Genomic DNA, 72,089 nt, shown 5'->3' with positions numbered 1-72,089 from the left:
AAGCAACTAAAACTGCCTGTGGGATTAGGAGATTGTTTTCATTCTGGCTTGGATCTATGCGACTGCTCACAAAGGTCTGTCACCCTTTTTCTTCAAAGTTTAGGGTGTTCCGCTAAATAGGAAACCCTGTTTTGATCAATGGTGGTGGTGGTCTTGGAGCCGCCAAAATCTCAGCTAGCCATGGGCGAGCTGCATCACCCATTTCAAACTTCTCCAAATATTGTACCGGCTCCACATCCTCAAGCCCCAGATATGTGTTCAGGGAGGTCTAATCAAATATAACTTTTAAGTTCCTCATTTTAGTCACCTTGGTCCCCTTCTTGATATGCGCCACATTGGCGTAGAATAAGTCCTCCTTGAAATCCACCACACTTTGAGTGAACCATGTCCACCCTTTTCTCTCCCTGAATTATCTTGCCACATTTGGGTTGTACATATCCAGGTCTTTCAATACAAACTGATTCTCAAGAGTGAGCAGTCTTTGAGGCCACTACTCTCGAAATCTGCTGAATGCAGTCAGGCTCACCAATCTGTCTTCCCAAACTTCTTTCTTCTTCGACCTCTCAAGGCCGGCAATTCTGGTATCACCCCATTGATCATCGTTTGGAATATAATTATCATCATCTGTAGTAGCTGGTGCATCGGGGAAATGTGTAGAAAAGGGCTCTAAACCCTGATTGTCATCTTCCGAACCGTCGGAAGTGCTCTTTGGGGAGGAGGGCTTATCTTGGAGCTGATATCTCCCCTGGAGTTACTATGGCTATGATTGAGCATCAGGAAGCTCTTACACAAAGTTGCCCTCTGAGGCTACCCTAGACGGGACATATGTACTAGAATCAGTAGGCAATGGAGCTCTCCCAATTATTGACTTTTTGCCTATAATTCTTTGCACGGAGAGTGGTAGGGTATCCTTGCCTCGTCCTCGAAAGAGTTCACCCCTCCCCTTTGATTTATCACCACATCCCCGAGATCAAACCATTTTCTGCAATAGATAGAAATAGGAGTGAGTTGTAGATCAAGCTCAGAATAGCAGACAGTTGCAGAATAAAACAGTATGCAGGGTAGGAAAGTGCAGTCTGCATATTTTTGGGGCAGCCGCAGATGGGTTTGTGCAGACCGCACAATTTGAAAGTGAGCCTGCAGTGACCATTCTGCGGTCCACACAATTTTGAGTGCGACCGCATAACAGAAGTGCGGTCCGCACAATTTTGAGTGCAGCTGCACAATTACCACTTCAAAAATACCACTCTATGATAATAGAGAAAGCCATGATCTGCGGCCGCACACACTTTTCTGTAGCCGCGATTCAATTTATGCGGACCGTACAATTTCAAGTGCGGACCGCACAATCACTTCACACCAAATGCCCTGAACTAAAAATCTGCGGACCGCACAATTCCTTGTGCAGCTGCCCAATTCAAAATAAAACCGGGCAGATTCTTAGGGTTTCTATTCACGCACAATTTAGACATGGTAGTAGCAATTTAGACATGATAAACAGTTTACCCATCCCCCAAATAGCAAATAGGATGTTACCCACACAAATTTAAGCTCACATGATGATGAATTTGACATTATGTCTAAAGATAACTAAACTAGTTATGAACAAAATTAAGAAAATTGAAAAATTTCAAAGATGAATTGAACATACCAGTAATGTAGTGATGCTAAGGAAGAATTAAAGATGATGAAATGAGTGTTAGATGAGTGAATCAGTTGAGAGCACTATATTTTGCCGTTGTGTTAATTCTCAGAGTTCGTAAAGTTTCAACAGTAGTGAGGAGGCATTTATCCTTTTACACATTTATCCTTTGATGATCTGTGGTGCGCACATTTTTTAGTATGGCCGCAGATTTTGGTGTGGACCGCACATTTCCTTGTGCGGATGCACTTTGACTATTTTTTGAAAGGAAACTTCAGAGAGTGTGCAATTTTTTAACCAGTTGCGGTCGCATAAGAATTATGCGGCCGCAGTTCCTTTTCTATTATGGCAGTCCAAATTGTGCGGTCCGCACTTTTTCCATACTTAGCCCATTTTTTTTAGCACAGTTCCTACAAAGCACACTCATTCCTGTAACACACTACAAAACCAATTAGAAAAAAACAGGACCTATCTAAAGAAGAAGAAAAGAAAAGAAAAAGAAAAAGATACATGGGTTGCCTCCCAAGAAGTGTCTGATTTAACATCACGGCACGACGCATATTACCATCATCACTTGAAAGAATCACTGCCACCACGTGGCCATCACCAACTTTTCCAAGATAATGTTTCACCTGGTGACCAATGACTCTAAACACTTCATCATTTTTATTCTTCAAGTCCAATGCACCAAAAGGTGTCACACCCACAACCTCGAATGGGCCACTCCATTTAAACTTCAACTTTCCCGAAAACATCCGTAATCGAGAATTGAACAACAACACAAGATCACCTTCTTTAAACTCCTTATTCTGAATGTACTTGTCATAGAGGTACTTCATCTTCTCCTTTTATAGGGATGAACTTGTGTATGCATGGTACTGCAATTCATCTAGCTCATTCAATTGTGTCACCCTTAAATTGGCGGCGACATCCTACTGAAGATTCAACTTCTTTAAAGCCCACATGGCTTTGTTCTCAAGTTCAATCGGAAGATGAAAAACTTTCCCGAACACCAACCAGAGACATTCCAATCGATGTTTTGTAAGCCGTCCTATAAGCCCAAAGAGCATCATCGAGTTTCTTGGACCAATCCGTCCGGTTAGCATTCACTGTTTTGGACAAAATACTCTTTATCTCCCAGTTGGAGACTTCCACTTGACCGCTTGCTTGAGGATGATAGGGGGTCGTGACTTTATGACTGACATCATACTTGGTGAGTAATGTATCGAAAGCTTTGTTGTAAAAATGAGATTCCCCATCACTTATGATAGCCCTTGTAGTACCAAATCTTGTAAAAATGTTCTTCTTAAAAAACGACACCACACTTCTCACTTCATTGTTGGATAAAGCGACGACCTCAACCCATTTGGACACATAATCAACCTTGACCAAGATGTAGGTGTTTCCATAAGAACTCACAAAAGGACCCATAAAGTAAATACCCCACACATCGAAAACGTCAATCTCTAAAATGGTGATGAGGGGAATTTCATTTTTCTTTGAGATTCCACCGGCCCTTTGACATTCATCACAATGCTTGAAAAGATCACTTGCATCTTTGTAAAGAGTGAGCTAATAGAAATCGCAACTTAACACTTTGGTCGCCGTTCTTGCTCCACCATGGTGACCACCATACGGTGAAGAATGATAAGCCCCAAGAATCTCACTTTGCTCCTCTTCTGGTACACATCTTCTAATCACTCCATCCGTACAAATCCGAAAAAGGTACGATTCATCCCAATAATAGTCTTGACAATCCCGTTTCAGCTTCTTTCTTTGGTTTGAAAACAACTCAACCGGAATGAAACCACTCACAAGAGAATTTGCTAGATCCGCGAACCAAAGCACCTATCATGTCTCGTGATGGCGTGGGAAACCACTGTCAGGCAAGACAACACTAAATATTTAATTAAATTCTCATTTTAATATGTTTTTGAAATCATAAATTTCCTTCAACTTAACTAGTAAAAAGGCAAACTTTACAGAATAATAATAATATTTTCCAATTTCAATACTGAGTATCCTATAATCCTCACAGAACTCGGTGTCACAAGTACCTGAGCATTTGCTACAAAATAAAATAAAATATAATAACTATCTGGAATACAAATTTGGACAGAAAAGAAAAATATATGTACTCTAATGGAGATTCTGCTGGCTGTGAATCATCTCATAAGATGCAGCTCACCTAAGTCCCTGTATCAACCACGCCGATGCACCCACAAGGCCACCAGACATATATGTGCATGTATAACAAAATGTACAGTAAGTGTAGTATGAGTACCAAAACAACGCGTACCCATTAAGTATCTAATCTAATCTCGAAGAAGTAGTGATGAGAGGTGATAACTGTGATTTCTACATGTTTTATACCCATTCTTACCTAAGCTTTGTGCATTAACTGCCATAAATTAGTCCCAAAATGCTTACAAGTTGCGCTTGATTGCAGGTTTGAGCGACAAGATGACAAATACCAAAGATCGGCTCAAAAAGGAGTGAAATCTGCCAAGTGTCAAAAGACAACTAAAGTGGGGAACAAAATGACTTGTGCGGTCCGCACTGATGTGTCACGCGGTCGCACAGAAGAGTTTAGAGGCTGGGTTATTTCAAGGTCAACCTGTGCGGTTCGTACTGCTTTGCCACGCGGCCGCGCAGGATAGTTCAGAGATCATGCAATTTCCAAGTCAAGATGCACGGTCCGCGCTCCTTTCCACGCGGTCCGCGCCCAAGAGTGTCAGAGACTTAGTCATTCAAGGAAAAATCCCACGCGGCCGCACACCTAATCAGTGCGGTCCGCATGGATGAAGTTCAGAGAGGGTGGATTTGGACCAAAACACCCTACGCGCCTGCGCGTCACATTTGTGCAGTCCGCGTACCCAGTGTCAGAAGCAAGATATGAAAATCCAAACCCCTACGCGGTCGCGCGTCATTTGTGCGCGGTCTGCGCCAGACCCTCAAGGGTATTTTTGTCTGATTTTTCCTGTGTAGTATAAATAGGACATTTTACTTTTTAGAGGGGGAGTTTTTTTTGGTTTTTATCAGATAGCAGTTGAACTCGAGACTTCATAGTTTTAGCCTATTTTGGGAAATTTCTTCTAGTATTAACGTGGATTAGAGTAGATTAACATTTTAGTTAATTACTATGTCAATTTCATCTACTATTTCTTCAATTTCTGTTTCTATTATGGCTAGCTAAACCCATTAGCTAGGGTTGTGGCTCAACCCTAGTGTGGGTAATTAATGGATGTGATTGTTTAGTGCATGAATGATGTTGGGTATTTGTTATTTGGATTAATCTTATGTTTTCATTAAGATTTGGTGGTTGCAACACTAAGTCTAGCTTAGTGAGTCTTGACTCTTCTTGAGAAAGAGAGTCTATGACCCCAAGATTAATTCTAACAAGGAATTGGGATGGACCCATGAGAATGGTAGTCCCAATTAACGGGTTAAACCTCGAGAGAGTAATTACCCAACTTGAACCATAAGTTGCTTGGGCAAATTGGCCTACCCAATTGGTCTCGAGAGAGTCAATTGGGCAAAAATCACTCTCTCTACCGAGAGGTGTGAGAGTGGGTGCAAAAGTGCAACGGTTATAGCATAAGTCCCATATTCATCATTCTTGCATTAGGAATCTCTACCCGTTAGTTGACCACCTAGGTACATGCCACGACCCTAGTGCCTTTCTCTATATTGCATACAACTTAGAATCAATATATTAGCCTAACTTAGCTTTAAACTTGTAGTTGATAAATTGTAGTTGATAATCAAAAGAAAACAAAAAATGTTGGAAGATCAATTAGGAGCTAAAACATAGTCCTAGACCATACAAACACTCAACTCCAAATTGAAGCTCCCTGTGGAAAATTGACCCCTATACCACTATTGGGTAAAAGTATTAGTGCCCACTCTTCCTTAGGTTGAGTCCGCTGCGATCAAGAGGTCGACTCCGACACATACTATGGACAACAATAATATACTGATAATATGATAAATTATGGATTTTATAAGGCAATTGTAAACTCAATAACATGAAGCAGGTATGCAATTCTTTGTTAATAGGAGATTTCCAAATTTATTTTCGTCTTTTAACAATTTATATCTCCGGCCAATAAAGTCATATCAATTATCAATAATTCCAAAACAATCAATTAAGTCATGCGCAAATCATGCCGACGTCGTACGACCCGATCCAACATAACATTAAATTATGCATTGCCGGAGGTTCGAACGGCGCAAACCATAGATGCATATATTTAATCTGTCGAGGCATTCGGTCTGTTCCACAAAAGATAAACACATTCAAACAACCAAATCAAGGATTTATTTCGGTTTGATGTTCAAAGAAATATCAATTCTCATTAACGGTAAAGTGACCCGTCCAAAACCAAGCAGGTGATGTTTAACCTTTTGAAATTCCTTTATCAAGTTCCAATATGTTTTGAACGGTTAAATTAACAAGTAGGACGCAAGCATCACAAGTATAACGTGATTTGGGTCCTAGCTACCTGGATATAAGCATAATAGTAGCTACACACGGACTCTCATCACCTCGTGTGTATCTAGCCTCCACAAATAGAAGCACATATTGAATTATTTCACCTATGGTGTAAATCCCCTCTTACAAGGTTAGAAAGGAGACTTACCTCGCTCCGAAGTACCATATTCGGTCTCAAGCCCTCCCGACTCAAACTGATGTCTGACGCTCCAAGACTAGTCAATAATTGTGAAAACCCATAAATATATACTCAAATACTCATTATAATCCAATTTATAAAAATTTATAACCCGATCAAAAAGTCGAAAAAAATCACCCTCGGGCCTACGTGCCCGGATTCCAAAAAAGTTCAAAGATAAATATTACCCATAACATCACGAACTCAAATATATAATTTATTCTCAATTCCATGCCCAAATTCGTGGTCAAGATCCAAAATTACCAATTTTTTAGGTTTTCTACCAAAACCCCAAATTTCTGCTAATTTTCCATGAATTTCCTTGTTAAAATCTATATATAATCCAAATATTTAACTTGCAATAGGTGGGAATCACTTACGTTGACATAGATGATGAAGATGGAGCTCCAAAATTTCTCCTAGGTCGTCTCCCATGGAGGAAATGAGCCAAACCCATTTTTGCAAACTTATACACTGCCAGACAACCCTTCTTCGCGTTCGTGGGCCTCTCATCGCGTTCACGATGAATAAAATTCTCGAAAGCCATTTCCAAACTCTTCTCAGACAGCCTCTAGTATAATTGTCATAACTTTTCATACACAAATCCAAATGCTAAATGAATTACTTTTCTGAAAACTAGACACAAAGGGCTACAACTTTTATTTTTAGATCATCTCCAAATTCCTTATATATTGCGAGATATGAGCCTCCGAAGTCAGACCTGTGCAACAGATATTTCCTTCTTCGCGAACGCGAGAGTCTCTTCGCGGACGCGAAGAACAAAATCCCAGAAGCCAAATCCTTCTTCGCGAACGCGAGATGATCCTCGCGAATGCGAAGAACAACACCATATATCTGTAAATCAGCATCCAAAGTAGCACAAAATGATCCGAAACACACCCATGGCCCCCGGGACCCCGTCCAATCACACCAACCTATCCCAAAACATGATACGAACTTGCTCGAGACCTCAAATCACATCAAACAACATCGAAACCATGAATCGCACCCCAATTCAATCTTAATGAACTTTAGAACTTCAAACTTCTACATTTGATGCCGAAACCTACCAAATCATGTCCAATTAACCTTAAATTTTGCACACAAGTCACATTCGACATTACGTACCTACTCCAACTTCCGGAATCGGAATCCGACCCTGATATAAAAAATTCCACTCCCGGTCAAACTTCTCAAAAACCTTCAAATTTCTAAATTTTGACAAACGACTCCGAAATGACCTACGAACCTCCAAATCCACATTCGGACGCACTCCTAATCTAGAATCACCATACAGAGCTATAACCAGACTCGGAATCCCAAACATACATCGATAACATTTAAATGTACTTCAACCCAAATTTATAAATTTCTTCCAAAATGCCAACTTCCACAATAGAAGCTGAAACGCTCCCAGGTTATCCAAAACCCGATTCGAACAAGTCCGAAATTATTATACGAACCTGCTGGAACCATTAAATCCCGATTCCTAGGTCTTTTACTCAAAAATCCAACCTTAGTCAATTCTTCAACTTAAAGCTTTTGAAATGAGAATTCTCTTTCCAAATCAACTCTGAACTTCTAAAATTCCATTTTCGACCACGCGTACAAGTCATAATACCTGAAGTGAAGCTGCTCAAGGCCTCAAACCGCCGAACGACGCGCTAGAGCTCAAAATGATTGATCGGGTCGTTACATTCTCTCCCACTTAAACATATGTTCATCATCGAGCGTGCTAAGAACTGCGCTGGAGTAGTCTGAAATCACTATTTAACACTGCACCTACCCGTGCTACCACAACTGAGTTGAGCACATTTGCTCGAACAAATCTGAAGATTCTCCCTTTTAACTTAGTCAAATAAGCCTTAAAGCCAAATTCCAACACTCGAAATTCTCTACCAGGCCTGTTTCCAACATGCAAACTCTATATAAATCACCACAAGATGTACCAAAACATGATTGCATGCTTTTTCTGAATTAACACCATGCACCGCATAATTCACATGACCATTATAACATCCTCTAATAATAATAGCTGACATTCCACGAATCTGATGCTCACACACACTTCATGACTCATATATGTCCTACTCCAACTCTTGAAATACTGCCACGACGGAAAAGATGTGTAAAAATTCATGACCAACTATTGAGTCAATAATTCATTGAGTTCCTTCTCTTAACAAGAACCATTGCCTCATTATGAACCAAATAACTATATTTTCTGTTTAATATACTTCATATAAATTTGATCGCACTGATCCCAGGTCGAATAATATCGTCTCACCTAGTCCAGGCTGCTCATACAATAAGCCACCTCAGACACTACCAAAAGTCTAACATGATGCCACAATCTGCCAACAAGCTACAAACTCGAACGTGATACATAAGGAGAACGAACTCTGGAAAGAACCACTCGACCCACATAACTAATTGAAAAACCGAAAGTACGTCATGAACATCCCTTAGAAAATGGGAAACAAAGCACGCAAGAATAGATATAGGGGACTGTACTCAACATCACACTGTTGCGGCGTGCAACCCGATCCATACATAATACCGTATAAGGATAGACTTTATCGAGCTAAAATGCTCATGACTACGAAATACCCGAATATCAACCACATGCACGCTAATGCATAATACAAACCCTAGGGAGACAGATAGCACCGTACACCACAAAACTTAAACACGACTAAGGTACGATATGTGACGAACATACATTCTCTCCCACTTAAACATATGTTCGTCCTCGAATGTGCTAAGAACTGTGCTGGAGTAGTCTGAAATCACTGTTTAAGACTACACCTACCCGTGTTACCACAACTCAGTTGAGCACATTTGCTAGAACAAATATGAAGATTCTCCCTTTTAACTTAGCCAAGTAAGCCTTAAAGCCAAATTCCAACACTCGAAATTCTCTACCAGGCCTGTTTGCAACATGCGAACTCTATATCAATCACCACAAGATGTACCAAAACATGATTGCATGCTTTTTATGAAATAACACCATGCACCGCATAATTCACATGACTATAATAACATCCTCTGATAATAATAGCTGACATTCCACGAATCTGATACTCACACACACTTCATGACTCATATAAGTCCTACTCCAACTCTTGAAATACTATCACGACGGAAGAGATGTGTAAAAATTCATGACCAACTATTGAGTCAATAATTTATTGAGTTCTTTCTCTTGACAAGAACCATTGCCTCATTATGAACCAAATTACTATATTTTCTCTTTAATATACTTCATATAAATTCGATCGCACTGATCCCAAGTCGAATAATATCGTCTCATCCAGTCCAAGCTGCTCAGGCAATAAGCCACCTCAGACATTGCCAAAAGTCTCACATGATGCCACAATGTGCCAACAAGCTACAAACTCGAACGTGATACAGAAGGAGAACGAACTCTGGAAAGAACCACTTGACCCACATAACTAATTGAAAAACCAAAAGTATGTCATGAACATCCCTCAGAAAATGGGAAACAAAGCATGCAAGAATAGATATAGGGGACTGTACTCAACATCACACTGTTGCGGCAGACAACCCGATCCATACATAATACCGTATAAGGACAGACTTTACCGAGCTAAAATTCTCATGACTACGAAATACCCGAATATCAGCCACACGCACGCTAAGTGCATAATACAAACCTTAGGGAGATAGATAGCACTGTACGCCACAAAACTCAAAAACAACTAAGGTACGATATGTGATCTGCATCTCGAGAGTCATCCTGCTCACATAACACCATTGCTTCGCGGAACCTCAACACATGTGCAATTAATCAAGCCATCTTACAAACCACACGGAACAATAGAGTATTACATGAAATAGCCAACGATGAAATAACATCTAGCGTCTGAATACTCCTCCATAGGGAGCGTTATGCCGAAGTGAACACATCCGACCTGATATATAGCCCACATTCGTATTTTAGATCCATCCACGGACCTTAAGTCGATTCTGATCGTACTGCACTAGGCCAATAATCTTTCGAGGATCCACAATAACCCTTCTTCCCTTGACATACAAGAGCAACCGTCGATTTAGAAAAAAACTTCCACAGTCCACAACCAAATCAACCGAGTGCCCTTCAGGCATAAATTCGTACATGAATGATAGCACCACAATCTCCATACTTGGTTTCAATCCTTCACTTAATCAAGTGACTACATATCATACTGATACAATCTTCCAGTGGGATATGCTCCCATGACCTTATGCACCAGTTAACAAGTCTGTACCTCCATACCATCGGCCAGACTAATGTTGTAAAGCAAATCAAGGATACACAAATCAATACACAAAGCCTCTGACATATGACACCGATCTCAAGTGACGCTGAAGACAATACCCGTTCACTCTAATCATCTGAATCCTTTTTCCCTACTCATCCGAGCCGGTGACATTCTTGTCAAGACCAAACTGCAACTTTGATCCTCAACTTCCAAATCCCGTGCTACTCGATGCACTTATTCATGTCAATGTGCAAGAGTACAAGAATTGCATCATAACTCCTGAACTGCTAATAGGGTAAACACTTCATCATGTAGAAACCTATTACTCAACTAATTTGAAGAGAACCATGGCAACACGTGACTGAATTCCCATATCCGCGGAAAATACCGACCTCACATAGTGGTCTAAACCACTATAACTCTTCTGGGATCCATATACACATAACAGGCCATAATACTCGAATGCCTACAAATAAAATACATTACAGTGGTCGTCAAGTCTTGCACGTACTGCCACAAAGCACATGTGTAACTGAACACGCTAAAGGAACTGATCATTGCTTCCATCATGCCAATCCAACCATTGCTAACCGATCCGACTTCTTCTAATTTACTCTAGACTTGCCTTAGGAATAATAATAGCTTCATTCAAAACATCGCGAACCCAAATCCGCACTCATCCCGAGTAACCTTATAGCATGAGACCATGTTATCTCAAATCCCACGGACCATCTCATACTCTCCTTGCGCGCATATTCACATCCTCAACTAGTACACCCATTCTGAAAATTCCTCTACAAATCCAAAGTCATTTTCCCTCATTCCTCCAAATGTTACACTGCAAGCTAAAGATAATATAGAACACTCCAAGCCCTTTTTCATAATCTGCTGCAAAAGCTCGATTCTCAACCATACTGTGGGCTTGAAATCCATAGGCACCATATTTTAACTTCAGAATTCACTAGGACCGTTGCTGAGAGTCACCCACTCTGACTTGGTCCCAAATATAATCAACTCCATGGTTCCGCTAGCACATGAACCGATAAGGCCCAATATAGCACACATTCCTCAATCCTTTGCTAAAATCACCATTGATGTTTCCTTTCTTTTAGTCGTAATAACCCGTCAATACACCAATGACCAGAAACCTAACAAGCAGATAACCATGCAATCCAATTGTAGGTAGTGGGCCTCTCCCACTTAGCTAGAAGCTACCATTGCCTAACTCTGGAAACCATCAAGGTTCATTCTTCCTCTCTGACATGACCTCGCGCCATCGACCTGCCAAATTCCTCGAAACCTTCCAATGATGTTGCACCGAGCACAATCACTATGAATACAATGAACCATCTTGGGTTTGTGCCTATTCACCAGCTGTACAAACCTGTTCACTCCCCTTTGACATCAACTAAAGGTGCGATGACACATATGGATCCAAAGTCATGTTGTATCCTTCTTCATATCAAGAAACTCCTTCCTGTCGTATCCAATCACCCCTGTATAATAGCTAATATTCCAAATTAAGTTTGTAGTGCTAGTCAGTATCCACCATGATTCCCAAATCTCTCTACACTTTTCTCAAGACGTGTAGTTAACCTACCACGGAACCCATATGCTACTCCGCCACTCTTTGGTTAAACTCATCCTTTAAGCAACTACTTGACTCATGTTTCTCACACTTGGCCTTCTAGAAGTTTAACCACCGCAAGACACCTCCCACATGTCTTTCCTCATCCTTCATTGCCCAGTTGTTGCCTTAAGTCAAAATCCATCTCTGTAGCACTTGAACTAACAGATCGCCACCAGCTCTAAACCTTACCGAAAATTATCTTTCTCGAGCCATCAACACTAGGAACGTCGATTCAATCCTGAACCATCTCACACTGCGATCTCTAACGGCCACTTCCCCCACACCTTTCACAATACTCTGTTCCAAATGCAAATTGAAGAAAACCATAACACCAGCGAACTTAACACTTTATATTCAATCAAGGAAGACGACAGCACATCACAGATGAAGATTCCACCATGCTCGAAAATACCATGTATCATTACTCCATCAGCCCAACCTCAACACTCATAGTCTAGTCATTTTTCCTCTGTCAGAAATAAAATACTAAATCTATGAATCTTGCACTGAGTAAACATTCATCTAAGTCATTCACTGCTTCGACGTATAGACAAGAATCCTACCATTACACTACATTGTGCGATAGTAACGCACGAATGCTCATAAAAATCAATGCCAAATCTCAAAACCTTAGGTAATACTGATACTAAGCTGAAACGATAGAACGACCTTCCGCAAGGAAATGACAATAGCCCAATCAAATACGCACGGAGAAACATCCTGCACCACATCTGTAGTACCATTACAATTCCTCAATTCCTGACTTATAACAAGAGCTTCACGTCTCATAAGATTGAATAGGAAAGAAATAAAGGCTTAAGCCTCAAATAAATCAAATCGCATGATGATGAATCAAGAAGGGGAGTGCTCCTAACAGCCCTATAGCCTCTCGAAGATAAGTACAGACGTCTTCGTACTGATCCGCAAGACTCTACTAGACTCGCTCATGACTCATGAGACCTAAGTGAACCTAGTGATCTGATACTATGTTGTGACGACCCAAAATCTGTTAAACATCGTGATGGTTCCAGACACCACTATCAGGTAAGACAACACTAAATACTTAATTAAATTCTCATTTTAATATTTTTTTGAAATAATAAATTTCCTTCAACTTAACTAGTAAAAAGGCAAACTTTACAGAATAATAATAATGTTTTCCAATTTCAATATTGGAGGTGGTGCTGGTTTGGAATATCGGTCGAGCAGCATATACTAGGTGAGATAAGGTTATCGGACTGGAATGAGCACTATCGGATTTGACTAAGGTATGTTGGGAAGGATAACAACACTTTTTAGCTTATATATTTGCTATGGTTCTTGTCGGGAGAGAGAGCTCCATGACTTGTTGATCTGATGAGTGGATATGAGTATATGAGTGCTCCTTTCATCATTGACAGTGTACGAAGGTTCAGAACAAGGTTTTATTTGATATGATATTTGTTATCGGTACCGGGTTTGTTATTGAGCAGCTATTGTGATCGGAAGTTATTGCTATGAGTATTTGAGTTATGTGGTATATCATGAAATTATGTCTTGGAATATGGTTATGGGTTTATACAGTTTGTTCAAACTTATACGGTGTATAGATTTAAGAATTGAGTGTTATGATGAGTTTCGGATGTTGGGGATTTGGGTTCTAAGGTTTATGGACTAAGGTTGAAGTAAGGATCTTCAATTAGGTTATATTGTCAGGCTTATATGGATTAGGGTGGCGTGGATCAGCCATGGTTATGTGTACGGTGAGGTTATACAGTGATTTGATAGCTTTGTTACGACTCTTATCACGTTCGAGGACGAACTTATACAGTTTGTTCATACTTATACGGTGTATAGATTTAAGAATTGAGTCTTATAATGAGTTTCAGATGTTGGGGATTTGGGTTCTAAGGTTTATAGACTAAGGTTGAAGTAAGGATCTTCAATTAGGTTGTATTGTCATGCTTATATGGATTGGGGTGACGTGGATCAACTATGGTTATGTGTACGGTAAGGTTATACAGTGATTTGATAGCTTTGTTACGACTCTTGTCACATTCGAGGACGAACTTATGTTTAAGTGGGGGAGAATGTAATGACCCAACTGGTCGTTTTGAGTTGGTCTTCGAGTTATTCGGGATTGATTTGGAAGGATGGTTCTCAACTAGGAGGCTTTGAGTCGGAAGAGTTGACCAATTTGACTTTCGTACATTTGACCTCGGATTGAAGTTTTGATGGTTCTGTTAGGTTTGGATGGTAATTTTTGATTTGCCGACTTGGTATATGCCCGGATTTACATATGGATATTTCTAGAAGGTTTTGGCACTAATTGGCAAAAATTAGCAATTTGAAGGTTTGAAAAGTTCATATGTTTAACCAGGAGTTGACTTTGATGTTATTAGGTTCAGATTGTTGTTATGGAAGTTAGAATAAGTTCATTATATCATTTGGAACTTGTGTGCAAAATTTGAGGTGATTCCGAGTTGTTTAGACGTGTTCGGCATAAGTTTGGAATTTGGAAATTGAAAATAGTTCATTAAACTTGATTTCATCACAATTTGAGATCAAAAGCTCGGATTTGAACGATTTTGGAGGGGATTTTCATGATTCGGATTGGGGTAACTATTTTCGACTTAGATTTGTTTATATTTCATGATTTCAACCTCGATTTTGGTGTTTGATTGATGATTTGAATTGGAGAAATTGAGAATTTTTGTAAAAACTTTTGTAAAATATAAATTGATGATTTGAAGGACGATTTGATGTCGGAATTAGATGATATTGGTATGGTTGGACTCGTACCGGAATGGGTGTTTGGAATTTGTGAGTTTTGTCAAGTTCTGGGGTGCGAGCCTAGGGTTGACTTTTTAAGTTGACTTTAAGATTTTAGTTAAAGATCTTAACTTTATTATTCGAAATTAATTTCTCTTGCATTGTTTGATAATATTAAATCGTTTTAGTTAGACTTGAGTCGAGTAGAGATATATTTTAAAGGAAAGCTATTTTTAAATGATGTATTGGCCTAATTGAGGTAAGCATCTTGCCTAACTTTGTGAGAAGGAGCTTTCCCATTGGATTTGGTCTGATTGCACTATTTAAATTATGTGAAAGACGTGTACATGAGGTGACGAGTGTGAAGACAGTCAAATTACGAATGTAATGCTCACTATTTGAATTATGTGAAAGATGGGCTTATATATAGCATTTGATTGGTTTAGACTCTTAGGTTATTTATATACACTTAACTGAAGTTGTTACTTCATGGAATATCTTTCATTGTTGAATTTATTCTTCCGTTTCATTGTGTTGTTGTTGGAATTCTTGAACCCATTGTTGTTGAGCCGTGGGCTATGTATGGTTTCGACCACATTAGACGTAGGCTATTAATATGCCTTTAGGTGATAGTGAACTTATATGTAACATGTTGAAATCACTTTATGATTACTTGATCATACTCATTATATTGATTTGGTCATTATCATATTTTATTTAATTGAACACTTCTCCACTATTATGATTATTTGTTGTGTCCTTGTGTACTATTGTCGGAAGTTGTGAGATTATATCTCGATGTTACTTGGTATCATTATTGTGATATTGTGGCACATGGTATTTCTGCTTTATGGTATCGTGACACTTGTAGACATGTTGAGCGGATTGATTGTGGTGCCAACATGAGGTTTTGTCGTGTTATTGAATTTATTATGATGCGCATGGAGTGAAATAAGGGTGACATTATCTCGGGCTTTTCAGACGAAATAAGGGTGTCTATATGCGCATGTGGCGAAATAAGGGTAGTGTAATATATTTATGTGCATATGCGGTGTAATAAGGGTGGCTATATGGGGATGTTATGTGATGGCTAGGGGGCATGTTTTTTATGAAACAGGAGTATCTTGATTGTTTCTTTTGACCTCCTTGTGTGTGTCATGCATATTACGTAATTTGTTATATTGTTCACCAATGTGGTACTCAATGTCTCTGATATTACTTGATGATTTGAGTTATAATAGTATAGTTGCACATGCATATACCGTAACATGTCATTTGTACCAGTCCACGAGTATGAAATTTGATGTTCATTAATCATCTATATTTACTCTTATATATCTTGTTTCTCTATGATATGATTTGGTGTGGTAGCCCGTGAATATGCCGGGTGGATTGTTATATTGCACATGAGTTATCTGTGCAGTTGTGATACATGTTGTGGTATGAGATCATTGTCGTGCGATTGTGATATATATTTTGTGGCACGAGGTCTTTGTCGTGCTATCGTGGTACATGTTGTGGCACGAGGTCATTGCCGTGTGGTTGTGGTGTATGTTGTGGCATGAGGTCTTTGTCATACGAGGGTGATTGATAATGTGGGCATGAGGTGCCGTATGAATGTGACTCTTTTGATGACCTATTGTTGGAATGAGATCTTTATTTGTTCTAAATGGTTATTGCTTAAGTTGAAGAGATTAACTTTATTGCCTTGTGTTATTATTTCTTTTCATTACAGTTATCACGTTCTGTTATTATTCCTCTTTACCGGCTTTGGATGTTATTGTACATTTTATTTGACTAGTGAGTGTCTTGAATTCAACCTCGTCACTACTCCACTGAGGTTAGTCTTGATACTTGGGTACCGATCGTGGTATACTCATACTACACTTCTGAATATTTTCATGCAAATTTAAGTATTGGAGATAGCGGACCTAGGCAGGGTTAGTTTCTTGATTACGGGGATTCAAGGTGAAGTTGTTGGGTCGTCGCAATCCATTAGAGTCATTCCCTTTACATTTATACCGTCATATTTCTATTTGAACAGTATTGTATTTGAGATATTTCTATGTATTCAGCTAGAATTTGTGACTTTGTACTACCTAGTTTAGGAGATTTGTTGTGATTATCACCGTGTAGGCTTTTATCACTTTTGTTTCCATATTTATGTTAAACTCTGCTTCATTATTTCATGTTTAAGTGGTTTAACTGTTGTAAGTAATCGGCTCACCTAGTCTTAGAGATTAGGTGTCATCATGACGCATATGGCATCGTGACACTAATATAGTTATACTTGTATTTGGGTGTGCGCAGTTGTGTTTTTTATTTTAAAAATAATTCTCAAAACGATTAGAAGGAAATATGAAAAAATATATATAGCACAACACTTGGTTGAATTAAAAAATTATAGAATAATATTAATTGGAGGTTTTTTCTCATTTTAAAACCAAAGAAGGAAAAACAAAGCTACTGATAACAAAGCCCTAACTCACTCCAAACGTTTGGGAATAGTTTTTGTTTTAGTTTCTGCATTTTAGAATCCTAAACGTAACGGAGGCACTAATTACCATGATTGTGCTGCAGTAATATAATTTTAAGATTTAGCTAGGAGAGAAAATCCGTATTTTCAGGGGTTTAAGAATGTAATAATAGAAAATTTAAACTTATTTGCGCCGAGAATTAAATAAATTTTATACTTTCGATGTGATAATTAATTAGTTGTAATGTGTTATTCACCACATTTTTCAAATTATCAATCTTTAATGGAAAAAAAAATCATCAAATCACTATATATCTGATTTACTAACACTGCTACCAATTTTTAATAAATGATTTTTCGAAATATTTTCTACTCTAACTAAATATTCTTAATATTTTTCGAAAAATATTTTTCAAAAAATAATTAATTTTCCAAAAATGTTTTCGTCTTACCAAACACTTTATGCACCCTTTGACAACAATTGATGAATTTGAATTCTGACAACCGTATTGGTGGCTCTCACTTTGATGCCATTCATCACCTTCGCACTAATACTGCTGTATCAAATTGGATCGCTTTTGTCTTGAGATCTTTAACTTTTTTCATCACGTTGAAGTTAGAATTAATTCCTGTTTATCTATTTCAATTCATGTGGGCAGAAAAAAAAAATTATACTCAGCTACAGAATTTATTTTACATATGGCGTGTGGTTCTGTTCTTCTTTTAATAAGGGTTTTGGGTGTTGTTTTATATGGTTCTAATGAACCAATATTATATTTTAAAAAGGTTAATTAGTCATCAAAAGTTGTAATAGCATGGAAAAATTTCAGATGGAGCTCCAAAATAAAGTCGCTTTTGGTAAGTAATGTTTTATCTTACCGTGAGACTTTTCGCTGCGAATCAAAATTAATTGTATGCCCATAAATAGATATCAAATATCGAGTAAAAAAATACTTCTGATCCTTTTGTTTTGCCATTTTTGGAGTGTAAAAGAAGGAGAGTTATGGAGTTTTCCTTAAAAAGAAAAATTTATTTCTTCCTTAAAAAAAACTATAAAGAAAATTCTATTGTTTGGACTATATTTTTCAAAAAAAAATGTGATTAAAAGTTTGTGTAAGCAGGCATCTTTTTGCTAGTGTTTCTCTCCCACTGCTCGAAGTACAACACGGGTCTCCATGGTTCGACTCAATATTTTGAAGTGATCCTTTCTGGCCTCGAATTTATCTACCGAGTCATTTTCTTTATGCTTGATCTTGTAAATCCACTTTCAGCTAATGTCAATTTACCCAAAGACTTCATGTCCTCCCCAAAATTAACTCTTCCTCTTGGCAAATAAATTTACCGGTTCAATTCGAATTAGCATAAAAATATTTCCTTGCATAATATGGATTCCAAACATTCATGATAAAGATGTGAAAGAGTCGAAGGACTCATCCCTAGTTGATTTTCTTTAATGATAAATTGATAAAAGCCGATCCAATGGCTGCTTCAGTAGCTGGAATAACTATAATAAAAATTAAGAAAATGTCACTGACAATTATCAAAAAAAAAAAATCTTAACTTCATCTTTTTAAGAAAAGGATTCTAACAACAAAACTACTTCCATAATTGTTAATGTTTGTAGATTGAACGAGAATGAAGAAGAATGAAACTAGGGCTCATGCTAAGAAATAAGCTTCCAGAGAATTTTTCGTTATTTCTTCTGAAGAGTTATTACAAAAGAATATCTAAACTACTATTTACATTGGTCCAGAAAGAAAATTAACTAAGAGAAAATATTGGATTGTCTTTACTTGTAAAGAATGAATTCAAATGTGTATTTGTTTCTGATAAAGTTATTGTAAGCAAGAATGAAATGTATGTTGGAAAAAGCTACCTCACAGAGGGCCTTTTCAAATTCAATGTAATGGTTGTTAACAGTATGAATAAAATTTCAGCTTCTTCTTATTTATTGGAGTCAAATGATTTATGGCATATTCGTTTAGTACATGTCAATTATAAAACCTTGCGGAAGTTAATTAATTTAGAAGTATTGCCTAAATTCGTATAATAAATCGAAATGTCAAATATGTATTGAATCTAAGTTTGTAAAACATCCTTATAAGTCTGTTGAAAGGAATTCAAATCCTTTAGACTTAATTCATACTGACATTTGCGATATGAAGTCGACACCATCTCGAGGTGGGAAAAAGTATTTTATTACTTTTATTGACGATTGCACTCGATATTGTTATGTTTATTTGCTTAATAGTAAGGATAAAGCAATTGAAGTATTTAAGTAATACAAGAATGAAGTAGACAATCAATTGAATAAAAAGATTAAAACGATTAGAAGTGATAGAGGTGGAGAATATGAATCTCCGTTTGCAAAAATATGTTCGGAATATAGAATTATCCATCAAACTACTGCACCTTACACACCTCAATCCACAGAATTGCGGAAAGGAAAAATCGAACAATAAAAGAAATGATGAATTCTTTATTAATAAGTTTCGGATTACCGCAGAGTTTGTGGAGGGAAGCTATCCTTACAGCTAACCGAATACTCAACAAAGTACCCCATAGAAAAACGCAATCTATTCCATATGAAAAATAAAAAGGAAGAAAACACAACTTGAAATATTTCAAAGTGTGAGGGTGTCTAGCAACGGTACAAGTTCCTTTACATAAAAGGGTTAAAAACGGACCAAAAACAATAGATTGTGTTTTCATTGGATATGCTACAAACAGTAAAGCATGTCGGTTTTTGGTTCATAAATTCGATAATCCTGAGATTCATGTTAATATGGTAATGGAATCGGATAATGATGAATTCTTTGAAAGCATCTATCCGTATAAAACTGAATGCGAGTCGTTAAGTGTAAGACCTAAGCGACCTCGGTAAGAACCAAAGGAAAATACTCCAAGTATAGAAGATCCAAGGTGCAGTAAACATCAAAGAACATCTACTTCCTTTGGACCAGATTTTGTGACATGTTTGCTTGAAAATGAGCCTCAAACTTTTAAAGCAGCATCTCGTCTTCTGATTCAGCGTTTTGGAAAGAGGCAGTCAATAGTGAGGTTCAATCAATTTTGGATAATCATACATGGGAATTGGTTGATCTTCCTCCGAGAAATAACCCTTTAGGTTCGAAATGAATTTTTAAACAAAAAATTAAAGGTAATGGCACTATTGACAAATATAAGGCAAGACTTGTTGTCAAAGGTTATAGACAAACGGAAGGTCTTGATTACTTTGACAATTACTCGCCAGTAACAAGGATAACATCTATTAGAGTGTTAGTGGCACTAGCGGCCGTGTATGATCTTGAAATCCATCAAATGGATGTTAAAACAACTTTCTTAAATGGAGAATTGGAGGAAGAGATTTACATAGAACAACCTAAGGGTTTTGTGGTTCCTGATAAAGAAAAGAAAGTGTGCAAACTTGTTAAGTCACTTTATGGACTTAAACAAGCACCCAAACAATGGCATGTAAAATTTGACCAAACAATGTTGCCAAATGGATTAAAAATCAATGAGTGTGACAAATGTGTTTACATTAAAAACACTCCAGGCCATGAAGTCATTGTTTGTTTATATGTTGATGACATGTTGATAATGAGCAAAAGCACGACAGATATAAATGCTAAAATGCATGTTGGCTAGCAAATTCGACATGAAAGACTTAGGAATTGCTGATGTGATCTTAGGAATCAGAATTCACAAGATTCCACAAGGTCTAGCATTATCATAGTCTCACTACATTGAAAAGGTACTTGACAAGTTCAAGTATTTGGATTTCAAAATTCCCAAGACTCCAATTGACGTGAGTTATGCACTTCAAAAGAATAAAGGTGAAAGTGGCTCACAACTGGATTATGCAAGAGTATTGAGAAGTTTGATGTATATCATGAATTGTATGCAACCAGATATAGCATGTGCTATTAGCAAACTGAGTCGGTTTACAAGTAATCCCAATCAAATACATTGGATGGCAATGAAACGAGTTTTGGGATATCTGAAACATACCCAAAATTATGCTTTGCATTATAACAAATATCCTTCCGTGATCGAGGGATATAGTGATACAAATTGGATCATCGGATCATCTGAAGTTAAATCCACGAGTGGATATGTTTTCACAATTGGGGGTGAAGTAGTGTCTTAGAAATCATCCAAACAAACGTACATCGCCCGTTCTACAATGGAATCTGAATTCATAGCTTTAGATAAGGCCGGTGAAGAAGCTGAATGGCTCCAGAATTTCTTGGAAGATATTCCATTTTGGCCCAAACCTTTGGCACCTATTTGTATACATTGTGATAGTCAAGCGGCAATAGGTAGTGTAGGGAGCGTTATGTATAACAAAAAATCTCGTCATATTAGACGGAGACACAATATTGTTAGACAACTACTCTTTAGTGCTATTATCACAATTGACTACGTAAAGTCAAGAGATAATGTGGTGGATCCACTTACAAAAGGTCTATCTAGAGAGGCAGTTGAAAGATCATCAAAGAGAATTGGGTTAAAGGCCTAGGACAAGTCATCATGGCGGTAACTCTACCTAACAGACTGGAGATCCCAAGAGCTAGGTTCAAAGAGATAAAACAAAGTTATGAATGGCGGTTTAACATTGTCAACTAACTCAACCCATTCTCGTGATAAAGACAATGTTCAAAAACGAGGTAAAGCATTAAGGCTTTTTGATGAGTCAATAAAGCTTAAAGCTTTTTAATGATTTGCTAAGTCTGGCAGGATATGACCAGATAGTGTGTCTTTAGGATTACATGTTTAGGAATCACTTATGTGAGTGTGAAGTGTAAGCCGCTTCAAGGAGAATGAAAGTAAATGCCCATTCTCTAAGCACTCATGAAACCAGACGGGGTTCATAGCTGAAATGAACACAACTGTGAGAACCATAGATGGTTAAGGATTGATTGTGTGACTTATTGTCTAGGTATACAACAAAGCTCGAAGGTTCAAAGATATCAAATCTACCGATTGACCGAGTATATCCGATATAAGTTCACTACGGAAAGTTCAAAGGGAAACCTACTTGTCCAGATGCAACTAATTCTTGCATGTGAAACACACACACGCCCGTGCATTCCTTTAAGTTTATAGCCATTCCCAATTCATATGGGGGATTGTTGGATTTTTGTTATTAGTAACAAAAGAAGTGTGAATGGAAAATGGTGGGAAAAGAAATGGAGGGAACTCAAAATTTTGAATGAGTTCACTTTACTAATGCACTTTGTCCCTCATTGGTAGAAGGAAAGAAAACCTTTGTGTATATATAGAGAAGCTCATCATTTAACTCTTAAAGATCTAAGAAGAAGGCAAGCCTCGCGCCGTCGTCGTCGTCGCTTGCTCGGCTTCGGCTTCGGATTGATTGATTAATCTTTTTGGACAAAATTCTTTTCAAATATTTAATTAATTAATTAAAATTAATTAACAAAAATTCAAATCACCCATGACCTACAACCCGGTCCGGTCCGGTCCAATTTTTCCTTTTCCGGATTATTTTAAATCCGTTTAATTTTCCCGCAATATTTTCAACAGCTATGACTGTTCAGAAATAGTGTCAAACATGTTCCAACAGCTATGGCTATTCTGAAAGGTTGCAAATCTTTTCAGAAACAGTACCAAATTGGGTATAAATATTCCTTCAAATCCTAGAATATTTACTTATAAAATTTTCTGATAATCTTCGTCTTCTTCTGCACAAAAATTACATTGTGTTTTACAGCCTTCGAGTGGTTTGCTGTTCAACTGCGTTTTTGGTACTAATATATTGGTGAGTTAAATCGTTCTATCCTGGGAGGATATATTTCAGAACCTCGGGTACTTGAGGGGAACAATTTCCTTAAGAACACACTATGTATTCAGTGGGCTCGATTTGTTCCTATGTTGTTTTTCAGAATTTATTTTGAAGTTACTATACTGTTTCTAGAATATATTTTGACCTTCTAATTCTACCAACTTTCTGTTTTTATTTTTCAGAAAGTTTATTATTTTATTTTACAGAAATACAGATTTCAATAACAAAATATGGAGATTAATTCCTGTTGTTTACTTGTCTTGGTTTGTGTGAAAATTGATGGAGCTGTGGTTTCTTATATCTCTTGCTATGTTTGTTGTTTGAGGTTGAGTGTGTAATCCTGAACGAATTGCAAGAGGCAGACATAATTTAAACTTGATTGGTTCGATCTTAAAGTTTTTAATATTGAACTCATTGCACTATTAAAATATTGAGTTCAGAATATCTATAAAATGTTTTTTTCACAAATATACATATATATCGTGTCAGAAATACTGATAGTTAGAACACTACATCTAGCTCTGTGAATAATAATTTATCTTTGCAAAAGTGCATAAATGTTAACTATTCTTTTGACTGCTTGACCATGTTAGTACTAACGTAAAAGGGTCAAAACTACCCTCAGACTATTGGATTTTGTATAAATATGTCATCTGTCCACCTATTGAGCCAAAAATATCCACACCGTTATCTTGTTGGCTCACTTATACCTCTACGACTAAAGGTCAATGCCAAATAAAAAAGTTAAAATACACGTGACAAATTTTTATTCGTGTTTGCTCCATTCCTTCATTTTCGAACAATAACAGCGAGAATATTATGCTAATCGAAAGTGTCCGATTAGAAAATCTTTATTTTTTTTATTAGATGTCCCTTTTTTGTTGTAAAATTAGGATTTTGTTCAAGGGAGAGTACTAAGCCATGAAATTTTTATTTTCTATAATAAATTACCATTTGAGTCTAACAACTTATTAAGAGTTTGTAAAATTTACAAAAATTGTGAACAAAATACCGGACTATTCCGGAATTTAAAGCCATGAATTCATAATGAGATCTTTGATTATCCTATGTGATGAGAAAGAAAAAAATATTTACCATTGTAAGTGATATATGAATGTGAAAATTAAGATCTTGTGACAAACATTTTCAAAAAATGGCAGCTTCAATGGTAAATATAAAATGAAGAAGATGATAAAAATATAAAAAAGGACTAAAACCGCTCCTAGACTAAAAATGTGGTGACATCATGGTTGTTATGGAGGAAAGGGGATGGCGACAACTATGATGGTGGTAGAATTGAAAAGATAAAGAAGTTAATTTTTTTGACAACCAAGAGTTTGGCCATTTTTTAGGGCGGGGTCAGATATTTGAGTTGGATAAAAAATGAGTTAAGCGTGGGTTTATTTAATTGGGATCACGGTTTAAAATTGGACCAATAAAAAATTGCCACGTGTGATTTAAGTAAACTTTTTTTGTTTGGCATTGACCATTAGTCGTAGTGGCATAAGTGAGCCAGAAAGATAACGGCGAGGGCATTTTTGGTTCAATAGGTGGACGGAGGGTATATTTGTACCAAATCGAATAGTCCGAGGACAATTTTGACCATTTTCCGTAGTATTAATTCCATGGGTATGTCAATGTCCATTTGCTTTCAGTTTGATTCTGGTGAATTCACAAAAGCAGCGCAAAATAATCTTAACTTAATCTACAAATTTCAAATAACTTCATAGTGACCTTCAATTTAAGACATTTAAAATACTCCCTCCGTTTCATATTAAATAAGGTAGTTTGACTCGGCACAAAGTTTAAGAAAAAAGAAGAAGACTTTAGGAACTTGTGGCTTAAAAGCTTAAGAGGTAAAAAGTTTGTGGTGCCATGACATTTGTGTGGTCATAAAAGCTTCTCATTAAGGGTAAATGGGTAAAATGAAAGAGTTTAAAGTTGAATTATTTTCAAATTTAGAAATGTGTCATTTATTTTGGAACAGACTAAAAAGTAAAGTACCTAATTTAATATGAAATGAAGGGAATAAGAGTTTAACTTTTTCAGGAAAATATTTATACAAAAACGGAATGTAAATGTAAAAAAGAAATCCTTGGTATGATTCTCTTAGTGAACAGATAATCTGAAAGGTTCGGGTTTTTGTTTCATCCTTCCGCACTTTGCTCTTTTAATCTAAACCGTATATTTGTCTTGCTTGTTCTTGATTACATGTCCTGCGGTCAAAGTCTCACATGCTCCTGATTCACGTGTCCAAGTTTTGTTTAGTTACCCTTACTTGCTGGTTGCTGCCTAAATGTAGTCACTTTTTGAAGCATAATCAGTCAGTCTCGATAGTTTCTATTTGGGATTGTAGCGTAATTGATTGGTTGATTGATATAGTTAGGCTTTCCGGTTTTTTAATTTCATGCTTGACCAAGTTTTATGCGGTGTTTGCTTAACAAACTGCTTGAAATATACTAAGCAGACCATCTGGAAAAGACTTAAATAAGCATATTCACATTGTTGATTCAATCATAAATTGACTAGTGTTATCATGGCTTTGGGACCAGTAATATAAGCAGGCTCACGCTCACGTACTGCGCACGCAAATCAAAGGAGAAATAAAATGAAGTTTTGAAGGCCTCGAAACACCGAATTAGGTTCTATACACTTCTTATATTTTAAAAATAAATACTTGCACTCACTATGTGAAGAAAATTCTAAACAAATAAAATCATGTAAAAAATATAAATTACTTATATAATATACCTAACAATTGCTCATCTAGTAAAGTAATTTTGAAATAATTTGAAGCTAAAAAAAAGGTAAAGAAAAAGAAAACTGAGAAATTTATGTATATTAATTAAATAGTATAATGTTTTTAAATACAAGTACCTTATATTTTTCAAACGCAAAAAATATTATTACTAGTAATTGATATAACTTAAAAAGAATATTTCTCGTTATTTTCAATTAAAAGTTTTGAAAGACATATATTTCCCCGAAAATGTCTATTTCTCTTTCTTTAATTATAAGAATCCCTAAATTCCTCCGTGTGGTTTGTCAGTTGGTCTTAATGCATCTTATGATTTTAGAAGTTTAATTAACATATGCTCATTAGATATTGAAAAATATCATATATATATATATGCAATTGAATTTGACATCATAATAGCTAACTAAATAATTTAAGCAATCAATTGGGCGATAATATAATTAACAAAAATAATGGAGGATAAATTGTTCCTTTCTTTTTTCAATTATAAGAATATATATTCCTTGGTGGGTTATAAATTGGTCTTAATGCATCTCATTGAGTTTAGAAAAGCATAATTAACGTAGGCTCATTAGATATTTGGAAATATCAATGTATAAATTTGAATGATACTATAATATCTAATTAAATATTTTAGGTAGTCAATTGGGTAATAATAACAAGGAACATGGAGGGATTAGTTGTCTTACTGCCTTCTCATATTATATATTTGAAATCCTAGCCGATCAATTTCTTTCATTAGTAATTTCAATTGTAGTTTATATCAATTTTCACTTTGCTAGTAAATAGTTCATCAAAAATCCTCAAAACATTCAGCACAGCTGCAAAGCCCAAGCTTGCAAGATCTGTATAATTACTCTTTATATGATCACAACTCCAACTTATATTAGGTTTTTTTTAATTTTTTATTATTTAGTTATGAATCTGCTTTGTATTAGTTGTATTATTCAACTACAAATTTTAAGTCGTCGCTATATAAAAATTGTACATTATGTGACAAAACTTTGTTGTCACTAAGTTGCAGATTGATTAGAGACAACAAAATGATTGTCACTAATTGTTTATACTTTTAGTGACAAAAAGTAAGGTCACTAAAAAGTATACAATTTTATGGCTAAAGATTACACCATTTAATTACAAATTTTGAATCGTCGCTATTTGGCAATATATTTTTTGTGACGAAACCTTTTCGTATCCAAAGCTTAGCTAATTATAAGACAAAAAAATTTCGTCATAAATTGTGTGCAACATTGGTGACGAAACTAATTGTCACGAATAATTTTATTTTTGTTGCTAATACTACGCAATAAATGGTGCCAGCTCATTTTTTGGTGAAAAACTTTTGTGGATGCAACTTTCGCCACGAAATTTTATGTTTCGTCACTAAAAGTAAGTAGCTCATGTATTTAAAGACAAAATGTAATTTTTGTCACCAAAAATGAACAATCGATGACGAAGTTTGTGTCGTAGCTAATAATTTTGTAGCTAAATACCACATTTGTTGTAGTGACCCTTGCAACCCAAGGGGAATGGACTAGGATTCACATTGAATCCGAACCAGTATAAAAATTCTGGTGTCTTTATTTCCTGCATTTTATTTATGCATTTACTTTTATCCTGCTCTTATTTCTAGTAGACTAATTGGTAAACTAGTCAACTACTTATAAAGTTTTTAAAAATAAGCAATTCGCCTCCTTCCCCCTTGTATTTTCAATTGGTATCAGAGTTAGTCGCACACTTTTTTGTTTAACAGCTTGTGAGAAAAGATCATGGCAAATCAAGTCATTGTTGGAGCACTCTTTCAAGAAGGTACGTCGCAAGTTTGGCCATCGTATTTCAATGGACAACACTTTTCTCACTGGAAAGTGCGATGGAGTGATGAAGATAGTTCTAAACCCGAAGAGATAGAAAATGTATGCTTCATGACACTCCTAGAAAATGACATGAACAAACTCTCAAGCTCCTAGACAGATGAAGATGTGTCAGACGACGAATGCATAGATGATAATGAAAATTGTTTCATGCCACGAGGTGAAACAAGCGAGGTAAGATCTTACAATTGTGAAAGATGTAAGAATTGCAGGATATTCTTGACCTTACTTTAAAAGAGTCTCAAAAAATGATGAATGAACTAAAGAGACTCAACAGGAAAAAGAAAGACTAGGAATTCAAGATTGAAGTATGTGAAATTTAAAAGGAAGTACTTCGAGATAAATTTCAGGAATTGCAAATGCAACTCAATAGCATGCGCAAATCCACCAGTCATAGTTCTATCAAGTCAAACCAGGTAACTTACAAGTCAACTGGAAAAGGACTAGCCAGAACAGAGTCCACTAGTACTAACACAAATGAAAGATTCAAGAATGGATCAGTCACTGTGTGTCACTACTATAATAAAAGTGGACATAAATATTCCTTTTGTCAATTTCGTAAATCTAATGTTTCAGGGTGGATTTGAAAACTCAAAATAACCCTGATCTTAGTAATACTAACCAACAAGCACTTAAGAAAGCTTGGGTACCTAAAATGAAGTGATAATTATGTTTTGCAGGAACACCACAAGAAGAGCGGCAAAGGAAAATGATACTTAGATAGTGCATTTTCTAGTCACATGACATGTGACAAAAACCTGTTCAAAGAAGTTACAAAGATTAATGATGGAAGTGTTAAATTTGGTGATGACTCAAAAGGGAGGATAGTCTGCACTGGCATAGTTCCATTCAATAACAATTGTGATATTACTGAAGTCTAGCTTGTAAATAAACTCAACTACAATCTTCTGAGTATAAGTCAGCTATGTGATTCAAGGTATGAAGTAAAGTTCAAAAAAAAAAAAACAAGTTGTGCTATTGAAGATAAGATAGGTAAAATAATCCTTCCAGGAAAAAGGTATGGAAATGTTTATATTCTTTATGGCTTTGAAAATCTAGATGGTCACATCTGTTTAACATCCATATCTGATGATCCATGATTATGACATAAGAAACTTGGTCATGCAAGCATGCATCTTATAGATAAACTCTCCAAGCATGAATTAGTTATTGGTCTCCCTAAATTGATTTTTTCTAGAAATCATGTATGTGATGCATGTCAGATTGGTAAACAAACCAGAAACTCTTTCAAAAACAAAGATATTGTATTTACATTAAAGCCTTTACAATTATTGTATATGGATTTGTTTAGACCACCAGAACTGCCAACATAGGAGGAAAATGATATGCTTTTGTTATTGTTGATGACTACTCACGTTCTGCATATTTACTTTGGGACTACGGAACGGTATTTCGGTAAATCCCCTGTTCTGCATATTTACTTGGGACTACGGAACGGTATTCCAGTAGATTCCTCCTGCATATTTACGTTTGGGACTACGGGATGATATCCTGGGAGATCCCCTGTTGTTATCTCCATGTACTGAGTTGTTATTTTTCTGTGATTTCGTTCTTATTAAATTTTAGTATTTATCTTTACTGCGATAATTCGTTCCGTCTTATTTTACTTTACTACTATCTAATAAGAGGGAGTTAGCATGCAGCTGGACGACATGTCTGCATGGCAGTTCGAGGGCATCATAGTCATTTCACGTAAAATCAAATAATGTCGTTGGTTGAATAAGAATCTACTGTAGCTGCTGCATGAAATTTTGATTTTCCTGACTAATATGTCCCTTTATGGGTCCCACGATGACATGTATAACTCTCAAGTCAGAAGTCAGAACAAGCATTATTGTTCTACTTCCACTATTCCAAAAAGAGGAGTGGGTCCCCACGTTGAGAGTTGAGACACAGGTATTTCCCCCTTTTAAGTTTTCAGCTTTTTTTTTTGCTTTTGATACAGTAGTAACATAGTCTATTGAAATAACAAAATTTATTTTATTATATATATACCAGTAGGATCCTGACCTGATCTCGTCACTATTCGATCGAGATTAGACTTGACACTTACTCGGTATCATTGTGGTGTACTCATGCCCTTTTTTGCACATATTTTTTGTGTGCAGATCTAGGTACAACTTATCAACCGCATTATCAGTGAGACGAGCCAGTTGTAGAGACTTCAAGGTATATCTGCCGCGTCCGTAGACCTCGGAGTCCCTTTCTACTCTTCCCCATGTCAAACACTTCCTGTATTTCCTATTTCCTTTTGTTAGACTCTAGAATGTAGAGATACTATTTTCTATTTGTAATTTGTGACTCATGATGTTTCGGGTTTGGACATATTGTGTATTTTTGAGTAATTGGTTATTGTACATACCAAGAAACATGGTATTCAATGATATTGTTCTGTTACAATTAATTGTTAAAATTATGCCATTATTTTATTATTTCGTAAATGTTAGGCATATTTAATTGTAGAGACCATGCGCATCACGAGGTTAGTGCCTAGGCCATCCGTCTTTGACCCGAAAAGGGAAGAAGAAAATTGGGAGAAACGGGGGAGGAGGGGTTCGTGCCTAGGCCATCCGTCTTTGACCCGAAAAGGGAAGAAGAAAATTGGGAGAAGCGGGAGGAGGGGAGGGGCATAAAATCTACTCCATTCGTTCTAGTTTATGTAAACATATTTTTTTTTTTAATTCGTTAAACTGAAATCTAATTTCATCCGTTCCAAAAAAAATAACCCCTTTTTAAATTTAAAATTAATTTAACTTAAACTTATAATTTTCTCATTAATAAGTTTACCTTTAATGAAAAACTTAGACAAAATACTCTGTAACCCCTTAAGAGTCTTTATTTTTTATTTTTTCTTAAAAAATATGTGATTTTTTCTTAAACTCTATATTCACATAGAAGTTTTACATAAATTGAAACTATTTTCTATGGCTTTCCATTTTGTACTTCAATTGACAACTCAGCGTTTCAAACTAAAATGAACAACTCACAATTTGCAAGAACACCAAATGAAAACCGAACAATTTGCAAGAAAACCAAATGAAAACCGAACAATTTGCAAGAACACCAAATGAAAACCGAGCATAAATGGAGCAAAAGAGAGAAGTAAAATAAACTGTCACAAGCATTTGAACTGCCAAAGCTGATTTATTCATGTTAGAGCTTCGTCTTCATAACTTCACATTTCCTCTGATATACACACACAACTACGACATGACATAAAGTGGTTGTCCCTTAGCGACCCCCACAAGGCCACTACTGCTTTTATATTTATAGTCATCCTTTTTATTCACCAAATTTACAGGATAGGCAGTAGTAGCAACATTACTAGTGCAAAAACCACAACACAGTTGTCTCGATCTCTTTTAGCCACCACGAACCCACATTCAAGGCGCAGCAACCACAGCCCGCCGCTCATGCATCGGCTCGGCCACCTTCCTGATGTTGCTGTCGACCACCAGGCCCCTGGAAGAAGAACTCCTCCTGTTGGCTCCTGAATATTTCCTCCACTTCTCTTGCCGGTATCCCAAAACCCAACTCCATTGCTTCCCTCTCCAGTTGACTCATTACATTGTTCCTCCCTAACCGATATCAATGAGTCGTTATATATCAGATGAAAATGTTGCTTCCAGTCATAAAAATTCAATTTTTAAAATTTGTGACACTACTTTTATCCATTACCAGGAAACTTATTTGAACTTAAATTCTATGCTTTGACTGGTAAAAAATGGTAATCAATCCTATTTTTATTTATTTATTTTTGGGTAACTTGAGCCTCAGTATTATAGTGAATTATCTGTTATCACATAAGAGTTATGTGTGTGATCATAGGTAACTTTAATATGTTTGTAACGCACCCAGTAAAATTCTTATTCATAAAATCACCTGCAAGAGGGACAATTTCATTGTTGCGGGCATTGATATTGAAGCAAACAACTTGCAAATTCTGGTTATTTGAAGCTACGTTCACAACTGGATGGCCTGCAGGGATAATCACCACCATTCCACGCCTTAACCTTGCCCGCACCTTCTGATACCCTGAACCAATTCTCGTTTCCCTTTCGCTTCCTCTGCTTTGTCGTCCTCTGCTACCAGACTCAGAAGCCAAGTGAGGGCACGCCATCTCAAAGTAACCTTCGCCATCAACCACTACTGCTATTTTCGTTGCCCTTGAGCTGTAAGCTGGGCCGAACATCCCACCCTAAATAAATACAAATAGAACCAGCAAAGTGGCGAGTCAAAATATGTCGCATAAATTGAAATAGACAAGAGTAATTAATGAAATTTACTAACCTGAGTGATGTTGGCCAAAGAGACGGAAATATCAAGGTCTTCTAGCTGTCTATAGTGGCTACCGTCTACTTCATAAAGCTGTCCATATTGGTTGGATTGCAAGGGGCGTTGCCTATATAAGTTGACTGAACCCTTTGATTCTCCACCAAAAGGCCAAATTCCGCCTTCCTCGTGCTGGCTCATTGCCCTGATTTGCTCTTCTGAAGCTCTTATAATAACTCCTTCTCTCTGCTGCCCGAAGAGTCTCTGCAGTCTATCCCTCCTAACCTGTTTGGACAAATTATTATCTAATTAAACAACGCAAAAGTATTGGAATACTATATTCCTAAATATATCCAGAATGGAGAACTCACATTGAGTGCAGATTCAAGAATTTCAGAGCTGAAGGCGTTGTAAAAAGACTCCGGGTTTTCTCGCCCTCCTGGCCCAAAAAAGTGCTGCAATCAAACAAATCAACATTGTTCACTTCCGCTAGTGGAAGAATTAAATATCTGACGTTTTAAGTACTCAATTTTTTTTAACAGAATTGAATCTTAATACGGAGTTAATTACCTCAAACTGGCCAGGGGTGGAAACCGGGTTGAGAAGCTTGGCTATGACAAGTTTTTCATTATTGTCCCTGTTGATCAAGTAAGCAGTAGTCCCAGCATGAACTCTGATTACATCTCCAGCCCGAATATTGAAGCTGTTCCTCTTCCCCCTACGTACCAAGTTCAGTGTTCCCCTCCCTGCACCCATGTTAATAATTAATTACTCTAATTACTCAGCTTGTACAAAAATTGAACCTAACATAACAACTGTCTCACTAGATAATAGATACGTAGCTAATTCATTAAGGAACAGATTCAACTCATTTAAATGCACGATCAATATAGTTTTGCCAGTTGTATTTAAACTACCAATTTAAAAATACTCTAGACAATTACTTCTTGTTGCACTTATAAGTGTTGTGAATTATCACAATTTGAGATATCAATAAAAAAGTGTACGTACACTGTCAAGTTTGTTAAAAAATAATACCTTGAGCAACAAAGAGGACAGCATCAGCGTCCCAATGGTTAGGCACAATGAAGGTCTGTGGATTGGCCTCAAGAATTGCAACTCGGTAATTCTCGATGCCCTTAAGTAGCTTAGACCTCTCTGTGAACTTGGGAAGAACACGAATTCTGCCATGTTGGGTTTTGATTCCAGTAATAAAGTGCTGGTCCTCAAAGACATAAGGATTTTCTCTCTCTTGTTCCCCATACTGCTGTTCTTCTTCTTCCCCTGTTTCCTCTCTGCCTCTATAGGGCAAAAAAGTTGAAGTGTCTTCTTCTTTCGATTGTTTCTCACTGTGGTATCTCTCGCACATTTCATAGCACTCTTTCCTTTGATGCTCCCCAATTTGCTGTAGGGCTTTGCACTGGTGCTTGCATTGTTTTAGTTCTGGGTCTTTTGTACCCAAAGCTAAGGATGCAACCGCAAGCAATAGCACACAAAACAGAAAAGGTCTCACTTTTACCATTGTACTAGTAGTATAGCTCTAGTTATAATTTTCTTTTGATGGATGATACTAATAGGAAGATGGGCTATATAGTGTAATTGTTGGAAGAAGATAGAGATGAGACTTTCAATGGGAAGACATGCATGAAGACGGGTGTCCAGTCTCCAAGTTTACGTGGTCGTAGAAGAAGAGATTTATTGCCGCGTAACGTAAGAATAAAAGAGGACAACTTAACAAGCTTGTCCATGTTTTGCATGTCCATTCGATTCTGGTACGTGGTGCTATGCAGAAGAGATCATATCGATTGTGTAATTTTTATATGGCAAATTTTGAATAGGTATACAATTTAAGAAGCCTTATAAAATAAAGACTTTAAAGTAAAGAAATCGAAGACAAATAGAGAGATATTTATTATTCAATTTTAAATTTATGTACATAATAAACTGAAATCTTCTTTATTTATAGAAGAAAGAAAACTGTTGTGTAAGCTGCTACTGTAAGCTGGTGTGAAAGCTGCTTGTAAGCTGCTACTGCAAGCTGCTGTGTAAGCTACTTGTAAGTTGCTACTGCAAAATGCTTATAAGCTGCTACAACAAGCTGATATGTAAGTTTCCTGTAAGTTGCTTGTAAGCTGCTACTGTAGCAGATATAAATAATCTTCTGCCGGAGGTAATATTTATCCATAAAGGAGTACCGAAATGATAAGCTTCTTCAGAAAGCTTATTTCCAATAGAGTACTAAATAGATAACCATATTTACGGCGGAGTCCCATATGGATAAGCTTCTTCAGGAAGCTTATTTACAACGGAGTACTAAATGAACATCCATAATATAATATATATATATTTATAACACTCCCCCTTGGATGTTCATGAAAAGATATATATATATATATTTATAACACTCCCACTTGGATGTTCATGAAAAGATAATGTGCCTCATTAAAACCTTACTAGGAAAAACCCCGTGGAAAAAAATCCTAATAAAGGAAAAAGAGTACACATATTTAGTAATACACATTGTTAGGTGCCTCATTAAAAACCTTATAAGGAAAACCCTATGGGGAAAAAACCTTAGTAAGGAAAAAAGAGTGCATCACATATTTTACGCCCCCTGATGAAACCTTATTTCAAATATTTGAGTCTCCGCATTCCAATCTTGCATACCATCTTCTCAAAAAGTTGATTTTGTAGAGAATATTATCCATTACTATTTCAGATCGATTTAAATTAATCTCATCAAACCAAGAAGCTGCTACAAGTCATTTCATTGAGTTCCTTGCAACTTGCCTGCATCAGCTGCTTGTAGAAAACTTCAATGGAGTACTAAATGGATAATCTTCTTCAGGAAGATTATCTACAGCGGAGTAATAAATGGACATCCACAATAATATTTTCATTATACTCCCCTTTGGATGTTCATTATTATGTACCTCGTTAAAACCTTACTAGGAAAAATCCCGTGGGAAAAAAATCTAGTCAAGAAAAAAGAGTACACTAATAATATACATTGCAAGCTGCCTCATTAAAACCCTTACTAGGAAAAATCCAGTGGGAAAAAACTCCGAGCAAGGGAAAAAGAGTACAGTGCAGAGACTTGCTGGACCAAGGAGTTTATCATTCTCTTGTGGAGGTAAGAACGGATCCTTAATCCGTGTAGGAGAAGAACTATATTTTGCTAGTAAATTAACAGAAAATGCTATGTCATGCCTTGTAGCATTAGCAAGATACATTAGTGCACCAATTGCACTGAGATAGGGTACTTTGGGACCAAAGAGTTCCTTATCCTCTTCTGGAGGTCAGAACAAATCCTTATCTACTTCAAGTGATCGAACAACCATTGGTGTACTCAATGGGTGCTCTTTCTCCATGTAAAAGTGTTCTAAGGCCCTTGTTGTATAGACAGATTGATGGATAAAGATCCCGCCTGCTAAATATTTAATTTGCGGACCAAGACAAAGTTTTGTCTTCCCAAGATCTTTAATCTCAAATTCTTTCTTGAGATATTCAATTGCCTTTTGGAGCTCTTTTGGAGTTCCAACAAGATTTATGTCATCAACATAAACAACAAGTATACCAAATTCTGAAGCCATTTTCTTTATAAAAATACATAGACAAATAACATCATTTATGTAGCCCTCTTTTAGCAAATATTCACTGAGGCAATTATACCCCACATGCGCCCAGATTGCTTTAAACCGTACAAAGATCTTTGTAATCTGATTGAGTTCATTTCCTAAGATTTTGAATATGCTTCAAGAATTTTAAATCACTTAGGGATCTTTATAGAGATTTGATCAAATGAGTCATATAGGTTATGACTTGCATTTAAATGGCATGACATCTTCAGGTGTCTGGACTACTGGTCTGATCCTCACGATATTTCACAGTATTGTGCACTATATTGTATCAAATATATCGTTGACGATCATTTTTTATCGGTTCGCAAGCGACATAACTTGTTGAGATCTCATCACTTTATTTATTTTCAGGTACCTGAACTACTTTTGGAGTTTCATGAAATGTTATGTTGTGGGCTCTTCTAGAGTTCATTTCCTCCTTATTATGATCATTAGCTCCGTATCATTTTTCAAGGGTTGTTACCTTTGGAACCGATAGGTCCACCAAGTTTCATGCGTACAATAAACTCTATCCTTCAGGGACTTTAAATTTTAATAGGAGCATTTGCAGCTGAAATATGATATCTAATTTTGGATCAGCAAATGCTTCTGGCATTTTACTTGAATTATCTTCTAAGTGAGGATCATATTAATGATAATTCGATTCATATAGCATATTTTTCAGCTGTTTATTCCATCCCCCAAATGTTAGAAATATTAACATATATCCCCAATCTTCTTTGAGAAATATATCTTTTTGCATTGTGGTAGAGAAATTAATCATATACCACACATCAAAAGATAGTAAAAATATTTGGTTTCTGATCCTAAACCAATTGTGAGGGGAGGACTTATCATATATTGTTAGTCTGATGCATACAAGTACTGCTATATGCAATTTAGAAAATCTTAGGCCAACACATGAAACTTTATTCTCATAAGAAATGGTTTAGCCATTAATAGGAGGTATTCAATGCTAAACAAGCTTGGATATAAACCAGCATTATCAAGATGAATTGTCTTGATTTCATAATCTGAAAGTTTTGCTCTTAGTTGAGAAAAGCAATTTCAAATGCCAAACTGCAGGTTGACAATGAACACACATGTAACCATCTTATATATGCATCTATAAGTGGTTCACATGATAGGTGAATGGACCCATATTCACCTTTTATATATTTCAGAATCATGGGTCTTAGTCCCAACTTTAGCTGGTATAATCAATTTATTATGAGAACAAGCAACACAAGAGAATTCTTGAAGAATCTTCTAGTTCTTCAATATATGCTTATCTGAATTCTCAAATACCTCATTTAAAAATGGCGAATGAAAACTTCAAGTTTATCATGTCATGCGTTATCTCTTAATAAACTTTTGGTTTACTATGACACAAATTTTTGCATTAGTAAACTTCTGGTTTACTGTGGCTATTTTGTATAAGTAAATTTTTCATTTACTATAGCTGCTTTTGCATTAGTAAACTTCTGGTTTACTGTGATACATGATGTAGTACAAATTAAAGAATAAGGCGGGTAACTTCTCACATACATATTAACCCCCCAATGATTGTGGAAGCATGAAGATTTTTAATTTTTCAATCATTTGTAGTCTCAGTATGATTGTCATTTGTATTAGTAAACTTCAAGTTTACTACAACATGTGTTTTGACCATAATCATATAATATGAATGACATATTTATATATAAGCTCTTCAAGAGCCTTCATTCATTATCCACAATCTAATATTTATCGAACACTACCGGTGTCATATGTCTTCTAGACAAACAAATAGCTTTTCGGGAGCTTTTGATAAATTTTGTACTATCAAATATTGCTCAAACACTTCTGGTGTCATGAGAGAAAATCATAATCAAATAGACAATACAAAGCCAATTCTAAATTTATAAATGACGAAAATCAAGAATTTTAATATTCTACTACTAACTTCGTGACAAATATCTCCTTCAAGGAGTAATACCATTAACATCTAAATATTTTGTATCAATGCGTCAACCACATAGTTATTGCATCCTTTAAGAAAAGATACACGAGTTGTTATTTCCTTCGGGGAACTCAATAACTAACCATAATGTACTGATGTGGTTGTAGTAGAAAGCATTCTACAAGAATACTTTTGCCTTGGAATGATATTTAATAAAATTTTCCAAGATATTTTACATACAACGGGTATGTGCGATAATGATCTTTATGCCACAAAAACAAGATTTATATCCTATGTTATTCTACCTCTTCAGGAGGTAAGTTGTGGTATTTCTTCATTCACTCCAGAGAATGAAAATGTGTTTCAAAAATAACTTTGAATATCTTATTATTTTATTTAAGCACAAAAAGACACACTTTCATAATATTTTCCTGCTTCAGAAGAAAAATTCAATTGTTTTACTACTTAAGAGCAAATTTAAAATACAAAATATTGAGTATATATTCTTTCAATCATATTACCTCTTCTGGAGGTAAATCGTAATATATTTACATTAATTACGCGCACATATTTACGAGCTTTATTAATATTGTCACATTCACTTCAGGAAATGGATTAATATTTATCAAAAGTTCTCATCCTCCAGGGAACGGAACATAATTATCTGAACGCACATTAATCATACAAATTGTGTGATGTCTTAAAAGCTCTTTTACGATAATGCTACTTCAGGAGCAAATCGAGGCATGCATGTACTATAGAGAATATTTCTCTAGCTTATCTTTAATTGTAACCATAGAAAGCCTAAATTATCACTTCTGGTGGCCATAGGCATATACCACTTCTGGTGGTTAACGAAAATTTAGTTACAATGAGATATATGAAATATAACCACTTCTGGTGGTTGTATATTTCTTGCAAACTCTGCTGGAGTATAAGTGGATCTAACAATGTCATCCACTTTATAGTTTCATATGCAATATTACTCTTCTGGAGTAAAATTAAAATCTTAATTCGAAAACGAGTTAGTGAAAAATGGAACATAAAGATATACAAATTATAGTGTTTTAAAATTCATAAAATGCTCCAGAATCTCGTCCAATGATTATGGCTCACTTATTAGGTTTCTAAGTACCTTTTTATTTTATTTTAATGGCAGTGACATACATAGCAAGTAAAACTTATAACTTATCTTTGATGGTGTCTGCTAGACCCATCATATTAAGATGAATTTCAGCATGAAGCACCCAAGACACGTAGCTTTTGCCTGATATAGCCAATACTATAAATTCACGTTTAGAGAGATTTGACATTATTTACAAAAAGAAAGTTCGTACCTTTGATACTTTCAAAGTATTTGCTCGAGATGGCAGAGTCTTGTGCTGATAACGTGTTATAAAATAAAGACTTTAAAGTAAAGAAACCGAAGACAAGTAGAGAGAGAGAGAGAGAGAGAGAGAGATTTATTATTCAACTTCAAATTCGTGTACATAATGAACTGAAATATCCTCTATTTATAGAAGAAAGGAAGCTGCTACTGCAAACTGCTGTGTAAGCTACTACTGCAAGCTGATGTGTAAGCTACTTGTAAGTTGCTTGTAAGCTGCTACGGCAAGCTGCTTCTAAGCTGCTACTGCAAGCTGATGTGTAAGCTTCTTGTAAGTTGCTTGTAAGGTGCTATTGTACCATATATAGATAATTTTCTGCCGGGGGTAATATTTATCCATAACGGAGTACTGAAATAATAAGCTTCTTCAGGAGGCTTATTTCCAATAGAGTACTAAATAGATAACCATATTTACGGCGAAGTCCCATATGGATAAGCTTCTTCAAGAAACTTATTTATAACGGAGTACTAAATGAACATCAATAATATATATATTTATAACAAGAAGTCATAAATCACACGAATACTTTTAAATGACTTTATATGTCTTTATTACAACATTACTATATAGAATATATCAATACTCAAAACTTGTTCATAAAAAGGGAGAGGTATTACAACTCTTTTCATGTGCAGACATAGCCATTATCACGTGAATACCTGGCAGTAGCGGATGCAATGGGCGTGTTGGTGATGAGTTTCTGGGCGCGGTTGAGTTTTTAATGCCCCATCTAGATCCAAAAACTAAAAGAAATAGAAGGAAGCAATGCACCGATTCAAGTCTCAGAATGTAGAAATACTGGGTCCTTGCAACAAATTTTAATGACTCCGGTGATTTAATTACCGTTGTATTCTATGAAAAATAATGCTCAAGTTTGATTCAATCATCTCAACGTCAAATAGATCCGTTTATAGCAATGTGATGGAAATTTAGGTCCACCAAACTGTATAGAGAACTTTATTATTTCTCACAGAACACACACAATAAAAGATAATTAAGTAACATAACAGAGTTTTACTTTTAATTTTAACCACGACCTATATTCGTAGAGTTCCAACTTTATTACTGAGCAAACTTTAGATTACAACCTATTGTGACCTAGGAATTAAATATTTAATTCCTCATTTACTTGTAATAACTCTATTACAAGCCTCTTGTAATAACTCTATTACAAAGCTCACAACTCGACTAACTCTAGCCAAGACACAAACACAAAGTTTATGGTTTTACAAATAGTTTCTTACATAATGCTTCTAGCTAAGCTAAGTAGGAATTACAAGTAGATCACTCTAACAAAGGTACAACACAACTACGGACATATGGTAACACAGTGCTGGAAACTGGTCTTTTATCTGTTTTTCTTTGTTCTTGAAGCCTTGAAGTCACTTGCAAGATGGCAACACACTTGGGAGAAAACTATATCAATTTTTGGATGTGCAAGTGTGTGTTTTTTCCCTTGCTTCATGTTGATAATATTCAAGTGATGTCACTTGGATGATCCAAGCAATTATCCGGTAAAAAGCATTCCCTATAAATTGACTGTATACTGTTTGCACGGTTGTGTGTGTGCAGAGGAAACGTTGCAGCGACTTTACAGTTGTGGGGAGTTGACTGGTACAGTTAGCAAGGGAAGTGATGTCCATCTGTTCCCTCTATCGTCTTTTTGACTCTAGTTGTTGGAACTTGTGCCCGACTTGTGACTTGTTGTTCTTGAACACTTTTGAGGACATGCAACAGGTTCCCGATCTGATTCTTATCAAAAAGTTTGTTAGATCATCAAAATACAAAAATGCACATAACTTATCAATTTCCCCATTTTTGATGACAAACTTATATTTGAAGTTCCCCCTGAGAACCAGATCTCCATACAATATTTTCTTGTATTCCCCCTGAGAACCTGTTCCCCCTTTCAATTATTTCCCCTTTTGGCATCATAAAAATATTGTACATAAGTAATAATTAAACAAGAACTCTATCAAAGTTAACTCAGGCCACATGTGTGTACACAACATGGCTAAAAAAGAGCATGAACGTATAATATGCAAAGCAAAATACGAGATGCTCATTAATTTGAAAGAGGAGAGAACATAAGTAGTAGCATAAAAAAATAAATTAAAAGTACCAGCCATAGAAACAACAAAAAAGGACCAAGGTAGGACAAACAACATTTAATTGTACACTAGGAAAAGAACTGTTTTAAGGAGCACTAGAAAGGGGAAGCAGGGATGAGGAGCAATGGTTCTGTGGAGAATATCCATTCAAGCATTTGCAGACACTTGTTCGTTAAGCAGCCGCTCTTTCAGGTCCTCAACCTATTTCCTTGGTCAGATGAGCAACCTTTGTACCTTGTACACTGGTGGATTCAGGTGCCTCCTAGGCCTGACTAAGCTGCCCTTCAAGAATGGCATTTCATGCCTTCAACCTCCTTATCTCCTCATTTGCAGCACTCTGAGCATCAATCAATTGAGATATAGTAGAATTACTTCCAACCCCTCCCTTCTTATCAATACACTCACATTCCTCCAAAGTGGTCTTTGAGAAGGTCTACTTGCGAGTTCCACTGTTGCTTTTCTCAAAGGGACTTTAAAGAAATTAAACACCTTAGTCAGCAAGAACCTATAGGGCAAACCATGATTTCCATCCTTGAGGTCTACCACTTTCTTCATATGCTCTATCATAAGACCAGATAGACTGATAGTGGTGTAGGCATCCAGTGCTTCCATAAGGAATAAGTTTGCTTTTGAAGTAATGCCTTTCTGCACGTGGAAGCAAGACCTTATTCACCTTCTTATGCACCCGTTCCCCTTGTTGCATAACATCATCCTTCAAAATGACACTTCTGAAATTGGGAGAACAATTCCCTTCAATGGATGAGATCCCTTCAGTAGGCACTCTCAAAATGTTCTCCAACACAGCCTTGTCTATCACAAAATCTACTCCGTTGACCTTCAAAAAAAGGTTATCATCTTTCATTATAAACATATCTTCGTAGAAGCTACCCACCTCTTCATCATACACCTTGGGGATCTCATTGATGAACAAGTATGTCCACTTTTTGAAACTCACGAATACTAATCAATTGACACATCTCTATCATATCAAGAATGTTGGGAGCAAATGTTCTTCCCCACAGTACCCTCTGATTCCTAAGGTTTGCTCTGCCTTCATCCTTTGACGTAGTCATTTTGAGCTTCTTGGAGGAACCAGGTTCCTCGGTATCACCAACCTTCGTTTTCACAGACTTCCTCACATTCTTCTCCTTCTTTTCAGACTTCTCAGAAAATTTCTCACTAGACTTCTCTCCTTCTATATTTTTCACATCCACAGCTTTCACAGATGACTCTCTCCGGGGTTTTGGACTCATGGGTCTCTTAGAGGACTTACGAATTAAGGAAGCAGGTTCCCCATTCACCTCTTCATTGTCAATATTAACAACAAGTGCTGGAAGCACTTCCTCCTTATTCACTAGCTTTCCCCCTTCACCTGCCTCCTCAGTTTCTTCTCTTCTTTGTTTCGCTTCAGAACAGACTTATAAGCTTCTTCCCTTTGCAGCCATGTTACGTCTCGTGTTTTCCTACGCTAAAGTTTCGTCTTCAGTTAATCAATATAGACTCGAGGATGAGATTATCTTAAGGTTAATGCATTTATACTATTTATAACAAGTAATAAGTAAGTTTCATAAAGGATAAATGGTACATGAATTAAAGAAAACGTATTTCGTTGAAGATGACTGATTTGGGATAAAATACAGATCGAGCGATAATACCCGATAATTATGGACTAGTACTATGCAAGGTACCATATGACCACGGTAGTATGATGAATAAAATATATTAAAAATAAGTAAAATTTTAAGTAATTTGAGATAATTTTTAATTATGCGGGTAATTGGTTAATTACTGAATAACGGGACATTACCTAATTACCTTATAAGTGGATAAAGATTAACTTTTCCCACCCCCCACCCCATCCCCACGTGGCAGTAAGCCACCACTAATACATATGACTAAGAAGTCATATGATCTTAGGTGGCAAACAAATGTAAGAACATTACATATTCATTCCCAAGATTTTAGGTGGCAAAACTAACGTTAGCCATTTCACAAAACATTCAATAAAGACTTCATTTCCCATTGTCTTGAATACAAATACATCCCACTTTCTTTATACCTTGTAAACAATCAGAACATTATCATTCTTACACTCCAAATATGTTAGCCATCAAGTGAATATTTAAGAAGCTCTACAGAAATCCAACGTTAAGCCATCTTACAACCAGAACGCTAGCAACCCTTCAACAAAACGTGAATTCTTGCAACTAAAAGAAATCCAACGTGAAATTTTAGCAACGTAAAATTTTTCAATTCTAAAGGAGTACGGTGCAACCTTTTCCAAGAATATCATACGGATTTTCCCTACTCCAGGTATGTTAAGGCCTTGCCTTCCTTCTTTTTGGCATGATCCAAATAACACAAATGAAACGAGCAAAATACGTAGCTTTCATAAATGACTCTATTCATAGAAATACGAGGGGTGTCTATATTCTTGATTCCCCAAGTGAATTAGTACTATACCTTTTGTTCATGGGTCTCAGAAAAATACGTATTTGATAAAGTTTATCCGAAATGTATATTGATTTTTATGGCATTTTGAGAAAATCTTATTAATGTATTTTTTATGCATTTCACGCATTGCATTTATTTATACTGACCCATGACCAGATGGTACTCTATATATATATATATATATATATATATATATATATATATATATATATATATATATATATATATATGTAAATATATGCATATGTGATATGGAAAAAGGTTACGACGCTATATACACACCACAACCTGATCAGTTGGTATATGTTGATAGCCCATAGTGGCCGAGATGATATGATGGGATGCCCTCAGAAGCTTGATGTTGTTATGTACATCTATACTTATACATGACACGATATTTATATGCACGTGCATGACATTATAAATGTTTCAGAATTTACAAAGTTATTTAGGTTTACAGATGGATCTCTTTATTTCATGTTTCATCTATGTCTCTTATGTACTAATTTTCATACCTTACATACTCAGTACATTATTCGTATTGATGTCCTATTTCCCGGGGCCTGCATTTCATGCCCGCAGGTGTAGGTAGGCAAGCTGACGGTCCCCCTTCTTAGGATTCTTGATCAGCGAGAGTTGGCTTGCTCCACTTGATCCAGAGCTGCCTTTGATTTTGGTATGACATGCTTGTATATATATATATATACCACATATATGGGTATGACGTGGTTCAGTCCCGTCTTTGCACAGTTGTATTTCTATTAGAGGTTTGTAGACAATTATGTATAGTTGGATAGCATGTGGCCTTGTCGGCTTTCAGTTTGGGTATATATTTGTCTATAGCAGTCTTGCCGGCTCGCCCATTGTATTCCACATGTATATGTACATATGCTTTTTTGGCAGGCTTCCCTCATGTATGTTATTCTCATAATTCAGCAGACGTCATTCAGGTTTATATCTTAGATGCATGCTTAAGAATGTTCGACATGTAGGATTCAGGCATCCATCGTGGCCCATCGGTTTGGGTCGTGACAAGCCTGGTGGTGGGTCTTTTGAGAATGGGCTTTTTAGGAACTGCCCCACCACTTCTGGTAGTAATGAAGCTTTCCACAGTCACATTGTCATAGTCTTCCTTACTATTTTCATTTCCCCCTTCGGATAGAGATCTCATATCAGGTATGACAAATTTCAACGGCTCAACATCAAAGTGAGGAGAAGGAGAAGGATCAGTACTGACCTGGGGCTCTTTTGAAAAGCAAGGGGTTTTATCCCAAGTAGGAGCAGAATGCTCTTCTTGGGCAGAGGGATCATGTCCCTCTACTGCTTCCCCAGTAGTCCAGCCCCAATAGTCCAGTAGTACTGACTGGTGCCAAGTTTTCAAAGGGTACAAGTTCGCCACCTTCAACCACCATTTCCCCCACCTTCAACTTTGTGACTTTCACCTTCCCCATAAGACCCAATGGTCTCAATATCACCATCATAACCACCAGCCAAACGTCCCTCTGCAGCAATTAGTAATATATTCTCAATGGCTTGTTGCTCATTTACCCCCAAAGTAGAATTAGAGGATACAAAAAGAACATTACCTGTAGGATTGACAATAGTATCAAAGCTTGAAACGAGCACTACTGAGCCTTCAATACTACGAGCCATATGGGCTTCCGAACTTTCACCAACTTTCTGACTAAAAACATCCTGTCCCTCGTTGCTGTCTACTGTTTCGCCTTCTACTATTTTTTTCGGCAAGTCAGCAAGGAGGTTACAACAAATCTTTTGGGGTTCTGAGTCTTACGACTGTGGTGAGAACTAGAACCCGATTGGGTTGGAGAGGAAGTAGTAGGTGGTTGTTGGTCTGGTATGGGATTTTGACTGGGCAACTATTGGGACTCAGACTCTCGCTCAAGTGCTTCATGAGACGAAGACACATAGGGGACGACACTAGAAGTGTTTGAAATTTCTGGATTCTGAGACATAGTGGAGATTGGAAGTAAAGACACGAGAAGAGGAGAATTTTGCTTTGAGAGAGAAAACAAAATTTTTGGCTTTGATATGGATAGTGAGGAAAAAGACAACGGTTGGGATTATTTAGAGGAAGTGAGCTAGGGACCAGTTACAAATAGGTATGAATTACTAGGTAGACGGATCATTTAGTAACAGGTTGACGTTTGAGTTCTAAAGAGATGAGAGAGAGAGTGAAATATTTAATGACGTGACACTTTTATGGACGTTAAAAATGTGCTTGAGAGTACAAAGAAACTACTAACCTGAGTCAAGGGAACCAGGTTCCCTGACTTAGTTTTGTAAAGGTGAGCCTCATTCTTTTACCAAGATGCAATGTCATTAGCTACTTGTTTGCTCTGTAGTTTCTATGCATGTCTACCTATAAAGGTATAGAGATGAGTTAGAACTTGCTAAAAAATACTTTTTAGTTGTCTTACATGTTTATTCTTTCATAGCCAACATTGAAGGACCTGGTGCTTAGTTTAATTTTATCAACCGATGCCAAACAATTCTTTTCAAAGTGCTCTCTACTCAGTGCTTTGGTGAAGATATCTGCTAGTTGGTCTTCTATTTTGTAGAACTTCATACAAATAAGACTATTTTCAACATTGTCTCTGAGAAAATGATCTGGCACATCTATGTGCTTTGTTCTCTTATGTTGAATTAGATTCTTTGCCATTAAGAACACTAGTATTATCACACAGTAATGGCACATAATCAGAAAATAGACCAAAGTCCTCCAATTGCTGCTTGATCCACAACAGTTGAGTACAACAAGAGGCAACTGCCACATACTCAGCTTTTGCAGTTGAAAGAGCCAAAAAATTTTATTTCTTTGTACCCCATGAAATCAAACATAATCCCAGAAAATGTGCCATGCCAAATGTTATCTTTCTATCCACTAGATAACCAGCATAATTAGTATCAGCATACCTAAGTAAGTCGAAATTGTCCCTTGAAGGATAGAAGAGAACCAGGTCCTACGTTCCTTTGAGATACCTTAGATTCCTCTTGGCAGCTTTAAGATGATATTCCTTTGGACTGGATTGAAATCTAGTACATAATCCCATACTGAATACAATATCAGGTTTACTAACTGTGAGGTACAAGAGTGAACCAATGATTCCTCTATACATGATATCATTCACAGGAGAACCAGGTTCATCCAAGTCAAGACAGGTGGCAGTGACAATAGGAGTATCAATGGTTTTTGAACTTCTCATCTCAAATCTCTTTAGGAGGTCTTTAATGTACTTCTACTAGCTTATCATCGTTCCCTTATGGGTTTGCTTAACTTGCAACCCTCAGAAAAAATTCAATTCCCCTATCATGCTCATTTCAAACTTGCTTCCCACAAGCTTTGCAAACTACTCACACAAGGAGTCATTTGTTGCACCAAAGATGATGCCGTCAATATAAACTTGTATAATGAGTAGGTTCCTTCCCTGTTTCTTCAGAAATAGGGTGTTGTCAATTTTTCCTCTTGTAAAGCTATTTTCAAGAAGAAACTTAGACAACCTTTCTTACCATGCACGAGGGGCCTGCTTCAGTCCATATAATTCTTTGTCAAGTTTGAATACATGTTCAAGATGCTTATCACACTCAAACCCATGTGGTTGTTTGATGAAGACTTCTTCTTTTAAATATCCATTCAGAAATGCACTTTGACATCCATTTGGAACAATTTGAATTCCATATGAGATGCAAAGGCAATAAGGATTCTGATGGCTTCCATTCGAGCAATTGGAGGAATATTTTCATCATAGTCAATCCCTTCTTCTTGATTGTAGCCTTGAACTACTAACCTGGCCTTGTTCCTTGTTGTATTCCCAAATTCATCAAGCTTGTTTCTGAACACCCACCTGGTTCCTATGACCGTTCTATTTGAGGGTCAAGGAACCATATGCCATACATGATTTCTCTCAAATTGATGAAGTTCATCTTGCATAGCAGTAATCTAGTCAGCATCTTTTAATGCCTCCTTGGTACTTTTAGGATTAATTTGAGAAAGGAAAGCTGAGAAGGCAAACGAGCTTCTTGTCTTTGATCTGGTTTGAATTCCTGAATCAAGAGGAGTGATCACATTTTGGAGAGGATGTGAACTTTTGTGCTTCTAGTATGACACCTGAATCTCATTGTGTGAAGATCCATGTTCCTCAGAATAGGATCCATTGTTGGCATCTATGGATGGATGAGTACCACTTCTCTTCTAGGCATCAGGAGTTCCTTGCACAACATTAGCAACTCTATCTTCTATTTCAGTTGTTGTGATGGAGGATTTAGGTTGTTCTATATCAGCTGAAGGTTTTGTTGTATTTTCTTTGTTGAATTCCTTGACTTGGATCATCAATTCTGCCTTTCCATTTGCCATATTAATGACTTCTCCAAGAACCTTCGACTGCTCTCCATCTTAATCAATCTTATCATGTGAATTTTTCCCACATAGGTGGTGTGATTCATCAAATATTACATGTATACTTTCTTAAATACATTGAGTCCTTTTGTTGTAGATCTTGTATGTTTTGCTTTAAGAGGAATATCCAAGAAAGATTCCTTCATCACTTTTGGCGACAAATTTTCACAAAGCTTCCTTACCATTATTGAGAACGAAACATTTGCATTCAAACGTTCTTAGGTGAGTTAGCTTGGTCTTCCTCCCGTTCAGCAATTCATATGGAGTTTTGTTCATGAGGGACCTGATCATGCACCTATTCACCAAGTAGAAAACAATGTTGACTGCCTCTGCCCAAAAGTCTTTTGCTACGCCACTGTCAACTAGCATAGTTATTGATATGTCTTCAAGATTCTTATTTTTCCTCTTAACAATACCATTTTGTTGGGGTGTTCTGGGAGTTGAAAATTTGTGACTTATGCCATTTTCAGCACAAAATTCGTCGAATTTTGCATTGTCAATCTTTGTGCTATGATCAGACCTTATACTAACAACATTATGGCACATCTTCACTTGAATATGCTCCACAAATGCAATAAAGACTGGAAGGTTTCATCCTTGGTTCTGAGAAACAAGGTCTATGTGAATCTGGAGTAGTCGTCAACTATGACAAAAATGTACTTCTTTCCTCCTCTACCTGGCACCCTCAGAGGTCCACATAGATCCATATAGAGGAGATCAAATGGCCTTGAGGTGTTTACTTCATTCTTGGGCTTGAAAGAGGACCTGACTTACTTTCCTCTTACACAAGCATCACACATCTTGTGATCTTTGAACCTTGTCTTGGGCAGCCCATGGACCAGGTCCTTTTTGACCAACTTGTTCAGCAATGAAAAACTTGCATGTCCCAATCTTCTGTGCCACAGCTCAGCATCATCATCAACAACACTCAGACATGTAAGATCCCCATTGTGCAAGGACCCAAAATCAGCAACATAGATGTTTTTGAATCTTTTTGCTAACAAAACCACTTCACTAGTCATGGGATTTGTGACTGTGCAGGTTTTGATAAAAAATCCACTTTGTTTTTTGTATCACACATTTGAGAAACACTCAGTAGGCTATATTTCAAGCCATTCACATAGTACACATTCTCAATTAAATGAGTGAGCATCTTCCCAATTCTTCCTACTCACAGAATGTATATCTTTTTGACATTACCAAAGGACACACTCCCTCTTTACAGGGCTTTGAGTGAAAGGAAATTATCAATGCTCCCAGTCATATATGCTTAAAGCAGCCACTATTCATATACCATTTTGGCTACTTCCTTTCATTCCTCCTTGCAAGAGAAAATCAAGGATTAGACTTAGGAACCAAACAAGTTTGGGTCCCTAATAGTGAGAAAAAAGGCGAATTAAACTTCTTTTTATACAAGCAGGCAATACATTTTTTGTAATGGAGGAACCAGGTTCCTTAGCAGTACCTTCTCAACAAAAACCTTGTTTTTCTGTTAGGACTGAATTCTAGCCTTACAGTTTTCTTTAAAGTGTCCAGTATTACCACAGTGAGTGCAAAGCCAGTTATCAGTAACAGTAACATACTTGCTATGTGGATTGTAGGGAGTCCTTTCCTTTTGGAACCCGACTCCCTGCCTGTTCCTACCATTGCTTGTATACATGGCAGTGATTGTATTAGAAGACCAGGTTTAATTTAGAGATTTTTCTTGGTCATGTTTAACTCTGTCAAGATCTTCTTGAAGTTATCTATTTCTTTCAAGTTTAGCACACATACTAGATTTCACCAATTTGAGTTCATTTTCAAGCTTGATGTGTGCCTCACTTGCAATTTCTTTTCCACTTTGGATGTTCCCAGAATTGTTTCCCTTTTTTAGTTCCTCAGTTGTTTCTTTTAGATCCACAACTACTACTAACAAGTCATTTATCTCATGCTCTATGTTTTTAATTTTTTCAGTTAGACCATCTTTTTCTTTTTTTATAACCTCGATGGTTTCTTTTAGGTCAACCACTACGACCACCAGACGATCTCTCTCATGTTCTACCTCTCCTAGTTCCATAGTTAACACATTTTTATCATTTATAAGATTATGATAAGCATCAATTAAAATATTGGCCAAAGATATAAGCTTCTTTTGAGAGTAAGACTTCAAATTTCTTTGAACGTCTTGAAAGTTTACCTCATCATCATCATCTTCATCATCGTCACATTTTGCCATCAGGGCAAAGATGGAGTCATATTCAGATGCTTATCAGATGCTTCACTTTCAACTGTCATCATGGAGGTGTCACCTTATTCATCATCTTCTCCAGATTCGCTGGAAGAATCTTCCCATGTAGCAAAAGCCTGTTTTACAACATTGTCAGCGACAACTTTTCTCTTGAATCTTTTGTCAGGAACTGAGTTCCTTTTAACTGTTTTATCTGTGTTGTGCTTGTACTGGTCTTGCTTGACGAGAGGATAGCCCTTGATGAAGTGTCCTGGCTTCCCATATTTATGACACAAGTCATAACCTCTTGGTTTGTTGGAGCTGCCCCTTTTCAGAATGCCGCCATTCTTGCGAATCATTTTCTGAAATCGCTTCGTCAGGTAGGCCATGTCAGTATCCTCACCACTTGAGTCATTGTTGTCTGCCTTGAGGACTAGGTTCTTCTCCTTTTTGGGCTCTCTTCTTTCATGGTCCTTCTTTTTCTTTTTCTTCTTCTTCTTCTTCTTCTTCTTCTTCTTCTTTATTTCATAAGTCTTCAGATTACCAATGAGTTCATCAATGGTCAGCTTTTGAAGATCTTTTGCCTTTGTGATGGCATTAACTTTTCTTTCCCAAGATCTAGGTAATACACTACGTATCTTCCTAGTGAATTTGTTTCTTGGAATAATTTCTCCTAGATAGTGGAGCTCATTGATGATGGAGGTGAATTGAGTATGTATGTCCAGAATGGACTCATCATCCTTCATCCTGAATAGTTCATACTCAGTAGTGAGCATGTCGATCTTTGATTGCTTAACTTGAGTTGTCCCTTCATGTGTTGTTTGGAGAGCCTCCCAGATCTTCTTAGCGGATTGACAGGTGGAGATTCTGTTATAATCGTTTGGACCAATACCATAGACGAGGATTTTTTTGCTTGGAAGTTTTTCTCTATAGCTTTGCAGTCAGCATCATTATACTCCTTTCTTGTTTTTGGAATTGTCATTGATGGCTCCCCAATGATCTTCATGGGAACGAAAGGGCTATCACAGATGACATCCCAAAGCTCAGAATCTTCAGATATGATAAAATCGTGCATCCTTATCTTCCATCATCCGTAATACTGTCTATTGAATCTTAGTGGTCTGTAAGTTGATTGATATTCTTCAAAGTTTGGTGGAGCAGCCATGTGGATCCTTTCTAGGTGCTAGCCTTGTAGAAAGAACTTGCTCTGATACCAATTGATGGAAACATAGGATCCACCAAACTATATTTAAAGAATTTGGTTCTCTATCAGTTTCCACAAAACAAACACAATAAGAGATAAGTAAATGACACATCAGAGTTTTACGTGGAAAACTCCCAGCTCACGGAATTAAAAACCACGACCTACACTCGTAGGATTTTAACTTCACTATTGAGCGAACTTCAAATTGATAAACTATTGTAACCTAGGAATTAAACTCTTAAGCTCTCACTCACTTGTAATAACTCTATTATAAGCCTATTTGTAATAACCCTATAACAAAGCTCACAACTCGGCTAACTCTAACCAAGATACAAACATAAGGTTTATGATTTTACAAATGGTTTCCTACACAATGCTACTAGCTAAAATAAATAGGAATTACAAATAGATCACTCTAACAAAGGTACAACACAACTAAGAACATATGGTAATACAGTGCTGGAAACTGGTCCTTTGTTTTGTTATTCTTTGTTCTAGAAGCCTTGAAGTCACTTGCAAGATGGTAACATACTTGAGAGAAAACTTGATCAATTTTCGGATGTGCAAGTGTGTGTGTTTTTCCTTGCTTCATGTTGATAATATGCAAGTGATGTCACTTGGATGATGCAAGCAATTATCTGGTACAAATCATTCCCCATAAAGTGACTGCTACATCGTTTGCACTGTTGCGTGTGTAGAGAGGAACAATAGCATCGACTTTACAGTTGTGGGAGTTGACTGGTACAGTCAGCTCGGGAACTGATGTCCATCTGTTCCCTCTGACATCTCTTTGGCTCTAGTTGTTGAAACTTGTGCCCGACCTAAGACTTGCTGTTCTTGAGTACTTTTGAGGATGTGTAACAAGTTCCCGATCTGATTCTTATCATAAAGTTTGTTAGATCATAAAAAAATCACGTAACTTATCACAATGAACAAAAGAACGATACTTATGGTCTATGTTCCAGCTACCAGCAAAATTCACGAAGCTACGCACCCAAATTTCTTAGTTTATTAATTTTGAATAAGTACTCTGACCCACCATACTCAAAGCTTAAATTTGAAATTTCTAATTAAAAATAATTAAAAAATTTAAATTTATAATGTCATAATATTTGTAATTATAAAGACTTATCATTTATCGTCAAATGAAAAATTTAAGTTAAATTATTTTCAACTTTAAAAAGTTATAAAAAGGAAATATTGTAAACATAAACCGGAATGGAGGGAGCACTAAACTTGTAAATCACAAAGCCTGGCTTTATTTTCTCTAGTTGATACTGAAAGTTTTTGAAAAAATTACTGTTCCTAAGAAGTTAATGAAAGCGTTGCCCACCTTCCAGTCAATTATTCGGTGGTCAAAATCATTTCTTGAATAGTGACCAAACAGTGCTGTAATACGGAACAACACAAGTCTAATGACTCTTCAGTTTCCAAAATCCCAGGAAATCCACGAGCTTTCCCTTACTCTAAGGTATATCCTCCAACGTAAAAGGGTCACAATAACCTATAAATACAATCTCATGTCCATTAACAAATCGTCCAAGGGTAATAAAACAAAGCAAACCATCCAGCTATTAAAATATCAAATTAAAAAAGAAACAAAACCTAATTAAGTGGGAAAAAGAATGGAGGCAAAGAAGGTAGTAGCAGTGTTTGTAATGTGCATAGTTGTGTTGTCAGCTGTGCATGTTCACGTAGCGGAAGCCGATGAAGTTTTCAAGCGGTGCTTTGACAATTGTCAAAAGGAATGCGCTGATGAGGGCCATGGCTACACTTTTTGTGAGATGAAATGTGACGCCGACTGTGGTATGAAGGAGCTCAAAGGTACAAACTCATTTCAATATCTTTCCACTTGATTCCATTTATATTACCTACTCTTAAAAATGATATTTAATAGTTTTAATAATATAATAAATTTGTCTCACTTAAGAATCAATCTACAAATTTGAGCAACAATTATAGGTTTGAAAAAATAATACTAATAGAGTTGTGATTTTTTAAGTACTCCCGTTGTTTCAATTCAAATAACACACTTTCTTTATTAGTTCGTTTAAAAAAGAATGATACATTTTTACAATTAAAATAATTTAACTTTAAAATCTTTATTTTACATTTTATCCTTAATAAACAGCTTTTATAACCACACAAATGTCATGGTTCTACAAAATTTTTACCTCTTAAGTTTCTAAGACCTCAAATTTTAAAAGTCTTAATATTTTTCTTAAAATCCGTGTCGAGTCAAATTACATCATCTAAATTAAAATGGAGAAAGTATTAGTTAGTTGAATTGAACAATATTCGAGCTGCTTTTGTTTTCTAATTATTTTTCGTGTTCTATTATACAGCCAAATTCGAGAAGCTCAAGCCATGAACGAGGACTAATGATGTGGGGGACCACCCTCTAGTAGGAGATATGGCATAATGAAAAATAGAATAGAGGAATTCATATTTTCTCTAATTAATTCATTAATTTCTTTCCCAAAGACAGTTGTAAAGCTCAAAATTGAATAATAGTAAAATCAATTGTTTGTGTTTTTTATAAGATATATTGTATCCTTGAGTCCTTTGTACTTAAATCCAATTCCCTATAAGCATATGCATAGAATATTCTGAAAATTTAATCAATTTCCATGGATGAAGAATGAAAAAAAATAAACAGAAAAATGTAAATAAAGAGAGATTTTTCATTACGAAGGGCAGGCTCACAAAGAATACATTATTAAATTATAAGATTGCCATGAATGGCAAATATCATATAGGAACTATTAAGTTTATTAAAAAAGGAAAGAGAAAAGGTGACTAGCAAGGATAATTGCAAGCACAGAAAGGACCCTCAACGCCAATATTCTCAATGCATTGGGCACCAGCTTGGGGTCCAAATTTCTGCTTGCAAAATGGCAAGCATTTTGGTTCAACTTTGCCTTGATCGCACAATATTTCTGTATGTATTTGATAGCAGGTCTTTGCCGCTTTTGCTGATGGGATCATTGTTCCAACTGCATCCAACAAAAAAGAAAGTTAAAATATAAATTAGTATTCACATTAGGTAATTATTATATACATGAGAATAGCAAGTATGGAAATATCAGTAAAGAAAAGAGTTTTTATGTTCTCGATTACCAAGAAACACAACAGCAATGAGAAGGACACAAGTCAAAAGCTTTGCCATTCCCCCTTTAGAAATACACTTTATATGTAGTCTTAGATAGTTTTTTTCGTTTTTCTCTGCTTACTTTGGATAATCAAGGTAACCAAGAGGTGTGCTTTTATAGCTTGTAGAGTAGCTAAAGAGTGAATCAAATCAAACTCTAATTATGATTAGATTATGGATTTTGAAATATATAATCAGATTTAAAAGAATAATTTGTTATCATAGCTGGGTATCATTTTATTTTCTACTGTATATTGTCTTATTTAGATATTGCAAATTTAAATGGTTCCAACCAGGCAACCAGTAACTTTTTTTTCTCCTATCTAACCAGTTACTTTAATGTAAACTTACGAAGTTACACATAGTCATAGTACAATTCTCGCCAGTTAGCCCTTTTGTATAAGTTGTGAAGTAAATGATCCCTTTTTTTCAAAAAAAAATTCTTTTCCAGTTGATAGACCTTTTAGACCACGGTATAAAGATCCTTCTTGAGAAAACTAAAATCTTATAAGAAAACGTTAGACAATAGGCTAAAAGTTTATACGTTATTAATTAAAATGCAGTGCATTTTTTTATGAGCAAACTACAAATTATACGAGCAAACGTTAGACACGAGTCTGGCTAAGGGGCTTGTGATGTTTTGAGTTTTATTTCTAACTGGGATTTTTTTTGTATATATAAGATATTTTAAACTTATTTATCCGATTTGGTCTAAGTTTTCATATTTATAGACGAGTAACTAAAGTTTTTTACAAAATATATATAAATCCGATCAAAATTAATAATTTATCTACAATTTAAATACATATTTTTTGTATAAAATTCAATCAAAAACTGTAATTTACATATAATTTATGTACCACTTATATACAATTATGTAAGTTATAGATATTTTGTATATAATTTCTTTATAGATATTTTGCATATAATTTCTACACTCGGCATACAAAATATATATACTTTGTTTATGTCTTCTTTTTCGAATTTTGATATCAAATTTCAAGCAAAACCACCTCGAATCTTCACCAAATTGTTTTAAAATTGAGATAATACCAAAGGATATTCCCAATCATTTGCAACAACACCCAATCCAAATAAAAAATAATTTTGCTAATTTCGATTTTCGAAATCAAAGCTTCTAAACTTTCTAATGGATTAACAGAGTTTCCAATTCAATCTACTCACTTTTGATCAATACTATTTTGTCTATTTATTCCAAAAAGCTAAAAGAAATTAACGATCTTCCTTCATTCAAAAGTGATAATTCGTTACATAGAAAACAAAAACAAAAAATAAAAAGAAAGAGAAAATGTAATAGAATTGCTTAATGCCAAATCTCTTTGTTCTCGTAAAGGTATAGGTGAAGTTGAGGAGAAAAAACCCGTTTGTTCAAGAAAATACGAACCTTTCTTTCGGGGCGCATGATTAGCAAGGTTAGCTAACATACGCCATCGGCCATGGCTAGACAACGGAAGAAGCTCCCATCGCCATTGGGAGAGAAGGATAATGATGCAAGTTTAGTAACACCAGCTCAGGTACAAACAGGACGGTGGTTAACTGGTATGGGCAGTGCCCCTACAGTGTTTCAAAACCCAGCTCAAGATGAGAAGATAGTAATGCCAGATACTGGGTTTCAACAGGAATTGAGGCCTATGACGTTTGGAAGCTTCCTACCACAAAAATTTCAACCAATCGTGGAGGAAAGTGAGAATGAAAAGGGGGAATCTGCAGTGAAACCTGCTATGAAGGAAAACACTGAAGTAGTTCATCGCAGACTGAATTTCTCAGCAACAGGAAATGTGCAACCTACCAGAGAAATTGGGAACAAAGAGGAGGAAACGGTACCAGCTAGGTATCACAATAGGAGTTTTCAAAAGGGTAAGGCATTGAATTACATACCCCCTATTATTCGCGATGGTACTGTTGTAGTGCAAATTGATGATGAAGAAACAAAAGAACAGGAGAATTACTGGAGTACAGCCTTAATTGGCTATGTTTTAGGGGATAATCCATATGAGAAAGCGATGGAAAATTACATTGCAAATGTCTGGGATTTTGCTGGCCAACCTCAAATCCTTTATCATGATGAAGGATATTTTGTGTTTAGATTCCAAAATATGGTAGATAGGGACCTAGTTCTTCATAATGGTCCATATACATACCACAATAAACCTCTTATTCTGCAGTGTTGGAGTGTGGATTTCAAATTTGACCCAAGTTGTATGAGTAAAATTCCACTATGGGTCAAATTTTCAGGTCTACCATTGAGATTCTGGGCCACAGATGTATTGAGCAAATTAGGCAGTGCAGTGGGCAAACCTCTGTACACTGATAAATTTACTACTGAGTTAGAGAAGATATCATTTGCACGAGTACTTGTTGAAGCTGATATATCCCGACCCCTGCCAGACAGTGTGAATCTCCAAACTTCTAGAGGGATAATCAATCAACAAATTGAGTACGATTGGAAACCAAAGTTTTGCTGTGATTTTGTAAGGTTTGGTCATAACTCTGAAGACTGTTGGTTGAAGAACAAGCAGAAAGGGGAAGAAGAAATTAGGAAGCAACCACAGAAACAGAAGAACAAGAACAAGGAGAACTTAAAATGGGTACCAAAGGTGAATAGAGGAGAAGATGATGAGAATGCTGGGATGCAAGTAGAGAAGAATACTCATACCAATCCTGTACCAAATGGAATGGAAACTGAAGCACCCAAACAAAATGTAGTTGCTGAGGGCACTCAAGGAGAGATGAGGAATGATGAAGGGACAAAGTATGTTAACAAAGGAAAAACTATAGAGACATCTATAGTTTTTACTTCTGCCAATAGATTTGAGGTCCTACAGATGAATGATCCACAAACACTCCAAGGGGACGCTGACCCATCCAGCTTCACCCAGAAATGAACCTTTGTACTTGTAATATAAGGGGGCTAAATAAGCCCCACAAACAGAAGGAGCTTAGGCTTTTTCTGAGGAAGTATAAGGTGGATGTAATAGGATGTTTGGAGACAAGAGTAAAGGAGAGAAAATCTGCTAGAATTATCAGTCAAGTAGCAAGGGAATGGAATGTATGCTGCAATTACAATGCACATCCAAATGGTAGGATTTGGCTATTATGGAAAGGGAATTAAATGTCCAGATTATACAGATTGAGGATCAGTTTATTCACTATGAAGTATAGGAGCCAAATTCTAACTTTAGAAATACAGTAACCATGATATATGCGAGTAATGACAGCAACCAGAGAAGTCAATTGTGGAGGACACTTATTCAGTTAGGGAGTACAATTCAAGATTGCTAGTTATTATGTGGTGATTTTAACAATGTTTTGTACACAGATGACAGAATTGGAACCCCAGTTACACAAGGTGAGACACAAGGATTGCAAGATTTACTAAACACATTGCAACTTACCCAATTGAAAAGTTTGGGGTGGTATTATACTTGGTGTAACAAGCAAGAACCTGATAAAAGAGTTTACAGTAGGATTGCCTGGGCATTTGGGAATTTCGATTGGCTGCAACAATATGGTCATATTGAAGATGAATTCTTAAATCCAGAGGTGTCTGATCACTCTCCTATTTTGATCAAGTGCAGTCAAGGACATCAGATGAGGAGTCTACACCCTAAACCATTCAAATTGTATAGTTCAGTTATGGAGAATGCTGAGTTTAAAAAGATTGTCAACAGAGTTTGGGAGCAAAATATACAGGCAGAACCAATGCATAAAATTTGGCAAAGATTGAAGATGTTAAAGGGAGACTTGAAGGAATTGAATGCTTATATGGCTTCCTACAAACAACACCTAAACCATGCGAGGCATAAGCTTGAAGTTATACAGACAAAACTTATGGTTCAACACTTGGATCAAGATCTGATAGAGCAGGAAAGAAGGGCTTTGGCAGAGGTTGAAAAATGGAGCAATATAGAGGAACAAGTACTTAAACAGAAGTCCAGAGCTGATTGGATCACATGTGGTGATTCAAACTCAAAGTACTTTCATGCTCAATGGAAGATGAGGACTAGTAGGAATGCAATCACAACTATCTATAGAGAGGATGGAACAAAAGTGACAGATCCTATACAACTGGAGAATGAGTTCATCTCCTTTTTTACTAAACTCATGGGGGAAAGAGGCAGTATTCACAGGTGTCCAAACATAGAAGTTATTCAACAAGGTCCATGCCTCACTTTAAGTCAGAAAGAGAAGCTCATTCAGGAGATTACATTAGTGGAGATCCAAAGTGCAATAAAGGATATGCCTCATGAAAAGGCCCCTGGGGTGGATGGATTTTCAGTTGAGTTTTTTACTAAACATTGGCAGGAAGTGGGTGATGATGTTTGTGATGCTGTCAAGCAATTTTTTGCAACTGGGAAGATGCACAAAGGGATTAGTAGTACTGCAGTGACACTAATTCCTAAAGTGCAGAATCCTAGTTATGTCAAGGACTATAGACCAATAGCATGCTGCACAACCTTATACAAGATCATTACAAAGGTCATCACAGCAAGAATAAAGAGAGTAATTGGAGGTCTGGTAGGGGAATCACAATCAGCTTTTATTGAGGGCAGATGTATCACAGATAATATTCTCTTTACACATGAATTGTTCAAAGGCTACAATAGGAAGGGTATCTCTCCAAGATGTGTCCTGAAAGTTGATCTGAGGAAAGCTTATGACACCTTAGAATGGACATTCCTGGAGAGAGTGCTATTGGACTTGGGATTCCCTTATAAATTTACAAGGTGGATTATGGAATGTATCTCTTCATTAACATATTCTCTAAACATAAATGGGGGTCTGACTAAGCCATTTAAAGGAAGAAGGGGGATAAGACAAGGTGACCCATGTCACCTTATCTTTTTGTCTTGGCAATGGAATACCTACAAAGGGAAATTGCTCAGATGATGAAGAATAAAGTGTTCAAGTTCCATCCCAGATGCCAAAAACTTGGAGTGGTGCATGTTTGTTTTGCTGACGACCTTCTCATGTTTTGCAGGGCTGACTTACAATCCATCAGATTGTTAAGACAAACTTTTCAAAAGTTTTCTGAAGCTTCCGGTCTTCAAGCAAATGCAGAGAAAAGTGCAGCTTACCTAGCAGGTGTCTCAGTGAACCAGTAACAGGATATACTACAAGAACTGGGGTTCCCTGAAGGTACACTTCCATCCAAATATTTGGGGGTACCTTTGGCAGCCAGGAAGCTTACAATTATTCAATGCCGGCCACTAGTGGAGAGGATTACTCAGAGGATCAACTGTTGGACAACACGACTCTTATCTTATGCAGGACGAGTTCAACTGATAAAGTCAGTTTTATTTGGAATACAGTCCTACTAGGCACAGACCTTCCTACTACCAAAAAAGTGATGAAGATGGTAGAAGCTATTTGCAGATCATTTTTATGGACTGGTTCATCAACAGTTTCAAAAAAGGCCTCGGTCTCTTGGGAAAAAGTCTGTTTACCACAAGTAGCAGGGGATTTAAATGTAATGAACTTGGTATTTTGGAACAGAGCTGCAGTGGCAAAACACCTCTGGGCAGTGGCTAAAAAGAAGGACTGCTTATGGATCAAATGGATCCATACCTTCTACATAAAGCATCACACACTCGAACATATGCCAATACCCAAGAATGCAGTCAGGAAAATTTTGGAGTCAAGGAAGCTCATTGGGGATGTTCAAAGTATTCAAGGAAACCTGTTGAATAGGTTGGATCAATTACAGAATGGCAACTCTTTTAGTATTAGGAAACTTTACAGGCTACAATTCCCCCAACTGCCAAAGGTTCCATGGAAAGGCATAGTATTGCAGCCAAGATTGCATCCCAGATTCAAATTCATTCTGTGGTTAGCATTACAGAGAAGATTAGCTACAGTTGACAGGCTACTGAAGTTTGGTGTTCAAATAGATCAACAATGTGCATTATGTAAGCTAGCTAGTGAAATATTCGACCATTTATTCTTTGAATGCTATGTGACAAAGGAAGTGTGGTCGAGACTCGGTGACATTGCAGACCTATTCAAAATTGGCAACGAGAGGTGGAATAGATAAGTCATTATGCCACAAGAAAAAGTGGACAATGGGAAATTGTTACCTGTGTCTTTGGCACGATGGTTTACACTATATGGAGGGATAAGAACAAAGTTCGATTCCAGGGAGGTGCAGTAAATGTGAACATCATATGCAGGGAAATAACAATTCATATACACACGAGAGGGCAGGAAATACAACACTGGCAGGGAGCACTTTCAACACTCAACAGATACCTATAAAGGATAGATAAGTTCTTGATGTATAGTTAGCATTGATGTATTTCAATTAGCTGTTAGTCTAGTTAGTTACTTAGACTTCAGTGGTGAATTCACTGAATCTATAGATAGAAGATATGTAATGAGGAGTAGATGGTCTGCGTCTACATGATCTGTAAATTTCTTTGGAATGAAATAGAGAAACAGCAAAAACAAAAAAAAAGAAAAAAAAAAGCGGCCAAATATTTTTCTGTTAATTTATAATTTTAGTTTTGGGGTGGAAGAGAGGGAGAGAAAATATGGAAGATTAGAGTCTAATACATTATTTTGTATAAAATTGATAGTTTGTATATGATCTTATAATTAAGGTAAACCTCAATAGTGAGGCTAAATAAGTTTTAAAATTAATATAGATAAATAAAAATCTCGTTCTAAGTTCTATGATTGAAAGGAAGGTGAAGCCGCAGGTATACACTCAGTGTATAATAATCGTATAATAAGTGTATACTTACTGTATATACACATTAATAAGTTGTGTAAATACATTGTATAATCTGTATATACACAACGTATATACATAAGTTGTGTACATACATAGAAAAAGAGTAAAGGTGAGGGAATGACAGAGAAAGTAGGTGATGTTTTGAGAGAAAACGGCAAAGAAAGAGAGAGGCCCGCTGGAGCTAAGCTTTTCCGGCCGGCCAAGGCCTTTTTATTGGTGAAGCTGTTGCTAGAAATGGCTCGGCGGTGACGGAGGCTGACGGAGTAGGGGTTTCGATGGTTTTGGGATTGCTTTTTGCTATAGTATTGCTTAAAGATTTTTCTTTTAAAAATTTGTAAATACAAAAAATTGCATAAATACGATATTTTTTGGGGTGGTCTTAACTTTTGACTGCCGCTTGCCCACAAGCAAAACTTCAAGTTCAAAATTTAAAAATGTTGTCCATGGAGCAAGCGAGAGCAAGACTTGTTAAATTTAAAGTTCTGCCAATGGGGCAAGCGGGTACAAAAAACTCAAAACCATCTACTTTGAGGGCTATTTGTGCTTCACCCTATTAGATAGCCGGCCAAAACTGTAAACTTCCCTCTTTTACCAGATTATATTGGCAAATTTAAACACTTTTATAGCCGTGTATTTAATGGTTGGCCACTTTTTCAAAATAAATCACTGGTGTGAAGTTTGAAGGTAGCCATCTAGTTTGAAGTTCCACGGATCTAATTTTAAAAAAAGTGAGCATCTTCTAATTAATACAATGGCATAAAAGTGGCAACCTGGTGTAAATGTTAAAGAATTAAACTCTTAGTAGTTCGAAAAAAATTGGTCTAAGTAACCCCCCTCCAAAAAAAATAAAAATAAAATAAAGAACCACACACACGATATCGTCAAAACTACAAGAAGTCACTGCTACAAATTGCATTACTTATTTGCGTTAGTCATTTTTTTAAAAGATAAGGAAAAGGAGAAAAAAAAAAGTATTATATATTATGAAATATATTACTTGTATGGATCTCCACTGCACAAATATAACTTCCACTATTCTTCTTTATTATATAAGTAACCTCTCCACTATTCTTCATGACCATTATGGTTGTAACTCCCACAACTCCATAACCTCCTCTATTTCTCCCAGGATTTCAATAGTTAATACCATGTTAATGACATCTCTCTGTATTACCTTAATGTCATCTTATAAATAGAGGTTTTGAGCATCACATTGTACATACTTGAATACATGGAAGAAATAAGAATCTCTCGTCTCTTTCTCCCTACATTCTTATTTATCTTCTTGTTTTATATTATTACTTTAAGCTAAATTTCTTAATAATATAAGATCTTTCTTAATTTTTGTAAAACAAGCAGTACCATGCAACTTCATTGACAATAATTTCATTAAAACAGTAAAGTCTCCCTCATTTTTTATTTATTTTTTAAATTTTATCATAAAATAATATAATACATCTAAATAATAAGAAATTTGAATCTAAACCTAACAATTTTAAAAACTAAATATATATATATATATATATATATATATATATATATATATATATATATATATATAAAGAAAATGAAGCAAAAGAAAGTATAACGCAAAAAATAATTCTCTTCTTTCAATAATAAAGTAACTCGTACTTTCATGTTAGAATTCGTCTTAAGTGAATCAATATGAGCCGAAGAGTTGAAAGACCTTTACAAAGATAATGATGAGTTAAAACAAGTTTTAAGGAAGTGTCGTGAGGATTGGAAGGTTGAGAAGCCATTTGAATCGAAGAAAATAAGTTCCGTCGAAAGTCGACAAGTTAGAAATTTATAACCCGTAATTGTAGGGTGAGACTAAGATGCTTAAGATGATATGAAGGTAATGTTATGAGGTATTTTAGTCGTATGATAGTTGTGTATTAAGTTTTGAAGTCAAGCGAGTTGTGAAACAAATGTTGATAAAAGTCGTCACAAGTTACGTTCATAAATTTTACTGAAATTTAGGTCTAGTGTCACTGAGCTTTTCTCCCAATGTACTTTGATTTACGAGGTGATCCACCCACCAAATTGAATATCTACATGTCTAATTTCCAACACATTAAACAGTTCATCGATATGACATCAGAGTAGAGAGATATTGTGTTTCGCGAGACTGCTCAAACAGCTCACTATGGAACCCACTTAGGCGGTTGAGATATATTTATATATGTGACGCCTATGACTCATTTTCACTAATTCGTTTTTTCTCTATTCAGACCCTAGACACCTAAAAACCTTCTCTCAAATTACTCTCATGATCCAAGACCCAAACAAAGGACAAACAACACAAATAAAGTATCGGAAATACCGTGGCGCTAGTGAGTTTTTTGTTCTTCTTGTGGTTGTTGATTTTGGGGTGGTTCCAGCTCGTATGAGGGATTATTTTAAGTGGTTTAAGTTCTTTAAATTAATCTCCCAATGTTTTCATGTCATCCCTAGGTGATTTCAAATCTTCCAAAATGATTCTAGTGCCGAGAAACCCGAAGTGCTTGCTAGTTTCGCTTCCTTATTCTTGTGGCTGCGTTGGAAGGATACTTTATGCTGAAGTAAGCTTAAATTGGAGTTTTCTATCTGTTTAAAGGTACAAAACCTCTTACTCTACATGTATTTAAGCTTATCCAAGTTGCGGCTAAGTCGTTGAAGCTAGAACTTGTGAGATATCTATCAAAAGGCTTGTATTAATTTTGTTGATCTGTGGATTGTTTCGGAGGCTTAATATGATTATTATTGAAGCTATTTGGGATGTTTGGTGATTGTTGTAATTTTTTGGAAGTCATATAAATAGGGAAGGTGCTACCCGTTATATCATAAAATAGGTTGCAATCGATATATAATAGTTAGGATACTTAAACGATAATGATAGTATCATTTCTCTTATTGTAGACTAAGGAGCCGTGACATTTGCATAGCTTTAGGCTGGGCATTATATACGAGGTATATGAGGCTATCCCTTTCTTTCTTTTGCACGACTCCGATTGTACGTAACATAAACGAACGAGCTTCCACAGATACTCCACTCTTAGAAGCTAGCAGTACTTACATTGTTTTTCTTCTTATGGAATGATTGATGTTGATGTTGCTTCTCTTATTCTTATGTCATCAATGTTGTTGGTATTTCCTTATTCTTATAAGACTCATGATGATGAGTTAGCTATAATAACGTATACGGAGGTTACCGACCTTACGTCACTTCGAATAAATTTGACATCAAGGGTTGTTTTAAGTGGTTTAATTTATTTAAAATAATCTCCCAAGGTTTGCATATCAACTCTAGGTGATTTTAAATCTTCCAAAGTGATTCTAGTGCTGAAAAACCCGATGTGCTTGCTCGTTTTGTTTCCTTGTTCTTGTGGCTGCATTGGAAGGATACTTTATGGTAAAGTAAGCTCAAATTGTAGTTTTTCTATCTTTTTAAAGGTAAGGAACCCCTTACTCTACATGTATTTAATCTTATCCAACTTGCGGCTAAGTCATTGAAGCTAGAACTTGTGAGATCTATCAAAAGACTTGTTAGTAATTTTGTTGATTTGTGGACTATTTGGGAGGGTTAATATGATTGTTATTTAAGTTTTTTGGTCTGTTTGGTGATTATTGTAACTTATGGAAAGTCATATAAATAGGGGAGGTGCTTTCCGTTTTATTGTAAAATAGGTTGCGGTCGATATATAATAGTTACGACGCTTAAATGATAACGATAGTATCATTCTCTTATTGTAGACTAAGGAGCTGTGACATTTGTATAGCTTGAGGTTGGTCAGTATATACAAGGTATGTGAGGCTATCCATTTATTTCTTTTGCACGACTCCGATTGTACGTAACAAAAACGAACGAGCTTCCAAATATACTCCACTCTTAGAAGCTAGTAGTACTTACATTATTTTCCTTCTTATGGAATGATTGATCTTGATGTTGCTTCTCTTATTCTTATGTTATCAATGTTGTTGGTATTGACTTATTCTTATAAGACTCATGATGATGAGTAAGCTCTAATAATGTATACGGAGGCTAACGACCTTACGTCATTCCGAAAGGTTCAGAATATGATTCACATGAGTCCACACTCAATAATGAGTGGAAACGATCGTTGGAAGAATAGTAGCCAATAAAAGTCGGGGTCGATTTTCACATAGATTTTATAAGGGGTGTTAGAGTAAACACTTGATGAGAGTAAGTGAAATAACTCAATTGTGCTTCCAACACAGAGTTATTGTTTTCTAAGTCTACAATTAACACTACAAATTTAAACTAAGTAGAAGAAACTAGAAAGCTAGTAATTATTTTTGTTGTTTTTATAAAATGGGAAAAAGCCTAAGGATGTATGATGATCCAAAATGTCATCACTTGTTTTAGAAGTCAATAATGTATCTCAAAGCCTTGAAAACCTCCTTTTATCTTACCTCGATTTGCGTGCGCAGTCCGTGTGCGTTTCCGAAAAGTTTTTATGTGAAATTTAAGAAAATAATGAAATTGTCCTTTAAAGTTGAATAAAGTTGACTTTGATCAACATTCTTGGTAAACGGACCCGGATCCGTGATCTGACAGTCCTGTATGGTCCGTAGTAAAATATGGGACTTGGACGTATGCCCGGAATCGAATTCCGAGGTGCCAAGCCGGAGAAAAGAATTTTTAAAGAAAATTATTTGCTGGAAAATATAAAGGCTTTTAGAAGTGAATTGATGCGATTTCTTTATGGTATTGGGACCGTATCTTGGTTTCGGAGCCCGGTACAAGCTTAAAATAATAATTTAGTCGAAGTTGTGAAGTTTGGTTAGAATCGGAGTTCGTTTGGTATAAATCGGACCTTTAGTTGAGAAAATGGAAATTTCAATGTTGTTGAGTAAATTTTATGAATTTGAGGTTGAATTTGTTGTCGTTGATATTATTTTGATGATTTGATAGCACGAGCAAGTCCATATGATGTTTTTAGACTTGCGTGCATGATTGGTTTGGAGCCCTGAGGGCTCGGGTGAGTTTTGGATAGGCCACAGAGTGAATTTGGACTTAGGAAAATTGCTGGTATGTTGCAACTGTGTAAATGCGACCCAGGTGTCGCAATTCCGAACCAAGCCTGAGCAGGCTATTCTCGCAAATGCGACATTTTGGTCACAAATGCGAAAGGGACAAGGGTTGCAAATGCGACTATTCCTTCGCAAAGTGAAGCTGACAGGATTTCAAAGGGGTTGCAATTGCGACAACTGAGACCTGTTAAGTGAGATTTTGACGGGATTCTTCTCATTTTTCAAACTTTTTCAAACCCTAAAATATCTTGAATGATTTTTCAAAGAAAGGTTCTTCTCCATATTATTTGTAAGTCATTTCTAACTCTTTTCTTTCAATCTAATCTATGTTTTAACAAGATTTCATCACAAAATCAAGGGGTTTTCATGAGAAATTGGGTGATTTTGGGTAGAATTTAGGATTTTCAAATTTTGACGATTTGGACCTCGATTTGAGGTCCGATTTCAAACCAAATTATATATTTGAGTTCGTAGGTTAATGGGTGATCGGGTTTTGGTTTGAACCTCAGGTTTTGACTAAGCGGACCCGAGGTCAATTTTTTGACTTTTTGGGGAAATCATTAGAAAACCGATTTTCATGCATCAGAATTGGTTTATTTAGCATTTATTGATACCGTTAAGTAAATTGTGACCAGATACAAGCGAATTAGAAGTGGAATCGAGAGGTAAAGCGGTAGTTGAGGCTTGATTGTATTCGTAGCATTGAGGTAAGTGTTTGGTCTAACCTTAGCTTGAGGGAATAAGATTTGTGGTCTTATTTGCTATGTATTAAGTGTTGAGTACGACACATAGGTGTGGTGACGAGTATCTATACATTGGTGTCAAACATGCCCGTGACTCTTATACTATGATTGTTGTGACTTCGTTATGTATTGTCCATGCTTAATATGATGATTATAAATGTTGAACAAGGCTTATGAAAGTATTCTTGGTAATTGACCATTGTGGAGCATTGGCTCGATTTGAGACTTATGTTGTAAAGGGATGGGGAAAAAGAGATGAGATATATTGTTGATTCCCTTGACGGGATGTTATGGTTTATGATATTGTTTCCCTTGCTGGGATGTTATTATTTATGATACTGTTTCCCTTGCCGAGACGTTATTGCTTATGATACTGTTTTCCTTGCCGGGATATTGTTGTTATACTATTGTTCGCTTGTCGGGATTATTTCGTGATTGGTGTTGATTTGTATATTAGGATCGGGTTGCACGCTGCAATAATATTATATGGGTTCGTGTTGCACGACGCAACAAGGAGTAATAAGGGTGGATAGGTGGGGTCGGGTTGCACGCCGCAATATCATTATATGATTTAGATCGGGTTGCACGCCGCAACAATATTATATGACTGAGATCGGGTTGTACGTAGCAACAATATTATATGATTGGGATCGGGTTGCACGTCGCAACAATATTATATGAATGGGATCGGGTTGCACGCCGCAACAAGAAAGAATAAAAGTAAATATTGATTCTTTACTATTTTCCTTATTCGTGCTAATATGAAATTATGGTGTTTCTTATTCTTCTTTACTGAAATTCTGTTAGTACTTGATGCAGCATGTCCCCCTTACATCTTTAACTACTAGTTTTTGTTATCATTATTTGCTGTATATGATTTAATTACATAGGTTTATTTGGTAGTCTTGTCCTAGCCTCGTCACTACTTTACCGAGGTTAGGCTCAACACTTACCAGCACATGGGATCGATTGTACTGATACTACACTCTGCACTGTGTACAGATCCTGGTACTGGAGCTTTTGGACCACAATGAGGTTGCTGCCTTCAGTCCAGCGGAGACCCGAGGTAGTCTTGCAGATGTCCTCAGGCCTTGGCTTCCCCTTCTATCGTGCCTTCTTTCTGTTCCTACTTATTTTAGAGATGGACATGTATTTTCTTTGTTCAGACCTTATTTGTAGTAATCTTAGATAGTCCGTGAGATTGTTACACCAGTTCTGGGTGGATTATTGTTATGGAATCGTATTGGTATTAGCATAAATGTTAAATTCTATTCTTTCGCACTTTTAATTTCTGCTGTATACTTGCATTAATTTGGTAATTTGTTAAATATAAAAGTAAAAAGGATGAATAATCAATAATGTTGGCTTGCCTAGCGGGTTCAGTATTAGGCGCTATCACGGTCCCGACGGTGGGCAATTTGGGTCGTGACAAGTTTGTATAAGAGCTCTAGGTTACTTAGGTTTCACAATTCACGGACAAGCTTAGTAGACTCTGAGGGATTGGTACGGAGACGTCTGTGTTTATCCCAGAGGCTATGGAGTAAGGAAAAACTTCACATCTATTCTTTCTTATCGTGTGACTTGATTTCTCAATGCTAATTGAACTTCCACTTTGTTCTTTCGTAGATGGTGAGAACACATACCGCTTCATCAACTAACCAGCAGCCCGAGCCCCTAATAGCAGCTCCTGCGAGGGGCAGAGTCTGAGGCCATGCTAGGGCCCGAGGTAGAGGCATAGGCAGAGCTCAGTCTAGAGCTCGAGCAGCACCACCAGTGGTGGAGCCTTAGGTTGAGTTTGACGATGAGGTTCCAACCCAGACAGTTCCAGCAGGACCAACTCCAGTCCCATAGGGGTTCATCGCCACTCCGGTACTTCAGGATGCTCTGGTCCGTCTAGTGGGCCTTGTCACACCTCCTTTTTCCGTACCCGCGAGGGGCGTAGGGGGAGTTTTTCCAATTAAAGGACAATCGAAGCGGGATTTGTTTATTTATTTCAGAGTCGCCACTTGGGAGATTTAGAGTGTCCCAAGTCACCAATTTTAATCCCGAATCGAGGAAAATAATGACTCCATATTACAGTCTGCGTACCAGAAATCTGGATAAGGAATTCTGTTAACCCGGGAGAAGGTGTTAGGCATTCCCGAGTTCCGTGGTTCTAGCACGGTCGCTCAACTGTTATATTTGGCTTGATTATCTGATTTTATACAAATATGGACTCATGTGCAAGTTTTATCTTTTTACCGCTTTCATTATTATATTTTTTAAAGAATGTGAACATCGTTTAAAAACATGTCTTTGGATTGGGTCACATAAAATGCATCCACGATCCGGAACGTATTTTTATTCAATGTTTTGGGATTTGGATTTGGGTCGCATAAATGCATACCCGTGTTTAAGAATGTATTATTATTATATCGCGCCTAAAGCAATTAGCGATTTATTACTTTGGGGTAGGGCCGTGAAATTTGCTAAAACGACTCCTCCTTAATTCTAAGCAATTAAATGTACATTTATTGAGGGCCCCGCAATCTATACATTTTATTAAGCGAGGCTCATCTCATTTATTTTCCTAAATGGATAAATCTTAAAGCGACTACATTTTGCTATTTAAAATTAGTCTCTAAAATTTGGATTTGGGTCACATAAATGTGCACCCGAGTTTAAAGAGATAACATTATTAAATACGCGCTTAAAGAGACTATTGCGTTATTATTCTGGGAGGGCCGTGAGATTTGCTAAACGACCCGTCCTGGAAACTGAATGCTTCGATATGTACTTTTAACGAGGGCCCCGCAACTTGTGCGTTTTTATTTGTCGAGGCTCATCTCGTTTTATTTTAAGGATAAACCTACAGCAACTACATTTTCTATTAAGTTTGTCTCTAAAATAAAGAAAACTCTTAATTAATTACATGCTAAAAACGTAATTTGTTATTTATTAGTTTATGACTAACACAAATGAAAACTTGCAGCAGAGCTTGTACAACAGGGGTTACTTTCGTTCTATGTTCTATTGCTCAAGAAAACTGAGACACGAGATTGACGCACAATAACATCGAATCAGATTATTCTTAGGCAAAGTATTCGGACGTATTCGACCTTATTCATTGACGGGCATACGTACGAAGTTCAGTTAATTATTTCTTACATGCTTGACACAAAAAACGGAACAACTGAAACGAACCCTGTCTAACGGTATTACCATGTATTTAGCTATACTGTTTTTTCTTTTGCTATAATCCAAATGGCCTAATATGCTTTCGAAATACACATTACCTACTGGTGAACTAAGATGACACAAATGTGATCACTGCATTTATTTTAACAGACCTTATGTGAAACCCTTGTTGGCCGAGTATCACTATTCTCCAACTAACTTCTTTTCTGATTTACATACGACAACAAGTTACAGACCAAACTCAATAAGGCTAAAAATTGTTTCGTTACATGGTTTGAAAGCCAAACTTTACATGTTGAGCATATTAGTATTCTATACTACAAACAACAGAAAAGTGGTAACTATGCTAGTGTTTGGACTGCAAGACTTCTCATGCTCTTATTCAACTCCAAACTTCACCATTTACATCAATGAATTTAGAATGGGTACCTGGATGTTTGAACAATAAGAACGAGAAGAATAATGGTCAGCTGAGTAGTATGCAACAACACAACAACAACAGGTAAACAAAAAGTCAACAACAGTTTCCCACAACAAGGAAACCCAACAGGTAGTCGAGCACCAAACAGACACTCCCAGACACAGAGTAATAAGATGCAGCCGAGAAAACCAGAATGTTCAATGCAGTAGCAGCAGAAATTCAATAACCACCAAAGCTCAGCAAATAACCAACACAGCTTCGACAATCAGTGAGACCAAAACTCAATCCACAACATACAGAAGCTCAGTATAGTAACAATCATAGCAGAAAACAAACAGATTTCTCCTAATGGAACAGTAACAGCCCCAGTTAGAATAACTGACTTGGCCAGAATAGCTTAACCAACTTAATTCCTTTTGCAGTTTTGGACAGTGTTTAGTTAAAGTGTTCTGAAAATTTCTTTCTGTTTCTTTTTTTTTTCCTCCAGACTCTAAAATCCAGCCCCTTTTATGTTCTAAAACAGCTTATTTATAAGCCAAACCCCAGGTCAGTCCAACTGTCTTGATTCCTGCAAGTCACAGTCTGCCCATACCCCTTAAATCCCCATGCCTGAAGGCATCTTTCTCGGAATCCTTAATCAGCCCCCCATGCTCTGTCTTATTACTCTACTCAAGAGTCATGGGTTTAGTTAAGTATTAAACTCCCATACTCTTATGTTTTGTCCCCACTAATACTAGATTAATAGTATTTCTGATTAAACAATTGATAGCCCATTAATCCTGAATATTTAGTCAGTCTTTGCCCCAACCAAAACTATCCCACAGACCCTTGATTATTGCTGTCTAACCTCACCCTTTCATTCTATTGTATCTGTCAGTCTACCAGTTCGAATCCCCCTCCCACAGCTAACAAACCAACCTATAATCAGTCCAACACAAGCCTTCAACAAAATCAGCCAGTAACTGGCTGTGAAACTAACCTAAATCGCTTAGTTAGGTCGTTTGTTATTTAATACTGTGAAACTAACGTCAAACATGTGACGAGTCGACTTTGCGAGTTATAACGTATACTAATTAGTCGCTAATCAACTAAACTTAAAACAGAAACAAACTGAGTGTTTCAGGCCTTTTTCGGACAACAATGGAACTTTACAAACTTAATTATTTGACGACGTTACTCAGGTCGACTATACGAACTATCATACGTAACAATTAAACGACTAACAACATAGACTAAACAGGGTACCAATTTATTTCAAAACTCGGGCCATTTAATTATGCAGTTTGTGAAATTTAACTAACC

At 36.4% G+C, this 72,089-nt stretch overlaps 2 protein-coding genes and 1 long non-coding RNA gene across 3 annotated transcripts; 2 read left to right on the top strand and 1 right to left on the bottom strand.

The window, feature by feature from the left end:
- Positions 1–31,017: 31,017 nt before the first annotated feature.
- Positions 31,018–33,814, bottom strand: LOC104235008 (vicilin Cor a 11.0101-like). Its single transcript, XM_009788678.2, has 6 exons — positions 33,204–33,814; positions 32,736–32,911; positions 32,537–32,620; positions 32,184–32,450; positions 31,776–32,091; positions 31,018–31,471 (listed from the first exon to the last, which is right to left on the bottom strand). Exons 1-6 carry the CDS (start codon positions 33,685–33,687, stop codon positions 31,305–31,307), a joined length of 1,494 nt encoding a protein of 497 aa, XP_009786980.1. The 5' UTR covers positions 33,688–33,814; the 3' UTR covers positions 31,018–31,304.
- Positions 33,815–53,047: 19,233 nt separating this feature from the next.
- On the top strand, positions 53,048–54,048 carry LOC104225985 (uncharacterized). The gene is made up of 2 exons (XR_011402436.1): positions 53,048–53,328; positions 53,850–54,048. It is a non-coding gene; the product is annotated as an uncharacterized lncRNA (long non-coding RNA).
- Positions 54,049–59,876: 5,828 nt separating this feature from the next.
- LOC138877860 (uncharacterized) lies at positions 59,877–60,710 on the top strand. Its single transcript, XM_070157505.1, has one exon. The coding sequence runs from the start codon at positions 59,877–59,879 to the stop codon at positions 60,708–60,710; it is 834 nt and encodes a 277-aa protein (XP_070013606.1).
- Positions 60,711–72,089: the final 11,379 nt, after the last annotated feature.

The sequence above is a fragment of the Nicotiana sylvestris genome, chromosome 9, assembly GCF_000393655.2.
Source record: "Nicotiana sylvestris chromosome 9, ASM39365v2, whole genome shotgun sequence".
NCBI classification, from domain to species: domain Eukaryota; kingdom Viridiplantae; phylum Streptophyta; class Magnoliopsida; order Solanales; family Solanaceae; genus Nicotiana; species Nicotiana sylvestris.
Note: the sequence above shows the minus strand (reverse complement) of the source record. Positions and strands in the feature narration are given on the sequence as shown.

Excerpts from the sequence above, each read along its gene's own strand:
- LOC104235008 (XM_009788678.2), bottom strand. The coding sequence starts at position 33,687 with ATGGTAAAAGTGAGACCTTTTCTGTTTTGTGTGCTATTGCTTGCGGTT. Across the intron at positions 32,451-32,536 it reads TTCTTGAATCTGCACTCAAT|GTTAGGAGGGATAGACTGCA; the intron begins GTGAGTTCTCCA and ends TTGTCCAAACAG. Across the intron at positions 32,092-32,183 it reads CTTTGGCCAACATCACTCAG|GGTGGGATGTTCGGCCCAGC; the intron begins GTTAGTAAATTT and ends GTATTTATTTAG.
- LOC138877860 (XM_070157505.1), top strand. The coding sequence starts at position 59,877 with ATGCCGGCCACTAGTGGAGAGGATTACTCAGAGGATCAACTGTTGGAC.